Source organism: Ochotona princeps, chromosome 19, assembly GCF_030435755.1.
Source record: "Ochotona princeps isolate mOchPri1 chromosome 19, mOchPri1.hap1, whole genome shotgun sequence".
Taxonomy (NCBI): domain Eukaryota; kingdom Metazoa; phylum Chordata; class Mammalia; order Lagomorpha; family Ochotonidae; genus Ochotona; species Ochotona princeps.
In genome coordinates this window covers 37,081,551-37,152,553 of record NC_080850.1, presented here as the reverse complement: position 1 = coordinate 37,152,553, position 71,003 = coordinate 37,081,551, and the positions used below count along the sequence as shown (strand labels likewise).

General features: G+C 48.8%; 2 protein-coding genes and 1 long non-coding RNA gene across 10 annotated transcripts in view; 1 reads left to right on the top strand and 2 right to left on the bottom strand.

Moving 5' to 3' along the window:
- Nucleotides 1-13,177, bottom strand: part of ACSL6 (acyl-CoA synthetase long chain family member 6) — a 53,002-nt gene extending 39,825 nt beyond the window's left edge. For 2 of the 8 annotated variants that reach the window (XM_004586383.3, XM_058677338.1), the window contains exon 1: nucleotides 12,532-13,175. In XM_004586383.3, coding sequence (XP_004586440.1) covers nucleotides 12,532-12,580 — 49 coding nt within the window. In that variant the 5' untranslated portion in view covers nucleotides 12,581-13,175. Of the gene's footprint in view, nucleotides 1-9,270; nucleotides 9,352-10,043; nucleotides 10,155-12,531 lie in introns of all 8 variants that reach the window. The other 6 variants (XM_058677340.1, XM_058677339.1, XM_058677341.1 and 3 more) reach the window with 6 other exon arrangements.
- A 2,274-nt stretch (nucleotides 13,178-15,451) lies between these two features.
- Nucleotides 15,452-20,853, bottom strand: LOC131482599 (uncharacterized). Its single transcript, XR_009247145.1, has 3 exons — nucleotides 20,679-20,853; nucleotides 19,216-19,314; nucleotides 15,452-16,324 (listed from the first exon to the last, which is right to left on the bottom strand). It is a non-coding gene; the product is annotated as an uncharacterized LOC131482599 (long non-coding RNA).
- Nucleotides 20,854-41,078: 20,225 nt separating this feature from the next.
- Nucleotides 41,079-43,200, top strand: CSF2 (colony stimulating factor 2). The gene is made up of 4 exons (XM_004586388.3): nucleotides 41,079-41,250; nucleotides 41,348-41,389; nucleotides 42,033-42,158; nucleotides 42,842-43,200. Exons 1-4 carry the CDS (start codon nucleotides 41,092-41,094, stop codon nucleotides 42,947-42,949), a joined length of 435 nt encoding a protein of 144 aa, XP_004586445.2. The 5' UTR covers nucleotides 41,079-41,091; the 3' UTR covers nucleotides 42,950-43,200.
- The last annotated feature ends 27,803 nt before the right edge of the window (nucleotides 43,201-71,003 follow it).

The following is a 71,003-nucleotide window of genomic DNA, read 5'->3' as shown; positions in this document are numbered from 1 at the left end:
CACTGTGCCTATCAGTCCCACAATGCATCATCTCCTTTGCACTGGTGCTGAGTGCACAGAAAACCAGCTCCAGCCTGCTCCAAAGCCCAGGCTGGGTTATGGAGTGGGAAAGTACAGAGGTTCCCAGAGCCTGCAGGGGATCATCCAGCCAGGCTGGCTACCTGCTGTGTGTGCTGCACACAGGGTGGGAGGCAAGATTTCATCATGCTCACCTCCTGCCTAGGGCAAGTGGCTGCCCACTCCTCAGGCTCCCGCTCAGGTCAACCCCCACTAAGGAGTTATCCACAGTGGCTCCAGCAACTCTCTGGCCCTGAATCGGGCCTGTGCCCCTCCCAGTTTGGGCAGCTACCAGAGGGTCTTATTCTTCAGGGTTCATCAACCTCAGATAGTTAGGACCGTCTGCACTTAACCCTAAGAGCCCTTAGAAGCCTGCAGGCAGAACTGCAAAATTAGGTCCTCTAAGGACACTGGCCTTGGAGTCAGCCCACGCCACCAAGCCCTTGGCAGGGGAGGACACAACCTAAGCCTAGGAGTCAGCTCTCTTCTCTACTGTACAGGGCGGGCCTTGGCCTCCACTGACCTCCATATCTCTCTGTGCACCTGGAATGGGGCTCAGCAGTCCCTGGGGTCCCCACTATGGCTGTCCCCTTCCATTCCCCAAGAGGCTTTCCAATCGCAGCAGCAGTGAGCGTGGGTACAAGTGTCTGTGCAGACGGCACCTTAGGGAGTCGCTGGTGCTGATGTTGCCAAGTGAGTGTCTCTGAGTGTTTGTAAATATTCACCTTCCGGGAGCTCCCAGCCCTCATCAGGAACTTGCCTCCTCCTCTCACCTTATTCTCTGGTCCACATTAGTCAAATACCAAAGTAATGGAACAGGTGTAGGGGTGGGGAGGTGGGGAGACTTCAGCCTTATCTTGTCTTGAATCTTGCTGATTCAGGACACATGACAGAGGCTACTGGTGAAAGCCATTGCTCGACAATCATGCTAGGCTAGAGAAGGGGAAAGGGCCCTAGTGGGAAGCACGGTGGTCCCAGGGAGGTGGATAACAGAGGCAAACTCCCAAGCATAGTCCCTGCAGAAATGGGCCTGAGGCCCGCGGCTCCGCTCTGCCTCCTAAGGCCAGCATCTGCTCAGCGGGACTACTTCCCAACCAGTTCTCAAACCAGACTACTCCTCTCCACCCCCAGGCCAGGCCAGGCCAGCTTCCAACCACCACCAAGATCCTTAGAGTCTTCCTTCCTCCTTAGTATCACCCCAGCTTCCCTTAGTGTCAGCTTGGTTTGTGGGGGGAAAGGGGCCTTGCAGTGGGACTCCGGGCATCTGGTAACGCTGAGGCTTTGAGAAAGAGCGGGGAAGCACAGCAAAGCCATCCACTCAACAGAGAATCTCTTTAACTATCAAGTAAAGAGCTCAGAAAAGAATCCTGCAACCTCTCCCAGGCCCTGCAAACAAACTGGAGCAAGCAAATGAGGACGGGGCTCCAAACTGACCTGGGTGCACACATGCCTTGACTTAGACTCCTACCAGCTGCACAGCCGTGGGCAAGTCACTCTATCCCTTCAGCCTTCATCTCAGACAGAGAAGGTGGTGCCAGGCACACAGGAAGGAAGACATTCAGCACAGGGGAGTTCCTGAAGCGGTTCTCCCACCTCTTTGCCAGCCAAAGATGCTCAAAGACAGCTTGCAAAAGTAGATGCATTCACACCCTACCTTCCAGTGGGCTCCTGGCACTGGGGAGGCGACTGAGCTTGTCTCGCTAGAACCAGCCTCACTTTATAGGATCTGCAGGGCCCAGGGAAAGAGGTGACCACATCTAGATCAAAGCACAAAAGTGGTGAAGGCCCTGCCCCAAGTCCGCCCTTCTGGGGACAGCCGATGGCAACAGCCACCTGCTCTGAGGAGTCGGGTGGTGGCAGAGCTCCCTGGTGGTTGTGGGAAGTCTGGCAGAATCAAGAGCAGAGCAGCTCTGCTAGGAGCTGCTGGCCCTCAAGGTCCCCTGCTGCCCCGCCCTCCTTGGCACACAGGGCGGGGCAGTGCTGGCTCAGATCAGCTCAGGGCCAAGTTACCCAGCCTTAACCCTCACTCTGCCAGCTTAATGTGAGCCTCTGAGGATATCCCTAGCCCTTCAGGCCCTTCCTTCATCTTCTGTCTTGGAGGGGAGTTCACCAAGTGCATTTCTAAAGGACAGGGTCTCCTTTACACACTAATCTGAGGCACAGATTAGGGGCTAGGGACCCCGAGCAAGCAGGAGTGGTGAGGAGGAGGGGAGATGCAGATGAACCCGTTTACCCAGAGTCTCTGCCTCCAACCTCTCCTGGGGCTGCTCCACTCCCTGCCCCTGCAAGGTCACAATCAGTCCACTTGGGGAGAGGAAAGGAACTGGGCACAGTCCCAAATCAAACATGCTTGGGGAGTGGGACACTCTGGCCCAAAGATCAGTGCCAGCAGGTGGAAGAAAGTGGCTCATCCCCACAAGGCTCAGAGCCACTTCCTAGCTCCTCCTCATGGCAGCCCTGAGCCATGCAGTTCCCTGGCTAGTTCAGCAATGATGGTCATGCTGGGGCATGACCACACCCTCCTGGAAGCAAAGCTGAGCTCCGGATTTGGGACTGTGATCCTCCCAGGAGCCTCTCTTGCAAGGTGCTGAGATAGGATGGCAGGGAGGCTACTTTTGTAACCTCATCATTCCTGCCTCTGTGACTCACACTGAGCTGGGCACAGAGTAGGCGTGGAGTACCAACTGTTAAGGAGGAACAAACAAGTGTAGACCACCTAAGCCTTTGCACGGAGTGCTTCCCAGTCTGTCCAGAATATACTACGCACCTCCCACTGCCACAGTGACACCCCAGGCCTAATTCTGGAGCTCCTCCGGAGAGCTCTGCTCATCCTGCCTGTAGATTGTACAGCTCAGGCTTGGAACACAGCCCTAGGGCTGACAGCAGCTTCTTCAGCCCACCCTGCGATTTAACACACCAAGAAGACAGACAACTTCCTGCCCCAGCCTTCCAGGCTACCCTGGTTAGAATGCACCTGCAACCTAAGCAGCTGTTTCCCCTTCTTTCCCAGTAGGAGCCCCATTTTCCTCAGAGACGTCTTTAAGTAAGACAAAAGCCACATCTCGTGCTCCTCAAGGCAGATGCTGGTGCAGGAGGTCCAAAAGGCCACACCAAAGTCCCGGCAGGTGGCACGGGTCTGGAGCTGAGAGCAGCTCTGACCCAGGAAAGCTGCCAGGTTAAGGGATGCACAGATAACAATGTCAGAACTATGTGACCCTAGCCTATGGAAGTATATGCATAAAAGCCTATGCATACCTGGCCTGACATCCACCCTGCCACCTGGGGACCCAACCTCATGCCCACTGTGAAACAAGGGCTTTCTCTCTATCTCCTCATGGATTAATTAGGTATTAATTATATTCATAGAACCACCAGGTGATTGGGGTTTGGAAATTGCCAGGTGAGCAACAAACTGTATATGCCCTGTGAGACACGGGACCATGATACGCGTTGCGGGGTTACAAGGTGCCTGTCTCACTGAGCCTGCTCAAAGAGCCCCACAATAGCTCTGACAGTTCAAGCTGCCGGAACGCAGAAAGGCCCGACCAAGGCTGGTTGTGCCTCGCCGCTTCACAGATGCTCAGTGAACAGTTTCCCTTGAGCAGTCTCCACTTGCCCTCTGTCCACCTTCCCCTCACCCCCAACAGCATCTTTCCAGCACCTCACTCACCCTAAACCCGGTCAGAGAACGTGGACTCACATGCCTGACGCTGGCACCGGGCAGCCAGGCTCAAAACAACACTTTCAGGAACTTAAAAATATGAATGCCCTTGAGAGCAGAGAAACGAACAGAAACACAGTTGCACGGAGCTAAGATAAAGGATGTCCTCGTGGCGAATCAGGCACAATGAGACTCAGGGAAAAGAGCGCGAGCAGAGGCTCCGCAATGACAGCCGTACCTCCGGTTGCTTTTACAGAGATGACCACGGTTCAGGCGAACCCCGGCCTCCCTGTCCTTCCTTCTACACCAAGTCTTGGGTCAGCAGGCAAACCTAGGGACATTTGAGAGGGCCATGCCCACTGCACAGGGACACCCCCTGACCAGGCCCCACTCTGTAGGAAACCAAATCCTGTGGCTGCAACATGATCCTTCCCCTCCCAGCCCTGTCCCCTTTTGGGACTGCAGTGTCTTGGCCTGGCGAGTAGTGATCCTTTTCCATCGCTGCTGCAAACTGAGGACAGACTGGCAAACCCCACGCAATCAAGCCCAGGGGAGGGTAGATGGGCTGCTCCAGGCAGGGCCGTGCTCACACAGCTCGCTTTGCAGGTGGCCAGGGTACAGGTGGGACAGGACCTGACTTCCTTCTGCTGGGAGGGGCTCCCTAAAGTAGGGAAGTTCTCCCATCAAGACACATTTAGAGGTCAAGGAGCTCAGAGAACGTGACAGAGACACGCTTGCTTGCTTATTTACTAAGGGTCTCTTGGGGACAGCTGCTTAGGGAGAAATGCACAAAACAGAGGCAGGTCCTTGGTCAGCAAGAGAGAGGTAAGAGAAGGTAGGAGCCAGGTTGGAGAGGGAAGGAGAGTCAGGCCGGGGCACAAAGACACAAGGAAAGAGCAGGCTGACAAGTTTCAGGAAAAGCCTGCAGGGCACAACCTTACAGGAGCCCTCCCACCTGAGCACTGGGCTGGCCCCACTGAGGACCAGGATAGCAAGCCCAGAGTGGCAGGATGGTGCTTAGCTGCAGAGAAGGACTGTGGCTGGACCTGTACGTATGCCTCACACCTTCCAAGCCACAGCCCGCATGCTAATGGCGTCCACCAGCTCATCTGGGACTTGAGAATGGCAGGATAGCCCAGGGAAGCTTGCCCCTCCGCCCCTGCTAAGGGGTCTGCAGCTGCAGCAAGGGGCAGACAACTCCTTCACCCACGATGGCAGGAATCATTGTTTGGGGGCTTTGGATATGTGTTTTTCATAGATCAGACAATGAGTAGGAAAAAAAGTTCTGCCTCTGGTTAAGGGCAAAATTTCTAGCAAATTTCATAAATAGCTTAATTTTCTGGTAAATCTGCTAAGTAGCTTAATTTTCTGGCTTCCCTGTATACTGAGCAAAATCTCTTCACAAAGTCCCAGTAAGAAACAAAGCTGAATTTTTCCCAATCCAGCCAAAGGTGGTGCTGGTCGGCAGGAAGGTGCCACATCTGAAATCACCCCACTGGGGTTCAGGGCAACAGAACTGTTGACCTCCAGCCGGGTTGGTGGGGGTAAGGGGTAGCAGGGTGGAGGAGCCAGGCCTCATTGTATACAGGGTTAACCTCAGACCTAGGCAGCCCAGGCTTAGCTGGACGGGCAGCCAAGGACTCAGGCCTCCTTTTCAAGGCCAGGATAAACAGGGGATATGCATGCGGCCACTTCCCGAGGAGTGGCAGGGTAGGCCCGCTGCTGGTGGCCGGGCCTGCATCACTCCACTCGGGACTGTCACATGAAAGGGTTCGTGCTCCTGCTGCTGGCTCAGGCGCCCAGCCAGCCCGGGGCTGTTCTCACCAGAAAACAAACATCTCTTTTAGACCAAGCAAAATGAGGTCCCAGCTTCCCTAGGACAGCTACTGGACGTTGTTCACGCTGACCCACTGGGGAACCCAGCACTCAGGAATCTCTCTTTCTACCTACCAGCTCTCGAGAGGGAGTTGAGACCCGTCAAATCCCTCTCGCAACACTGTGGGGACCATGTGAGGTCAGGGAGGCTTAAAAGGAGAGGCGGGCCAGCCCCTTGCAAGTTTGTTTTGTTGTTTTTTTTTTTAAGGACTAGTCAAGCCTGCTTGTGCGGGGACAACCCAGCGAGGACCTCAAGAGTCCCTACAAGGTGGTGCTGGTGAACACGGAGAAGGAAGTGAGCAGAAGGAAAATGTTAGTGACGGGGAAACCCTGGAGCCCAAGGAGAGGCAGTGACTGCTGCTGGGAGCGTCCTTGAGCTGTGCTGGGCATCAGGGCAGCCCAGAGCCCAGTGCAGAGACACCCCAGGACTTAGGCTCCTGCTGCAGCAGAGGGGTAGACCACAGTCAGACTTCCAGGAGCCAGAAACTGCTCTGATCACTCCAGGGCCCCAGTTAACCACAGCACAAATCTTGTGCCCTATGGGGACTGGCTGCTACTCAGATTCTCACTAATGGGACACAAAGATACAAGCAAGTCATTTGGTCTGAGAGGACACACCCAGGGCAAAAACACTGAAGAGCTGATTCTGACTCAACAGAAGGAACTGCTTTACTGACCTCCTGCGCCACAAGGCTGGCAGGCCTCCCAGCTCCTGGCTGCCTCCCTCCGCAGCCCTCCCACTGCTACTCAGGGCACACCAAGTGCTCGCGAAGCCAGGATGCCAGGCTCGTCAGGTTCAGGGAGGAGACTGAAGAGGCAGAGAGAGCACTCTGCAGAATGAATTCAGAAATGTGGCCTTACCAATCCCGGCATTCCCTGATGTCTGTCTTAGGACAAGGAGGTCAAGGACAGAGGTACTCAAAGGTGTTCTCAAAGCCTGCCCTTCCTTCTCCTCCAATTCCTGCAGACACAGCTGGGTTTGAGCGGGGCAAGGCTGAGTACAGGTGAGTAGAAGGGGTTTCCCTGAACCACATCCAACCTAAGTGCTGGGAGGTGCAGTCACCATCAGTGTGGAGGTTCTCTGGCCACTAAACAGAGTTCCGGCGGGCTCCATGCAGCCCCAGCTCCAGAGACAGAGCAGAGGGGCTAGAAGCACTGCTCTTCTCAGAGGGCCCTTCTCCATGCTAGTAACTATCTTCCTCAGCTCAGCCTGAGGGCCTCACCAGCCAGCCCCCAATCAACTGCTCAGTCCATTGTCACTGGCTCGCCCCCATGCCACTTGTTGCTTGCACTCTGTCCCAGCTCTGAGTATCCTTTCTGTGTGCCTCCAACTGACCTTGCTAGGCAATCTCTGCCTCACTTTACTGTCCCTCTCAGTAGCCTTTCTGCCTATTTGGCAGGCTCCGTAGTCAGTACCCAGAGTGGTCTGCAGTTAAGGTTGTGGTGGCCAGGCAGGAGAAACTCCACAAGGATGCCTTAGTCCCTTCAAGAGTCCACACATTAGAGGAAAAAGCAGTGTTCTGCAGCAGCGCTGAGTCCTCCTGCCCCCCGGGATCCATGTCCTGACTGGTGCCTGTGATGGAGAGGGATGACATTCCAGGCACAGGTTAGTGAGTCCATCCCAGAGCTTCCCATTCAGCGCTGGACCTGCCTGCCTGGCAGCCCTCTCTCACTCCTCCTGTAGGCTCGACCACTAGGTCTGTCTCTGGCCCTAATCAACGTTGACCCCAGAATCGGAGCACTGAGGTCAGTGGCTCCCTCCTGGCCTGACTGCTGCTCTAAAGCTCCTGGAGGCAGGTCTCCAGGCAGGCAAGTCTATATGAGCAGATGGCAGATGTCAAGCTCACAAGCCATGCTGAATGCCTGGATTAGGTGTGGGGAGAGAAGGCCTCTCTAGAAAAAGCAGGTGGAAAGAGTCGGGTGGGACTTCTGAAAATCCTTCAGACTCAACAATTACTGTTGGGCCCTCATAATAGACTGAGAATTCCAGACTGAGTCACCTGTGTGAGGACAGGTGTGTGACAGAATCACTAAGGTTAAAAGTATAAATTCTGCCTGAGAATTTCTGTTCCAACACACTTCCCATCTCCCCCTTTCTATCATAAAGCCTAGGTGACACCCGAATCAAGAGCTACACTAAGGAAGCAGGCCCAGGAATGACCATCCCTACCAGGTACAGCTGAGTGAATGAGGAAGACTCAACCCTGGGCATCCTGAAGGGAACTCCAAGGGCCACAGCACTCCCCTCACCCACAACCGCCAGCCAGGCAAAGGCAGGTAAGGGACCATTACAGCAGACTATCCAGAGAGATGAGGACTCCTCTTAGCTGCGCTCAGCAAATGGTCAGAGCTGCGGGGAAAGCAAGAACCCTGCAGGTGCAAGGAGACAACAGCCTGCAGGGAAGCCCACCTCGCATGGAACAGGTAACTCTGAAGGACTGGGTTCATTCCTCCACTCACTGTTCATTCTTCCATTCACTCAGCAATCACTTGCAGGGCCCTTCATTCTGTTCCTCACACTACTGGTTTTCCATACTTATACATCTCCAGTGAACACTGGCGTGGCTCTACCTGCAAATTCATACTTGCTTTCCCTATCACTTCCACCACATTGATGTCACCCCTCAGATGGGCACAGAGCCTGACGCCTTCATGGGAGAGCTCTCAAAGTCTCTAGTTTTGCTGACTGACTTGTGGTGAACAAAGACCATATAACCACACTATTATTAAAAAGAAACTACCCTCAGGAAATTCTTCATCTCATCCATTTATACAGTAAACACTGATGTGTGTCCCTGACTTGGGGACACAAAAATGCGACAACCTGGCCCTGCCCCCAAAGAGGAACAAGGACTCAAAGAGGAGGCCAACAGAACATGCATGAGGCTTTCACAGCACAGGGATTGTGTCGCCATGGGTCACACCTCCTTGATGCCACCGTTGCCTAGAATATAGTCAGCACGGTGTGGCCTAGCACTCTAGCCCTGCACAACCCATCTCTGGCAACCTCACCAACCAAGCAGAATTTATACCTTTAACCTTAGTGATTCTGTCACACACCTGTCCTCACACAGGTGACTCAGTCTGGAGCGCCTGTCTTTTCCCGGCCCTTGCCTGCCTGGAACCCTGGGCCTCTTCTAAGCAAGGCCTAGCACAAGCTGCTGGGATTTAGCTAGCATTTCAATGAGCCCTGCCCCGTGTGCCAGCCACTGTTCTTCATACTCTCCAGGCATCCTCTCTTCAAACCCTCTCCTGTTCAAGGACCATCTCCTCATCTGTGCCTACCAACAAGCTGCTAGAGGGGCTTGGACCCTCATGGATGGAAGCTGAAGATTGTGGTCACACTCATGGCTGTTAGGAGGTGGTTCACCTCTAAGTCTCCCTGGGTCTCAAAGCCTCATCTAAGAAATGGGGATGACAGCACAAAGAATGACACAGCAGTTGGTACATGGGAAGTGCTCAGTACACGTGCTCAAGTACAAAACTGGTCACACCACTATCCCAACCACATCCCCCCTCTCCTCTCCACCCAGAACTTCATCCACTCAGTGAAGATGTGAGCACCCACAGTGCAACAAGTGCTGGTGGGCTACACACTGCAACTTCTGTGACAAAGAAGCCTACTTAATTTTGTCTCTTTCTGCAAACAAACCAGAGCCTTATGCTCACTCACTCACCCTGTGCAGGGGGACAATCCTGGGTCCTTTCTGGCACTGCAGTTGAACCAAACTCAGTCTTCTGAAGGTCAACCTAAAAACCTTTATGAACAAGGCCAAAACAGCAGCTGTAGAGCAGACCACCTGGGTTCTGCTGCCCCCTGGTGTCAGTGTGCTGTCGCTGGGGCACCGCTACCTTCCAGGCTGGAGAACCCCAAGAAGGTACTGATGTCAATATCCTCCAGCACCTCCCAGGCACACCCTGTGCAAATTAGGGCTTGCTTCCTTTGTGAGGCACATTCCCAGATGGCCAGTGAGCTGTCTGTTCTGCCTGGGGCTCCACCATCTGTCCTGATTCCTAACTGCCTTCCTGGGATGGCCCCAGACCTCATAGCAGTCTTCCACTCTAATGACAGCCTGGGGTAGGCAAGGGGATGGGGAAGACCTGGGGGACTGAGTGTAAGTCCACACACTGGAGATCTACAGCCAGATGTCTGCCACACCAACCTCGCCTGTACCATCAGGGCCAGCCACATTTCCCTTTTCCCTTCCCAAGATCCAACCTCAACTCAGACCATCCTTGGGCCACTTCTTATCTATAACACCAGAACAGCTTCCCACTGCTCTCCTGACTTCATGTTCTACCCCTGGGCTAAGGCATCCACTCCCCTCCTGCCAGCCCGGTTTCCCCAGCACAAGTCCCTGAAGACTCACTCTACCCCATCCCCATTCCCTTTGCAGTGTTCCTGCAAACCTTTGCTGGACTGACTCCCCCTACTCCAAGGTTGGCCTACCTGCCTCTGACAACGCCCCCACGTGCCGCGGAACCCACTCAGACGTCACCGGTGTTCAGGTATACAGTTGAGCGAACTGGACCCTGTACAAGGGCATGGGTCTGCATCAGCCTAGAGGAAGGGGGGGGGGGCCCTTTTAGAAATGCATTTCCTCAGAATGGTGCCACACAGGCTGGCCTCCTATCCCATCTTCCCATTGTCCTCTGAGTGCCTGTGGCTCTGAGCCAGGCCCAGCATCTGACTCATGCTGGACTTACCTCACTTGTCTCTGCTCCCTACTCAACACGCAGGTAAAATCTGGGCTGGCCCATGACTCAGGGCTGTCCTCTCCAGCAGGAAACAGGATAGATGCACCCTGAGCACAGAGCTGCCTTCCCAGACACTTAGCTACTCCTCCAGGTGGCCTGCATCTCCCTGTCGTCATTCTGTCTCAGAGGTGCCTTGAGGGCAGCTCTAACTTGGCCGAACCTTATCTCCCTAGGGCCAGGTTAAGTAACAAACAGGGCAAAACTCTAATAGCCAATGACATCCCCTCAGTGCCCCCTCTCCCATTTCTGGCTGAAGGGAAAGGTCCTAGCAACTGCTAGTAATTACAGAGATGAAGAGGCAGGTATGTTCTCAGGCGTGCTTGCTAAACTCTAGTTCTTAGACCAGCAGTTCCCCCTGCCACTAGAAAAAGGATGAAGTCTCAAGGAGCGTTCAGACATGACCTAGGGAGCCCCTAGTGTGAGTCTGGGGCATTGGGTCCAACGTGTGCGCTCTGCAAGACTCAGTGTCTCTGTGTGCGTTGACAAGTTGGATCACTGTGGAAGCAGCAGTTCCAGGACCGTCTTCCTGACAGCTCCAAGGCCCCTGCACAGGCTGTCAGCAAGCCACAGACCCCTAGTTTCTCACCCAAAGAGGCACTCAAGTACTTTGGGAAATGGTCTACAAGAAGCAGCACAAAAGCCCAGCTTGGGTGGGTAAAATTGACCCCCACTTGCAGACAAGGGCCCTGAACCTGTGAGTGGCTCTTCTGTTGCTGACCTGTCATAAGTGGCCCCACGGCCCCTAGACGCTCTCCCCACCAAAAGAGCAAGGCCTCAGCAGCTTCTTTTCCTCTAATGGCTGGTGAAGGCCTCTTGAGGACAGGGCAGTGCGGTCCTGCCCTGAGTGGTTCTCATAGCAGACCTTACTCCGACAGCTCAAGCCTGTCACTGTCATCATTACTTTGATAAGTCCTGCCCCTTAGTTCTGTCCTTGTCTATTGAGTATGCATCAGGACCACAGCAGCCCTGTACAGTCTGACTAGCAGACACTGGCAGACAGAAGGAGCTTAGGGAGCTGAGGGGATTAGAGAGGCCCCATTCACTCCAGTCAGCCTACCTCAGGGCAATGGAAGGGGTGGGGGAAGTGATGACCCAGCCCACCTCTCTCCAGACACACTCCTGGCAGAATCAAGCATTTGGCATTGGCTGATCAATGGAGAGCTCAGATGGACTTGCAGCTGCCAGGTTTTAGCTCTGGAACACTGGGCAGATCAGCTAGCCTCTGGACCGCAGGTTGGGGGAAAAAAAAAAGAATGGCAGCACCACTCTCAGGATTTGCTACAAAGGCTAAGTAACACCCACAAAGTGTCAGGTAAGGATTTCAAAGGTCCAAGAACTTCCTTACCATCTCCAGGTTCCTGGAGCATTTGCATCAGCCTTGGTCGGGATTAAGACTAGTGGAAAGATTAGGCTGACTCTGCACATGCAGGTGGAGACCCCTGAGTGGAACTAAGTTCCCCCAGACCCTGGGGCTCTGGGGGTGGGGGAGGAGGGGAGGAGAATGGGGTGTAGAAACCTGTGCAGACCACACAGCTGGTAGTGAGTTGGGCTGCCTGGAAGGGAGATGCTGGCATGCTGCAAGGGGTTCAGGAGTGCTGGGCAGGGATCCCGTGGCCAGGGATATCCCAGCCTCTCCAGAGAGTGAAGGGTGAGGGCTGAATCCTGAGGAGGAGGTTGGGAGAGATAAATACAGGGTGAGGAGCCAGGAAAGCCCGAGGCTGCAGAAATCTTGTGCCAGCCAAGCGGCAAGGAGGACAGTGAGAAGACCCCCGAGGTCGGGGACAGAAAGCTCAGCCCTGCTTATACGGACGGACCCTCACTCTCTGGTCTCAGGAGAAAGCCAAGGACAAAGTCAAGCTTGTCCCAGCCTTGGCTCTGGGCCTAATCTAATAAGGAGGGGAACGCGGGAACAGGAAGAAGAGGGCTGTAGGGTCTCAGGGAGCGAGCCCGTCATCCCCACAGGCCCAGCTGCTTCGCAGACCCGACCCGGAGTCTGCCGGCGTTGGAGTTGGCCGGAGACCTTGAACGGACGACTCAGCAGGCAGCCGGGGATTCGGAGGCCCGCGGCTCCAACATCTCCACCGCGGGCCAAGATCCATGGCTGCGGAAGCTGAGGGTCTAAGAGGCGGGGAGTCGGAGTGGGGGGGGATGTCTATGATGGGAACGCGACCGGGACTTACCCGCTAAGAGCCAGAGGGAGCCTCCGGACACGAGGAAAAAGGTCAGCATGTCGCTGAGCCGGGCCGCCCGGCCCGCCCGGCCTCCGCGGCCCGCAGCCTGAGCCCCGCACCCGCAGCCCGGCACCTCCGCGCCGCCGCCGGGTATTTTTAGCCCCCGCCCCTTCGGCTCCGCAGCTCCCGCCTCCCCGAGCTGCTGCGGAGACTGCGCGGGCGGGGTTGGGTGCCGCGCTCCACACCGATCCCCACGCCCAGTCCCGCAGCCCAGCTGGGTCCCGGCGCCGCGCGCTCGGCGGCCTCATCGGAACCGCCGATCCCGGGCGGGGGAGGGGCCTGCCGGCGGCGCGAACCGACTTCTCCGCTCCCGCCCTCAACGTCAGGACCCGGCGTTCTGGCGAAACGGGCCGGAGGAAGTGCCCAAGCCACCGGCCTCCCCGGCCCGCGAGCGTCCTTCGCCTCCGCGCGCCCGCCGCCCAGATCTGAGGGTTGCGCACGCTCGGGTGGCGACACCTGTTCCAAGAGATGCACTTGCCTAGGAGGCGATGGCTCCAGACGCTGACGCGCTGCGGACCCGCGTCTGAGGAAACTGGGAGTCTTTTGAGCTCTACATTTTGGGCTAGGCAATAAAGGAGGCACCTGCGGCCCGTCGGGACTCTGACAAAGAAAGGGAGCGGCTAGACCGGTTGGGTCCGGATCCCCTGATCGGGTATGCAGCTACACAAGGTCGCAGTAGGCTTCTTGAGGTCACCGCTGGTCACACGAGGTCCCAGATAGCCGCATGGAGTCACAGGAAGACCTCATGAGGTCACAAAGGACCAAGGTCTCCGTACACCACCACACGCGGCACGTGAGATCTAACAGAAGTCCCTCACAGCCTCGGGGAAGGCCACACCATTGGCTAGATACCTTTCTTCTCAGTGTGTGGAATTAAAGGAGGAAGCCAAATTTGCACTTTTTTTTTTTTTTTAAGAACAACAACGGGCATCTTGGGTCCCTCTCCCTGTGCGCATCTGCACCAGGTTTTCCAGATCACCCTGCCCAACAATCTTGCTGGGTCGCCCTTAAGCGCAGCCAAGGGGACCTCCAGCACCGAGGACAGCACCCAGGCTGTCTGACCTTCTCTTTGGGCAGCACTCTTAGGCCAAACACTGAGACCAGAAACCAGGAAGCAGAGGGTGGAAGGGCCACAGGTCTCTTCAGGCCCTTGCCTGTCTGTGTGCAGGTGCACTCACAGTCCAGCAGCTGGGATGCAAGTGGGAGGACTGCACGTGTGTGTCCCTGCAAGTGTACAGCTGAGTGTCACTTGCTGTCTTTACCATAGGATCCTTCTTCCCTACCACACAAGATGGACTTCTGGAAGAGCTGCTCCCGCTTGAACTCATGAGGCACATGTCAGAGGCTTTGCTGGAATCAAACTTAGCAAGGCTCCTGCAAGAGGGCAACATGGGGGCTGCAAGAGGCATGGCTACCCCGCCCTCTCCCTCAGCCCCTCCTCAAAGCAGACCTGAGGGAACCAGAAGGCTGGCCTTGGGAAATGAGTCAGCCAGCCAACAGAGCATTTCTTTGGGAGCAGGAGGCCCAGGACCCAAGCATCAGGCCCCAGGTCCAGCCCTGCTCTGCAGCACTCCAGCCTCATGGGCTGCTCCTGGCAGCCTCTCTCCAAAATGATATCATGGGACACATTTAGCCCAGCCTCCTGCATAATGTCGCATCCGGTTACTTTTTCTACAGATGTCTCTGCTACTCGGGAACATTTTAATCCAAAATCCTGTCATGGAGCTTTGACTGAGTGCAGCTTAAGAGAGTATTTTTCTGTTTTCCTCCTAGCATAGCTTGGCTTCCCATGAGAGATGGGGACAGATGGATGAGATCCTGGCTGAGTCTCACTCTTCCCTGGGCTTGGAGTAAAAAGGCTTCCTCTCTGGTCCTGGGTTACCAGCATCTCCTCCCTACTCTGTGGCTCTCCATCCATGTCCCATGTGGATATGGGAAGCTATGACTCTGAGGCCCCTACGCTGCATGTGCAGGCCGTGATGTGGCAGCCATGAAGCCCAGCAGGGCAGTCTAGTGTGCCCTGGGACATTCCTCCTAATGACCAAAGAAGCCAGCCTCTGTAGTGGCCTGCTCTGTTCACACCTCTCCTCTCAGAGCAGCATTCTCAGTGAGGGTTCAGAGGGCAAGCAGGATCCTTCACTGTCTTCAGTCCTGGTGCAGAGTCTGGCCAGACAATGCAGAGAGTATCATCCCATTTGACAGAACAAGAGACTGAAGTCCTAAGAGGACAGCATGGGCCTTGAGTCACACAGCAGTTCTGCCCTTTGCCTCCCACTCGTTCATGCATTCCTTATTCTTTCAGCTAATGTTCACAGGTATTCGCCAATAGGGGCTCTATGTCTGGCCCCTACTGCACATCAGAGGTCTGGAGAAATAAGTAGGAAGTAAAAAAATGTCAGCAGTTGGGCATGGTGAGTGTGATGACAGAGTGTGTATCCTAGCCTAGAGATTAAAATGTCTATAGAATGGTCAACAATCTTTTTCTAAACATCAGGGATTTTCCTGATAAGGTCTAATCGCCACACACCATGTCAGGAACTCAATCTGCCAGAAAGAACAGTTTTCTAGGTCCTGATTGCACCTTGACAGGTCTGAGAAACACTGGAGCAACTGGTCTGCCTCCTGACCTGCACATTCCAGTGAAATTTACGACCCTCCTGATACGTTTCCGAGTTACCTCAATCCTGTTTATGACCCCGGAAGAATGCTAAGCTGCATCTACCCTTTTCTTGTTACAAGAATCAGAATTTACATTCCCTCATGGGAGCACTTAATTTATATGTCCCCAAACAATATTATCCTTGTTTATTTTTCTCACCATTTTTTTTTCTGATTTTCTGGTTCATAGGAGAAGATCCCTTGGATGTTCAAGTTGGGTGTTAAATCTTAGGCTAAGAGTTTGCCAGTCAACTAAGCAGAGCAATAATGATCACTCTATCATGGCTCCTGCAGCCCTCATTAAGCCTCTTCCTTTTCTGTGCTCACTGGGAAAAGAACATAGAGATTTCTGGATACCAGAACTAACCAGGCATTACTCAGCTACATTTCCATCCTCGGCCACCCTTCAGGCCTATAAGGTCAAATGTTCACTTTGTGTCATCTGCTAACAGCCCAATGGCTCAGCCCTTTGGGGCTCAGGATCTCCTGCACTTCGAACATATGGGACACATGTCTCTTGTAACTCAGTAGCATTTTAGAAAACTTTTCTATATTTGGGCAGTTTCTTCCATGGTAAGTATCTCTTAATGGTAGGATCCATAAAACTCACTTTCTCAGCCTCCCTTGCAGCTAGGGATGGACAAGTGACACACTATCCCTGTGATCCCTCATGAGCCTTGGATCCAAAATGAGTGGGAGAATGAGTGAGACAAAGTCCTGCCCACAGCATCCATCTGGCACCAGTGTGGTAGCGGAAGAGGTGGATGGTGAGTGGTTCTGGAAGTCTGGTGAACAAACAAAATTCCCTGCTCACATGGGAAACACTAGGTCTGTGGAAATGCCTTTGGCCCAGCTCTCAGACAGGACTAAATCATTTATTTGGAAAGGTTTCCTTTAACTGAATATGTTCTGATGAGCCAAGCTACAAACATAACCAATGAGATTCTTTTCTTTTAAGAGGCCACTGAAATAACCAAGCAGTTCTTGAGATTTTGCAAGAGCTGCTGAAAGACGAAGATGAGGCACCAGAAGTTGCTCAGAATCCACAAGTTGATGTCACTCAAGCCATCTGCACTGCTGGTTCCTGAGGAGAAACCCATGTATTTGTCTCCCACTAGGAACAAACAGGGTTTTATGGGAAAGTAACTACATTTCAAGGACTCTAAAAATGAAATAAACTCAAAGAAAGTATAGGTGAGTTCTCATAGTCTTTGGGGTAGGGGGAGGACCTTATGTATACAACAAAGAAGGTATAAAACACTGAGAAGTAAACTGGTAGATTTGAAGGTCTGACTACATGCAAATTAAAATTTGCATGTTAAAAAACACCATTAAAAATCCTGAAGATAACTAGACAACTTGCCAAGAAAAACTTGTGCAATCAGCATCAAAGGGGTCAAAATGTAAACCAGATCACTAGTAAGAAAAAAAAAAAAAAAAGACATGAGCCGGCAGTTCAACGGAAGAAATGCTGCCCACTGGGTGGAATGTGAAGCTGCCATGTGATGTCAGGTCATATCTACAAGCGACATCACGGGGTGCTGATGGATGCCCTACCTCATGCATCTGGAAGCCCCTACCACTGTACCTGCCCACCCCAATCCCAGGCAACCCAGGTAGCTCAGCTCCAACAGCCAAGTCAGATGATTTCCAACCTGAGGATCTGACATCCTACAGATCCCCTCAGGAGGGCAGATTGGCAAGGTGCAAAACAAAGCTCAGTCCTTACTCTTTGATGACCAGTGGTTTGGGTTAGAAATTAAAACAAAGAATTATTTGTCCAAATGGATCGTCACTGCAAAAGTTTTTTACAGCAGTATCCAGTATCCAGTTGGAAACTACCCTAAAGACTAGTCACACAATGCATTTCTGTCTACTTATAAGATGGCATGTCGTCCGCTGCCTGTAAAGACAATAATGCAAAAAACTGCACAGGGACACAGAGATGTCCATGGCATGTGGCCAACTGAAAAATGCAGGCTATACCACAGCTTTTTCAGCATGATTCCTGTTATCTTTAAAAACGAGTACACAGTCACAGAGAAAAAAATGGAAGAAAGGCTCATAATGGTGGTTGCAAGTGAGTGGGGGAATGATGAGTTGTTTTCTTCGACTTTGTCCATATTTTTTTCTGAATTTTCTACAATGAACAGACATTTTATAACAAGGAGAAGTCTATTATAACTAGAGACCATTTCCAGATCTGTTTGTTGGTTCCAAAAACGCTGGGCTGCCGGGGAGGAGAAACAGGTCATGGGAAGTGCATCCAAGAGGGCAGGCATCTGGCAACTGCCCCAACCACCCTCTCTTTTGCAACCGTTAGAGGGCCAGTGAGCTGGGGCCAGGAAGAGAGCAGGCTGGAGGTGACCACAATGACCTTCAGCATGGGGCGGGGGAAAGGGGTTCACTCTCAGGCCCTAAAGGTGTTACCAAAACCACACCTGCACCTACCATCCTGCCCTCCCTAACCTAATAGAGGCCTAGGGTGGTTCAGGAACTTGCTGAAGGCTATGTTAGCTCTTATATTCAGCTAATTTTGCACAGCCAAGTCCTCTTTTCAGGATGAGCTATCAATTTTTGAAAAGATAAATAATTCTTAGATAAATTATTTGAGAGTATATGTGTTAGTCAGTTTTTCATTACTTTAAAAAACCTGAGAAGACATACTTAGGAACGAACAAGATTCACTTTGGTTTACCGTCTGTAGCTCAGAGACTCCATTGCTGTAGGCACCTGCTGAGGCTGGAGGATAATGGAGGGACACTCCCTTGGTGAACCAGGAAAGCTTGCTCTGCATATGCAACCAGCTTTATCACAAGAACCACCTCCAGAGAGCAAGCCCCAGTGGCCTAGAGGCCTTCTAGCAGGTCCACTTCCAGATACCATCATCAGGCCAAGCCTCCACCCCAAATTCATCAACTGTTAATACCAATCCACTTCACTCATGGACAACTTAAAACTTTGGGGCTGAAGCACCTGCTGGAGTTTGGGGAGCCAAATCCTATTTAAATCGTAACATTATAGCAAGTCATCTAATTTGATTTATGATTTGTAAATACAATTCTAAAACTTACTGTGACATTAAATTTTTAATCACAATTAAAGATAGGCCAATACTTAATATATATAAAGGTACAGAAAACGCAAACGAAACAGATATACTGTATGGTCACTACATGAAACAGAATCTCTTTCTAGAGTGCCAGGATGCTGATACAGGGCCAGAGGCATTACCTAAAGATTTGTTGAACGTCATCAGGAACATTCGCCTAAGGCTGCTACTTGTCTCTACAGGAGCTTCTTTAGGACACATGTGTCTGCTCTCACAACTTCCTGCACTACAGTAACAGCTGTCACGTTCACAAAGTGCTACCTCATCCTCTGGTCACTGATGATAGGTCCCTGAGAGCTTAATAACTGATCTAAAAGATAGTCGCTTCATAGTACCTTGTCAGGAATTTGAAACTGAAACTTTAGTCTTTTTCTACAGAGGATACATACTTGTAGAGAACATGAAAAATGAAACAGATAGGTCCAGAGAAGAAGAAGTGAGAAGCAGGGAAGAATTCATTGCAGGTTGTCTATAGGGCCAAAAGAGGGTGAGAAAAAAAAAACAGTACAGAAAAAGAGCAGCAGAAGGCTCAGGCTCAGCTATGTCACATTTCAAAACAACAAAAACAAACAATCCAGGGAGGAGGTTTTCAGCCTCAACTGCCTACACAGGGCCACCATCTCACAGTTGGCCTGAGACTTGAACCCCAAATCATCAAACAACTAAACCTGTGTTCTTTTCATGACACCTCTCAACAGGGAAACTGGCAAAAATTGCATAAAGAAGAATTTAAAATTCAACATCTTCTCTAGATAAAATCAAAATTGGGAATACAGGATTTCTTATGTGAAAAAGGAAAAAACAGTAGATAATTCCTTGGAAGGAGACAAGCTGAATTCAGGAGGTCCTCACCCCCTTCTCACCTGCTGCTGAGTTGGGAAGCATGGCAGTACAACCCCAGGAACCTCGGGCACTGGACTCTGTTTTCCCCAAAGTTGCTCTGGTTTGTGTGTGGGCAGACCCTAGAGGGAAGGAAAGAGACCATCCTTAGCTTCTGTAGAAGCACCAGAGCCAACCTGGAGCTTTGCAGTAACACAGCAGGGAACCCACCCACAATACTAGTGCTTCCTATGCTTCAACCTTACTTGGAATAAAAACCAAAAAATGAGATCTGTAAAATGGAAACTCCAGAACAAGGGAAAGGTCATGGAACATCAGACGCCCAAGATGGACTTGCTGGGACAATTGTGCGATAAAGGCAGCACAGTTTCACAAAGTGAATGTCTGGTGATGGCAGGATAAGCAGAAAGGAAGGTGACTCAACCACCAACTCTGCTGAAGAGTTGGGCTGAAACACTCAGGGCCTTTCCTAACCCCTCAGCATCTCCATTCTTCCCAAAGGCTGGAAGCTTGCTCAGGCATCAGACACTGAGGAGGCACTTGAGAAAGTTTGGATGCTGTGCTGTGCGGTTTCAGAAGGGAAAACAAATCTTTGAGCAGCTACAAAAGCAATAGGCACATTCTGGGAGTCAGAAACAATTCAGTCAGTATTAGCCTTTTGGGAGAAGGGAAGACAGTCCTGAGGGTATACCTATAGAAAGAATGTAGAAGGGCTTTCCCTCAGGGAGAGGGACAGACAGTGGTACTTAAAGGAAGAGAAGCATTGGGCTGACAAGCCTCTACTGATATTACAAATACCAAAATGGCTATAGAATGCTCAAAGAAAGCAAGCAATTTTACTGGTAGAGAGGGGTAGGTGTCACAGATCAAAAGATGAATTTCCCAGAAGGAACGACTTTCCACAATCTAACCATAGCTTGCCCCATTGGACAGAAGTCACCTGCTTTATCTCCTGACTTGGCCATTCCAGGCCCTCAAAGCATTTACGGTTACCCTGATTGCATCAGTTTCCAGCTTCTACACTAGATAACTGCCCAGCATACTTTCCTACAGGGAAAGGCTGATTTAGTGTCACTGAGTCTGTTCTCCCACTTGCAAATCTATGCTGCACCCTGATTCCACTGTACTTGTATTTCTGCCTCATTTGTCATTTTCTGGGGGTAAAACACCCCACAATTCCATCCAGTGCGTCTACTGCACGGACCCCTACCCGCCCACACCACGTGTTCAGTCCCTACCGTTCGCTCCCGGGAGCATAACTGGCATGGCTGTGCTTCGGAATGGGGATTCTTCCCATCAAGGCTCAAGGCCCCATGCCTGCCGGAGCTCCTCCTTTCGCTCTACTCCCTGCTCCTTAAGCACAGTTCGAACCACTGCCCCCACCTTCCCACTCCCCACCATGTGTTCTCTGCTCCCTCTGGATTGGGATCCTTCCTAGAGATCTGATTCTGGGGTTCCTGTAGGTACATTGTATCCTCTGTCTCACCTTGGGTAATTCTGTGAATCCACATGCCTTCATTTTCGCGGGATTGGTCCAACTGAGGGAGTGCTCTGAGATCAGGAGAGCCAGCTGCCCTGGGTCACTCAAATGTAGTTTCTGCATCTGTACGTAGATGGCATAGAGCGAGGAAAGGTGGCAGGTAGGCACCCAGACAGCAGACAGTCCTAAGGAAGGAACAGAATTACAAGTTTTGTACTTAAAAAGAGATTTACCAGGCACCTGAATATTCATTAAATATGAAAATAAACATAACAGAAAAAAGATAGGAAAACAGATCTTATTTTTTAAATGCCAGAAAAAATATTGAAAATAATAACAAACTTTAGTTGTATATGGGACCAAAATTAAGACCAGTATATACCTGAGCAAGACATAAAATGAAGAGATGAAGTATGCTCCTGGAATAAAACATTAAACATTCTGAAAATGTCAAATCTCTCCAAGGTTATATTTATATTTCATATAATCTCCATTTGAAATGTAACCAAAAAGTGAACTTAAATTTCATTTGGAGAATGTACATGCCCCAAAACAGCCAAAAACATTTGGAAAAGCAGAATAATTAATACTACAATGCACAATAAATAAGTACAGGAAAAAACAAAACACTGAATCTGTGGTACAAAAGCGGGGAGGTCAACTGGTTGGAAAGCCCAAGTACTTAGTAAAATGACTCTAGGAGGGACGAAGTTTCACACAGTGGTCAGGTCTCCTCCTGAGATGCCATGCCTCAAAGTGCCTCAGTCCAAGTCCCTGTTTCACACTGATTCCAGCTTCCTGCTAATGTGCACCTGGAAAGCAGTAAGTAACGGCCCAGCTCTGGGTGCTGCAGGCATCTGGGGAAAGTACCAGCAATGGGGGATCTCTGTCTCTCTCCTTTCCCTCTTCCTTCTTATCAAATTAAATTCATGAAATACTCATGAATAACTCAAAAGCATTTGTTATCTGATGAACTCATAAAAAATCAATTAGATAAAATAAAAACATATCCCAGGTGCTGGCACCTTGGCGTAGCAAGTTAAGCCTCCACATACAGTGCTAGCATCCCATATGGGCACCAGTTTGAGACCTAGCTGCTCCACTTCCCTTTCAGCTCCCTGCTCATATGCCTGGCAAAGCAGCAGGGAATAGCCCTGGAACCCTGCACCCCCCCGTGGGAGAACAGAAGGAGGTTCCAGGCTCCTGATTTCGGACAGGCCCAGTGCCGCCCACTGTGGTCATTTGGAAAGCGAGCCAGCAGATAGAAGCGCTCTCTTGCTATCTCTCTCTCTCTCTCTCTCTCTCTCTCTCTCTCTCTCTCTCTCTCTCTCTCTCTCTCTATATATATATATATATATATATATATATATATATATATCTTCTGTTCTATAAATCTGCCTTTCACATAAAAACAAATCATTTAAAAACAAAAAAGAAAAACACATCCCAAAAGAAGTTAACTAAGAATATAAAAAACATACACAAAAAGTTTTAAATAGAAGTCAGTTGGGTCCAGTGTGGTGGCCTAGCAACTAAAATCCTCGCCTTAAATGGGCCGGGATCCCATATGGGTGCCAGTTCTAATCCCGGCAGCTCCACTTCCCATCCAGCTCCCTGCTTGTGGCCTGGGAAAGCAGTTGAGGACGGCCCAAAGCCTTGGGACCCTGCACCCGTGTGGGAGACCTGGAGGCAGTTTCTGGCTCCTGGCTTCGGATCGGTGCAGCACCGGCCGTTGTGGGTCACTTGGGGAGTGAGTCATCGGATGGGAGACCTTCCTCTCTGTCTCTCCTCCTCTCTGTATATCTGACTTTGCAAAAAAAAAAAATAAATCTTAAAAAAAAAAAGGAAGTCAGCCCCACAAGCAACCAAACAATAAGCCTATATAAATAAAAATAAAGTACATCTTTTAATACCCAGAGTCTAAAACATGGTGATGAATTTATGGGAAAAGGTTTTGTGACATGGATTTGTGTTATCCTTTCAAGAGTGGGAGGACAATTTGGAACATTAGAGTTTTAAATAAACAAAACAGATGCATTAATTTCACTTCTAAGAATTTATCTTTTTTTTTAAAGATTTATTTATTTTTATTGCAGAGTAAGATATTCAGAGAGAAGGAGACACAGGAAAATCTTTCATCTGCTGATTCACTTCCCAAGTGACTGCAACGGTTGGTGCTGCACATGATCCGACGCCAGGAGCCAGGAGCTCTTTCGGGTCTCCTACGCACATGCAGGGTTCCAAGGCTTTGGGCTGTCCTCAATTGATTTCCCAGGCCACAAGCAGGGAGCTGGATGGGAAGTGGAGCTGCCGGGATGTGTGTTCAAGGTGAGGACTTCAGCTACTAGGCCACCGCACCAGGCCCTAGGAATTCATCTTTTTTTTTTTTTTTTTAAGATTTATTTATTTTATTACAAAGTCAGATATACAGAGAAGAGGAGAGACAGAGAGGAAGATCTTCCGTTTGATGATTCACTCCCCAAGTGAGCCACAACGGCCGGTGTTGCACCGATCCGAAGCCGGGAACCAGGAACCTCTTCCGAGTCTCCCATGCGGGTGCAGGGCCCCAAGGCTTTGGACCGTCCTCAACTGCTTTCCCAGGCCACAAGCAGGGAGCTGGATGGGAAGTGGAACTGCCGGGATTAGAACTGGCACCCATATGGAATCCCAGCGCATTCAAGGCAAGGACTTTAGCCTCTAGGCCACGCCACCCGGCCCTAGGAATTCAACTTTAGGAAATAATATGTATTGCTTCTCAGCCTTCTGGTTAAGATCAAATGTAGGAAATGATATGCAGAAATAGCCATCTGTGAATATTCAGCATAATGTTATCCAGAACAAATTTAAGTCAAGTTTGGTATCTAATAATAGGGGATTAGAAAAATTAGCTATTATGCACTAATAGGGCAAAACACCATGCAACTTTTCAAAATCATGGCATAAGAGAATACATCATAATGGCCGGAAACAATTACGTTTTCTGTTTAAGTGAAAACAGATGATGAGACCCAGTCTTTGAACAAGCACTTATTGAATGACTACTATGTGCTAATTAATAGTAGAGCATAAAGACGAAAAATCCCTGATCTCATGGAGCATACCTTCCATTTCAAAAACATGTGAACTGGATGGAAAGTACAGCACCAACTGACAAAAAGAAAATATTTGAGGTGAGGTAGGGGAGGCACAAACTGACATGTCATGATGCAGGGTGCAGGGTGGTTTTCATTTTCTTTCTTTGCTTTCCTGAGCTCTATGTTTGTAGCCAGAAATCAAGATAAAACACCACCTTTCCTAAAAAGCTGCAAGTTATAAGACAAACGGCTTTTCAAAAATGCCTAGGTTTGTTTCTTTATAAGTCCACTGCCCAGCACTCTAAAGTGGACCTGGCTAAGGGTCAGCAGCAGGGACAGGGGGAAGGGAAATGTCCCATAGGGGTAGGTGTGGGACCCAGGCGGTGCAGGGTGAGCTGTGGCAGGAAAGAAAGTACAGCCAGAGGAGCATCTTCTAGGTGCTCACAAGGTGAGTGGGTCCCTTTCTCCCTACCTGTGGCTTAGGCTTCCTTCAGCAGCCAAGACACACAATACTCACACTGGCTTGACTCAGTCCTTCTGGCTTTTTCTTTTTTTCCCTTTTTTAATTTTAATGTGAAGCCTCCTGCTGCCTTTTTGGAAATTGCGTTTTAGAACTGGTCACTATTTGACCACTTGCTATTCCTGTTTCTCATCAAACCATGCACTCTCCAGGCAATGGGTGGCTCACATTCCTTCCCACATTGTGAGATAGTAGTCTCTCCTCTATCTGCCACTCCCTCTCCCACCCCCACCAAGCCCTTAAGCAGAGCCTGAGGTCCCACTACCCAGCAGTGTTCTCCTGAAGGTACATCATGTAAGCCCCAGGCCAGAGGCTGATTCGTGCCACTCCCGCCCCTCTGGTCACTGCCCTGACAAACCTCCCCCTGTCTTAATCAACCCAGGACACTGACTCCTTGAAACTCACCACAAGGGTTGCAGCTCCTCACTGACAATGCTGAGGCAGGTATGAGAGGCGGGCAGGACAGCAATATCCTATGGTTCAAGCCCTTTGGGACTTCTCAGGCCTGGCCATGGTGTCTGTCCCCAGAACACATCACAAGGGTTCTTGTGTGGCTCCTGGAGTCAGCCATGGATCTTGTCCTGGTCTGTAGCACTACTCATACCTCACATGGCTTTGGTCACTGATGCAGATGGATCAGTAGGCTGGCATGTGACGTTTTCTCTTTGTGGCATGTACTGTGGGGGTACATGAGCTTCTAGGACTTCTCCTAGCCCAAGTGTCATCTTCAGCTCCTATTCTCAGCCTCTCCTTCCAGCCCATCACTTCTGGGCCCTGGCTCCTGCTCCTGTCACCCACATGCTTACACTGAGGGACAGGCTGCTCAGAGTCCAAGCTTATCCCAGAACATACACAGAAGAAAATGATTGCCCTGAGGCCTGTTTTCTTCTCTCGGGTCATGCTACGGGTCACATGGGCACTGCTTCAGGACAAGATGGATGACCTCTGCTTTGCTGCCATGCGCCCTGTGAACACCACACCTTCGCTCTTCCTGTTCTCAGAAGTCCCTTAAAAAGTCATCTATACCCACTTCCCCCAATTTCTCTTTTAGTAGTCTTTCTGTTTTTGACATAATCTGTCAAGGTCAGCAGTGGCCACTACTCTGCTATGTCTATGTTCTCATCTTGGGTTTTACTCATCAGTTCTTGTCTCAGCTGAAAGGAACCGTGTTCCTCTGTTGTGTTTGCCATGATCCACCCCTTAAGACTTTCCTTCCACCTCACTGGCTACTTCTCTTCTCCACCAGTCCCGTCTCCACCTGTTGGAGGGTCCTGGGCCAGGTCCACAGACTGCTGTTTGCACGTACTTCTCAGCTGCCCTTGTAGGCGTCACTGGTACACCGGTGACAGCTAAGGGTTTATTTCCTGCCCTAACCCCCATCTGGGCTTCAGACTCTGACATCCTGCTTTCCTTTTCATAGCTCCCGCTGGACATTTATGTGACTTCTTCAATGACCCATGGCCCTCAGGACACTAGTGTAGACAGACTTCATTAGCATCTACTCTCCACTTTTTTCTTGGCTAAGCAGGTACCCCTATCATGAGGCAACTTGTGTGACCCTGACTCCATTGCTACAGCGATTGGTGATGACATTGGTTCAGTCAAACTGAGCAGAAGCCCACAACTTTTGTTTTATAGTTAGGCGGCACAGACTTCTACTGCTCAATGAGCTACTGTATCAGTGCTTGAACCACCACAACCATTTCTCCCTGCTGAAGGAAGCCAGTTGAAGACAAAACACTGGATGGGAAAGTTCTAATCAAACCATGTCTGGATTCCGGACCCCCTCTAGACCTTTCAGTTTCAGTCTGCATTTCTCTGGATGCTTGGTCCAGTTTTACATGAACTTTCTGTCACTCCCAACTAGCACGTCACCATCCACACAACAGAAAACACAGAGCTCTCATGTTCCTGCCACCACACCTACCTGTTCTTTTCCATTCCATTCCCCAGCATCTCTGTCTATTCAGTGTCTTAGACAAAGTCTTTCACTTTTTCATTTTCTGTTTTCCTTTTCTCACACCCCACAACCCTTCTGTGAGCAGTCTCTCACAGCTCTGTGCTAGTAACAGACACAGAGCATGTCCACTTTAGCTCAGCCCTAGTGCTGCAGAGCAGATTGCTCACTGTCACCCTCTCCTGTCCTTGTCCCACTGCTGTCAAGTCAGACTGTGACAAGTCAGACTCACTTTTGAAAAATCTCAATGAGATCATGTTACTAGCTTGCCTGCCACCTTCCAGCTTTGAATATAACCCAGAGTTCTAAACAGGCCCACAAAACCCTTTGACCTTTCCGACACAGCATCTTCAATATCCCCATCCCAAGAATCTGCCCTCCTGCTTGGGAGACTTGTTTGCCTCCCGAGGCCTTCTTGTGAACTCATACGTCCTGTGTCATCAGGTTTGAGCCCAAATGTCTGTTATTTGGAGGCCTTGTCTGTCCCCCATTCTCACAGTGCCGACCTAAACTCAGACACAGTTCCTCATTTCACAAACAGCATTTGTTGCTTTCTGCACACATCTTGCTTTCATGTGTGTCCACATCTCTAGTATCTGATTCTTGCCAGGCGCAGTCTTTTTTTTTTTTTTTTAAGAGTTATTTATTTTGGGCCCGGCAGCGTGGCCTAGCGGCTAAAGTCCTTGCCTTGAATGCACTGGGATCCCATATGGGCGCCAGTTCTAATCCCAGCAGCTCCACTTCCCATCCAGCTCCCTGCTTGTGGCCTGGGAAAGCAGTTGAGGACGGCCCAGGGCTTTGGGACCCTGCACCCGCGTGGGAGACCCGGAAGAGGTTCCTGGTTCCCGGCTTCGGATCATGTGCAGCACCAGCCGTTGCGGCTCACTTGGGGAGTGAATCATCAAACGGAAGATCTTTCTCTATCTCTCCTGCTCTCTGTATAACTGGCTTTGTAATACAAAATAAATTTTAAAAAATTAAAAAATAAATTAAAAAAAAGATTTATTTATTTTTATTGGACTTCATCCCAGAGGATGAAGTCCAGCACTGTTGAGGCCTATTCTAGGAGCCGACAGTAGCTGCACTCTTGCTCATGTATCATCATCGGCTGGTGGGAGTGGAAGCCAGAGTTTCCATTAGGCCTCTGGGCTAAGTGAGAGTTGGGGGCAGATGCCTGGGGCTCCAGAGGGTGGTTTACATCAGTTCCCTGCTGTTGCATGGAAAAAGGCTTCAGAGAAAATGGGCCTGAGAAACCTCTGCGGCTGCAGCCACAGGAAGCTCCAGCTCACAGAGGCCTGGCACCAGGTGTGTGTGGGGAGATCTCAAGTCATCTTGAGACGTTGGTCACAGATTCCACATCTGCCAGGGCCCAGAGTCTCTACTGTCATAGTAACCACCCTCACAACTCAAGGGGTGGGTGATGCTATCCAGGAGCGAGCAAGCGTAGCAGCCATGATAGGCCTCCGGTCAGGCTGGGTACTCTATGGCAAGGAGATGGCTCAGGTCCAGCTGAGGAGGGGGCTGCTGCATCTGTTTCCTGGAAGACACTTCCTTTCTCCTGTTCGATGAGCAAATGTTGACACTGGGGCCTTAGCCACAGCTTCCTGCTTCTTTCTGAGAGGAGAAACCCAGCCACAGTCCCCGCAACTGCCCCATGAAGCTGAATGGCTCAAAGTCACCAGGACACTTCAAGGACTCAGCAGGCCTGGGATATCAGATACCCTGCTCCTCCTCACACCACCTTTCTCAAGGCAGGCCTCGTGGATGGCCTGTTAGTGGGAGGTGGCTAGGCCCTGAGCTGCAGTCAGCACAGACATGAAGCACCTCCCCAGCTCTGCAGTCTCCTGAGGATGCACGGGCAGTGTGCTCAGCTCCAGGGGACTGCTCGCTCGCTCGCTCTCTCTCTCTCTCTCTCTCTGCCTTTCAAATAAAATAAATAAAATCTAAAAAATGTATTTCAAATTTTTTACCAACAAATTTTGTTTATTTATTAAAGATTCATTTATTGGAAAGTCAGATTTATGGAGAGGAGGAGACACAGAGAGAAAGATCTTTCACCTGCTGGTTTGCTCCCCAAGTGGCCACAATGGCCACAGCTAGCTGATCTGAATCCAGGGGCCAGGAGCTTCTTCCGGATCTCCCACACAGGTGCAGGGTCCCAAAGCCTTGGGCCATCCTCGACTGCTTTCCCAGGCCACAAGCAGGGAGCTGGATGGGAAGTGGAGCTGCCGGGACTAGAACCGGTGCCCAAATGGGATTCCAGCGCGTTCAAGGCAAGGACTTTGGCCGCTAGGCCACGCTGCCGGGCCCGCATTTCTCATCTTGACACACAGAAAATATTGTAAGCAAATACATTTGAGGCTTCTGTGTGGAAACGGGCAACAGGAAATGAAAGAACAAGGAAGGAAGAAAAGAAAAGGGGGAGGAGGAAAGGAGGGAGGAAGGTTTTCAACCATTCTTTCAATTAACAGGCAATTATGATAGGACTGCTTTTGTCCAGGAATTTAAAAGATGCTGAAATCATAAGACATCAATTGGCACATTTATAAAAACTCAATGAATCCCAAAAAGAATAAATAGAAGCAAATGTATATCAAAACACATTATAGGTATACAAAGACTAGTAGGAAATCTTAAAAAGAAGTCAGAGAATGGAGACTTTGTTCAAAGAAGTAAGAATGAGACTGAAAGCTGATTTTTCTGTAGTTAACAAGAGAACCAAGAGAGAGACAACCATTTATTGAATATGCTAGATGGAAATTTATTAATATGGAAATTTATATCCAGGAAAATAATATTCAATCCAAAAGAATGAGAGAAGAAATAGAACAAACAAGACACTGGAAATTACTACAGAGGTGATACATTTATCCAAAATATAATATACACAACTAGCTATTCTTCTTAGAAGACAAATTTTGTATTAATAAACAAGACCCAGTCATGTATTACTTACAAGAAACATACCTAGGGCCCGGCGGCGTGGCCTAGCGGCTAAAGTCTTCGTCTTGAACGCTCCGGGATCCTATATGGGCGCCGGTTCTAATCCCGGCAGCTCCACTTCCCATCCAGCTCCCTGCTTGTGGCCTGGGAAAGCAGTTGAGGATGGCCCAAAGCTTTGGGACCCTGCACCCTCATGGGAGACTCGGAAGAGGTTCCTGGTTCCCGGCTTCAGATCGGCGCAGCACCGGTCATTGTGGCTCACTTGGGGAGTGAATCATCGGACGGAATATCTTCCTCTCTGTCTCTCCTCCTCTCTGTATATCTGACTTTGTAATAAAAATAAATAAATCTTTAAAAAAATTAAAATAAACATACAAAAAAAAAAAAAGAAACATGCCTAAAAGAAATATGGTGACAGGGCCCAGTGCAATAGCCTAGTAGCTAAATCCTCCCCTTGCACACGTTGAGATCCCATATGGACACTGGTTAGTGTCCTGGCTGCTCCACTTCCATTCAGCTTCCTGTTTGTGGCCTGGGAAAGCAGTGGAGGATGGCTCAAAGTCTTAGGACCCTGCACCTGTGTGGGAGATCCAGAAGCAGCTCCAGACTCCTGGCTTCAGATCAGCTCAGCTCCAGCCATTGCAGCTACTTGGGGGAGTGAAGCAGTGGGTAGAAGACCTTTCTTTTTGCATCTCTTTCTCTGTAAATCTGCCTTTCCAAGAAAAATACATAAATCTTACAGGGGAGAGAAAGATGGTGACAGTAAGATATGTCATGAAAGCAACAGTCAACAAGCAGTGGGTGGTGCCATATAAATATAAAACAAAGTAGACGTTAAAGTCCAGAAACAAATTCACTTTTAAGTATGGAATTGCTCAATCTAAGAAGATGATTATTAACAATTTAAGGTTTTTGTGCACAACATCAAAATATATAAGGCAAAACTGATAGAACTTGGATGGATAAACAGACAAATTCAAAGTCATGATGCAAGAGTTTCATGAACTACTCATGACTGAGAAAATAAACATGGCAAGAATTTATAAAGTTACAGAGATTTGAACAGTACAGTGAGAGAACCCAGCCAGTGACCATCACGGCAACAACTGAAGAATAGGATTCCTTTCAATTGTACAGAAAATATTGATACATGCTGATCCCATACTGGACAATAAAATCAGTCTTAAATTTGAAAGGGTGACATTAATTAAAGCCCTACTGCCCAGAATGGGAGCCACTAGGCAGACACGTGACACTTAAAGCATGGCTAGCCCTATTGTGTTGTGCATGCATGGAAAATACACATTTTTTTTAGACTTCACAAGAAAGAAGAGTGTAAATGTGACTGATATACGTCTCTGATACGCTGACTCCGACTCCCAGTGCCTGCACATAACAAGTGTTCACTGCATGATTCGGGCCTCTCCTGTACCCAGGCTGCCCTGAGGGGACACCTGGGGAGGCTTCCCTGGGCCTAGGTTCTGGTGCAGCCCGGAGGACGTGTTGACACAGTCTTACTTGAGGTCACAGCCTCCTTGCCTGCCTCCCCTGAAGCCACATCCTGGTACTTGTCTTCACCAGATCTGCTCAGGTTCAGAGCCTGACGCTTCCAGATCCCCCTTCCGCAGCATCACTCTCCCCCTTGGGTTGCCCCACGGTAATGGCATCACATTTTACTCCACATGACTCTGCTTTTCCATCCTGACTCTGCTTCCCTCATACCAGGATCAGTCATCTCAAGAAACTTTCCCCACGCCCCCGGCACTCTTGCCCCCTTGCCCCAGCCTGTGCCAGAGCCTACCTGACATATTCCAAGGCATGGAAGAGCCACTGCTTCCTTCAGAGGCTGCACAGGACCCCTCACCTGCTTGCCTGCCTCCTTTGGAACTGCTGCCTTACGTTTGTGGCCTCTCCCTGGACTGTCCCCATTCTTGTCCCACCTCTGAAAACTCTATCCCCCCCTACCCCAAACCTGCACTGCCTAATCCAGGCAGTGGCACTTCCAGGTTCAGAGGCCGACAACACAGCTTTCCCTCCAGTCCCTGGCCCAGAGACTCAGTCAGAAACCAAGGCGAAATTTCCCCTCTAATGTCATCTTCAGACCTTGCCAGTTCTGACTCTCAAACTTTCCTAGCCAGTCTCCTCCCCCCAGCAATCGGTCACAGCGTCCCCAAGGGCCCCCGTCCTTGGACTGTTGGAAAGAATGTCCGCCTGCTGCAGGCAGAGCTTTGAGCAGGGATCAGACCTCACCATCCAGGACTTAGCCTGGCTGTGCTGCCGTCTAAGCAAACAAGAAACATCATTGTGGTAGGGCAGGAAAAACCGCTGCCCGTGACACTGGCATCCTGTATGGGAAACAGTTCATATCCAGGCTGCTCCACTTCCAATTTTGCTTCCTCATTGTGTATTTGGGGAAACAGCAGCCGCTCAGATGAAAAGTGTTGGAGACTCAGATGAAGTTTCTGGCTCCTGGCTTCAGCCTGGCCAGTGCTGCCATCTGAGGAATGAACTAGCAGATGAAAGATCTCTCTTTTTTCCTGTAACTCTGTTTTCAAATAAATCTAAAGAATTTTTTTTTTTTTGAAAAAGAAAGAATGAAATGCATATGTGGTGTGAGAGTTCTATCTGTTACCCACTCGGAGCAGCAAGTGCTGAGGTCAAACCACTGGAGGCTTGAACATCAGGAGCTTAGCACCACAAGGAGTATCTAGAATTGTCCTTCTGGGGTGAACCTGCATGTGGGTGAGTGGCGTGCACCAGGCTGCCAAGCAAACCCTGGCCCATTCCAGGGTACCTTTACTTAGAGACCCAGGCAGGGCCAGCAGCACCGAATCAGGGTGCTAGGCAATGGAAGGATGAAGCCCTGCAGAGCACAAGGCCCACGTGAGCTCAAAGTCAGTCTGTCTGCTATCTGTTTGAGGGCTCCCTGACTTATCTCCCCCCTGCCCACCTCACGGCCTTGTCAGCAAGAGGAGAAACCCTTTCAGTCATGTTTCTTCCCATTTTGCAGATCTTGAGGAGTGATGAATAAGTCTGTGGTTTTCTATGAAGGTTCCATGGCAGATAAAGATCCACGTAATGTTAGTATTCGCATCCCTCGGCCTGGGGTGGCGGTGGGGGGGGGGGGAGGTGGTTGTGGGGTATGTGCATTGCTGCTGTATATAAGCAGGAGAGGCTGCAGCAGACTCCTCAGAAGCCCACAGAGGCCGAGGAAGAGACAGAATGCATCTTGCCAGCCCCAACGTGAGGCGCTTTCTTGTCCTGCACCTGCTCCTGCTTCTGTTCAGCCTTGGACTCCAAGCTCCCATGACCCAGCGACATTGTACTGGGATCATCGATGAAATTCTGGATGATCTCAGAAAGCCCCCATTTCCATCCTCGCATATGAGAGTCCTGGGTATCAGCTCTGTAGATCATGAAGATCGACTGATCCTGAAGGTAAGAGCTCGGCCTGCCCACGGGACACGCGTCGGCACTAGCCCATCTCAGCCCTACAAGCCTCAGTGTCTTCCTCTGTAAAGCAGGGTTGGCAGACTTCATCTTAGCAGGGAAGCCAAGCCAAAAGCAAATGATCCTGGCCATGACTATAATAACAAAAATGACAAAAAATAACAAAAATGACTTCCATTATAAGGTGAAAAGGCAGCTGAAGGTGAACCAAATGAGATTCTTGCTGGGGCAGCCCTTGGACAGGCAGATTAAAACTGCCTGCTTCCTTCCTTTTCATTAAAACACTGAGTTTACCTTGCTACCCTCACTAGGCCTGAGTATTAGCCTTCCCAGGAATTTTGCACAGTTCCAGTTAGCAGCAATTATCTGTTCCATGTCTGTGTGGCATATCTTGGGTGTCTGCCGTTTATCTTCCCTGGCTTTTGGACACTTGCTGTTCACAGACGGCAGCCATTTCCATGCTGGAATCTCTGGGACTCTTTTTCTGACTTCTAATATCCTTCATTTTCTTATTTTTATTTTATTAATTTCAATGTTAGAGGCCGAGATCTTCTGTCTACTGATTCATTCCCCAAACAGCTGCAACAGGGCTAGACCCAGAACCTACTCTGGTTCTCCCACATGGGATGGCAGGGTCCCAGGGTATACATTAGCAGGAAGCTGGACTCAGAGGCAGATCACAACTTGAACCTAGCACTCCACACCACAGGATGGGGGCCTCACAGTTGGCCCTGCAGGGGTGTGCAGCTTTCTTCAGGCCTGCATCTTTTGCAGCAAGGACAGGAACAGGATGCCTGGGAGGCTCTGCAGTGACTCTCGCCTGGCTGTGCCCCCACCCCTACCAAAACTAACTCCCTTCTCTACTCCCATAGGACCAGAGTCTTCTGAAGGCAAACTTGTACGTGTTCCGGGACACTCTTGAGAGCCTCAAGGGTAACAGCTCAAAGATTTGGAAAAATCTTCAGGTGTGTGAAGCTGCTGAGGGTCTGGGGAATCCCTGGTCTTTGGGGAGGAGGGTAGCAAGTCCTATTCCTTCTTCAGGGGAGCCTCTGACTGTCTGCTCTGACTCCCTCCCTCAGGGCCTTGAACGATGCCTACCTCCAGGCACAGAAGAGGTAAGCTATTGCCACCACACCCCTGCAGGTGCTGGCCTCAACCACCACCTGGCCCCCAGCCTCTCACTTCCTTCCAACCTGGACTCACCGCCAGCCCCCCATTCCTTCACAGGGATACCCGGTCGTTTTCACGAACTCTTCCTGGGGTGAGTTCAGGAACAAGCTGACATACTACCTGCAAGAACTTCGACCAAAGCCATGGTTAACGAAGAACATAAAATCCGCAGCCTGAGCACCAGCTCCCACTACAAACCTCCAAAGCCAAGAGGTGTCCCAGTCTTGCAGCGACCAAAGATCCCGGAACATCTCCCACACAGCCCAGGCCCTGAAGGTTTCCTGCTGTCTTGGGGCCTCAGATGAATCACTAATGACCAACTTTTTGAAACATGCAGCCCCAGTTAACTTTGTACAATTATGTTCTTATTTTCATCCTTGAAGCTATTTATTTAATTATGTATTTATTTATTTATCATCATCTTCAATGTGAAGTACATTTATTTAAATCGAGGAGCCATGTCTGCTCTTTCTGAGGAAACTTAGGGGGGGAACAAGGAGTATTGTTCATTCATATCTCAGGTTTTGAACTGCTTTGAGAATAAACCGGATCTTTCCAACACCAGTTTTGCGGCCAGTGTCTCAATTTGACATTCTGGGGCTCTGAGGCCGACTGCAGCCCAGTGGGGCTCATTCTCACACTGCTTCCTGCTGTTCTCACCCCGAGAAAGGTGAGGACAGGCCTTGCCCTGACCAGTTTCCTCAGAACTCTTCACCAGCTAGTAGGCTCAGCTGTGAGTACATCACCTGTGCTAACATATTCCTCTCTCCAATCAAGAGAACGCTGCCTGGGTTCCTTGGAGCTGTGCCACAGTTCGCGCCGTCAGGGAAGGTGGCAGCTCTCCCGAAATGCCCGTGCCCCTCTGCCTGCACGGAGCACCCTTACCTTGTGGAATGCTTCCCTCTTGTGGTCTTGTTAGAAACTGCAGCAACAAGCCTTCGCTCCGCCAAGGATTCAAGATGTTGCTGCAGTTTCTGACAGGATCACTAGGGTGAAGGTGTGTCACGCGATCCAGGAGGCAGGTGAAGTCTGGATCCCATCCAACTTCCCCAGAGCATCTGGCCTGGCTCAGCACACTCTTCTTATGCCTGGTTGGGCAACATTTGTGTCCCACCTACATGTTCTCCACGGTCAACGGCCTTTTGCTCTGGTCTGTGGCTTCTCTCATGCCCTGTCCCCAGGATCCTGGTATCCCAGAGCCACTGGTGGGTAGTTCACACTGGCTGTGAGTCAATTATAAAATCTTAAAGAAATTTGCCATCCAGTTATCAAATCATCCATAGCTTGAAATTGCCCAGGTGGGAATATTAATAGCACTGCAATCACAAATGCTGCCAAGCAGACACCTAGAGGTCTCCTGTTGGCCTCTCACCTGCTGCTGAACTTCAGAAGCAGGCAGGGAGCCAGAAGATGACAGTTTGTGCTTGCTGGTTGTTCTCCACTGGAACCACACCGTTCAATGCAATATGGCAATGAATTAGACACATGAGCCATTGCTTTGGACTGAGTGGTCTGGGAAGGGTTCTTATAGGAACTGCTGATAATGTGACAACCAGCAGAGAAGGAGTTCTGGGCAGAAGGAGAAGCAGCCAGGCAGTGGTGGGGAAACTGAAATGGGCAGAGCCTTCCACGGGACAGAATGCAGGCTTGTAATGGGAATGGAGCTGCAATGCGCTTTCAACCTCTCTCTGCTCCCTCCCCAGGCCTCAGCTGGCAGCAGTGGGAAGGGGGTACTGCCAGGGCCTGACACATGGACCAGTGGCTGGGTCAGACCCAGCGGTGGCACAGGAGGATCAGCACATCTGAGGGAGGTCAGACAGGATTAGCACAGGAATGGCACGGTGATGGGGGGCCTGAGCCTTTTCAGATGTTCCAGGGATTCATCACTATTCTTCTTCTAGCCTGGAGGCTACAGCCTGGAGCTAGGTCAAGGCCAGGGATGACCATCTGCCCAGCCTACTCAAGCTCACCCTAGTCCAGAACAAAGGGGTAACTGCAGGCCACAGACTGGACGTTTATGTGTGTACCTCCCCCTGACCAGGTTCAGTGCTGACAGTACTACCCAGTGTGGCTGTCTCAGGAGGTGGGGACCAGGGCAGATAGCTAAGTCAAGAGAGTGCAGCCTTCCATATGTTTTGATGGTTTTTTTATTTCAATTTTATTTATTCCAAATACTTTCTTTTCTCTTGTTGAATCCGTTGCTGGCTCATGGATTACATGGTGGCATCTTTCCCAAGAGACTTTTGTGTTTTCTTTTTGTCACTCATGTGTTGGTAACTCAGTGGCGTGTTTTTTCATGGTGCTTTAATTTGTTGTTGTTGTGGCTGTTCTAATTCATACCACTTGACCTTATTTCTGGCTTCTCATTTATGGGAATGTATAGTGATGGAGTACTGGGGACTACCACATCCACTACCACTACCAACGCAACATGCATCCCTGCTTCCAAACAAAAGATGGACTCCCAATTAAACTGCAAGAAATGTGAAGACAATGGTATGCTGAACTGTCTGACATTGTACCAGCAATGTCAGGGCACACTCAAATAAGAGACTCTTGGAATTATGACTCCTTATGAAGGACTATAGTATTATAGCAACATGGGGAAAATCTGTCAGGGGGTGGGAGAGTCTATATGAAATTATACCACAAAATTCAAAAATTCAAAATAAAAATATAACCAAAAGAGAGAGAGAGTGTGTGCAGCCCTCATGAATGGGATTAGTGCCCTTGAAAAGCAGGCCCCAGAGAGACTCCTTTAAACCTTTCTACCATCTGAGGACACATGAGAAGTCAGATATCCACAAAAACAGGAATCTGTTTTGAATCTTGGACCTCCCAGCCTGCAATGCTACAAGAAATACGTTTCTGCTGCTCATGAGCCACCAATTTCTGCTGTTTTATTACAGCAGCTAGAATGCCGTGACAAGGAGAGGCTGATACTTCCGTGACTTAATGGGAGGTCTCTTTACAGTGCAGAGAGCTGTCTACGGGTCTCCTGTAGCTGTCAGGCAGGTCCACCCACCAAGACTGGCCTTTGTGCAGGCCTACAGTCCCACTGGCGCCAGGGGGCAGCAACGCCCCACTGTAAACCCCATTGTGGCCAATAGAAGGCCACAGTCCCCATTAGCTTACATTTGAGGAGCTTCTTCAACAAAGTCAACCATTCAACCAGAGATTTTCATTCAACTTTTAAAAATACAACAGCAACAGCTTTCAGGTGACAGGACAAGTGGAAGCATGTGTCGACCCTCTACTGATGGCAGCAGTAGAGGTGGGCACCGCGTGAGAGGGTTGCAGCAGACCCTGTGTGGCTAACCTCATAGAAAGAAGCCACAACAGGAAGAGATGCAGGGAGAATGCACCGAGTCTGCCCAGCTCCCTGTGCTCGAGCCCTGGGCAACAGGGTCTCCTCACTTCCTGACCCACACTCCAACAAATCCCCTCAACTCCGTTAATGTGCATTACTCTCATTTCATGACTGCTTCCTTGTGGCAGCTCATTCCCTGTGCTCACCTTGGCTGGCAGCCTGGATACTGTGCCCAAGAGTTGGAGTCTCATTACCCCTGGCTGCTCTCTCTGGACCTCAGATGCAGGCTATGTGGGAATAAGGGACCTGTGAATTCTACACATACAGTGGACTCTCCTGGCAGCTAGACTGAATGGCACAGCATCCACCAATGGTTGGGGTTAACCACCCTCAGCTTTCCCAGGGCAGTCAGGACTCACAGAACCAGGCCCACACACACACACACAGGGCAGGAGCAAAACTGAAGGTGGCAAGGGGCAGCCTGGCCTTTTAGTGGTGCCACAGGGGATGTGGGAGGAACCAGCCTGGAGTTGGAACCACAAGGACAGATGTGGCTTTGTGAGTCTGGTGGCGCCTGGAGCGACAGGAGCTGCAGTCTCTACCTCACCACATCTGTCCAGAAAGATACTCTCTGGGCTTAGGCATGTAGAAGGACAGGGCATCCTTGAAAAGTTCAGGATGACTGGATCTGCTGCCCTGCCTGGGTGGAGAGGCTACAGCACCACCACCTCCCTGGCCAAGTTTTCCCACAATGTTTCCTGGACCGTAGTTTTCTCAAGGAGGCAGTGATAATGAACCCATTGTACAGATAAAGGAGCTTTCCTGGGCTACTCAAGAACTGGTCATGGCTGGGCACTGACAAAGGCCAAAACCTGGGGTATAGAGACAAGTGGACAACAGCAGCTGCTGGGGAAACTGCCTTCAGGCCCCAGGCTCTCCCCAAAACAGTCACAGGCCACTGCAGCCCCTTTCCAGCTCCTGGCAGAAGCACCCCTTTATAGCTGCCTTGAGGGGGACACGTACACCCATTCCATCCCTCTGCAGGTGCAGCCAGATGATGAATCATGTTCTTTCTGGCTCCTAGAACAGTAGAATACTTCTGAGTGGTCGATTCAAGTGCTGCCTCTTGTCATTGATTGTTTTGACCCTGCTGCCACTGATCTTCTGAGCCTCCTATTAGGGATGGCAGGGACAAGAGGAATTCTGTCACCTGAGGTAACTGTGTAGACATCTCAGGGGACTTTGGGAGTTATTTCCTTGTGCCTGTGATAACTTACTTCCTCCATCTGTGGTAAAAATTCTTGAGCAGCTGCAGCGCTCATTTCCTCCGGAGCCTATGGGCAGGGACATGCAGGGAACTCCCTCCAGAGCGCTTTCTCCTGACCCCGTGGGAATGGGGCCAGAGTGGGTGACATCACCCATCATGACCCCTGCCCCGGCCCTGCCAGTCTCCCGGGGGCCTGAGTCAGCACAGCCACTTGATGCTATCTGTTGCCGCTTCTTTCCACACGATGCAATCTAGGAATACCTGCCTATGTCACGGCCAACGCCTGATGTCATCTTTCCAGAGGAAGGGTGTGTGGCTGCTCATAAACCTCACTGCCAAGTCCATGGAGATCTGTCTGAGCCCCTGAGGCCGTGCTGCCAGCCTAGACCCTTGTTCCATCAATGGGGTAACAAAGGCCTTGAAGGCAGGACCCTGACTATTGTCTATCATCCCTGTATCTCTCCTGCCTGCTGAGAACCTGATAGGTACTCGATACACACCAAATGAGTGTAAGTCCACTACATTAGCAAATTCTTTCTAATCTGTCTGGAACCTGCTTCCTCATTATCATACTGTCTCCTGGCACTCGGGGTCTCTGTGCTCCAATACTGTCGCCCCGATTCTCTCCTTCCCCTCCATCCTATAGCCCCTATGTGTCCTTTCAGTACTTGCTGGCAGACAGTGCCTCCCAGGAAGCCTTCTGGGCTCACAGGGAAGAGCTTTCCCTGGGATCCTTCAACTCTGAAATTCCCCATCCCAGATTGGACTGTACTGCAGCCTGTTTCCCTACCAGATCTCAAGAGCCAGGTGTGAGGATCAGCAAAGGGTCCTCTCTACCCCGTCACCAGCAAGGCAACAGCTGGCACGATTGGAAGACAGGCTTGCTGATTGAACTGGGATGATTCACTCCCAGGAGGAAAGTAGTTTCTTACCCAGGAACCACATTAGCACCTTGCCCCCCATGATGGTGGCTCCTCTCTCCAACCCAGATTCCAGGGCTCTGACACATACCTCTCCTCCAGGCAGTATCTATGTGTTGTAGCCTTGTCCTCCCTCTGCCCTCAACAGCCTCCCTGAGGGAACTGAGAAAAGACCTCATCTTACCTAAAGGAACTGAGAAAAGACCTCATCTTACCTAAAAGAAGAGCCAGGGCCTGGCCAGGTCATGTTCTAACCCTGGCCCAGCCACGATGCCGCTTAGAGGTCAGGGCTGCCCTATAATGGGTTCCAGGGGCTGGCAGGGAGTCGCAAAGCAATCTGGAGGACAGAAGACTGGCTTGATATCCAAGGGAAGTCAACCCCTCAAGCAGTCTCAGACCACAATGCCCAGCTCTGGGCCACAGTGCTTCCTGATTCTGGAAATCTTGCCTACCTGATCCTAGCAGACGATCCTCCCTAAAATCTGATTTCATCAGTTCAGACTGAATTAGAAGCATGGTACCTAACTGTCCTTTTTAAGAGTTAGGGGCACCTCTGGAGGTGACAGGAGTCAAGGCGCACAGGATGCGCCTTCCTCTAAAAATGTCCTTACCTCCAAGACACACTGGACAGATGTATCCACTGCACAGGCGTGCACTTGGTGAAAGAGGGCATGTGTGGACTCACACCTCTGCAGCCATGAAATCAGAGGCCTAGGGCGGCTTGAGCCAGATCACTTGTGCAAACACAAGTTCATGCTGTCCCCTCTGAACCCATTGTGAAAATCAAACACTTGTTAGCCCCTCAAGAGCCTGTAGCTTTTCCAAAAGCGTTCTTTCTCCTACGGGGAGGCTGCTGGAGTTGGGGCCATGCAGGAAATGAAGTCTGAAAGACCTTGCAAGAAGCCTTTGTTCCCTGGATGTGGAATAGTGCAGACCAACTCTGCATCTGCTCCTGAAGCTCCTGTTGCTGGGGGCTGTGGGTGGGCGTACAGTACCCACCTTACAGGGAAGCCTGCCCTGCAAAGGGTGGCGAGGCTCACATAGCTCAGAGCTAAGTGTCACTCTGCTGGGTGGTACTACACCAGGAATCAAACTTGGAGCCCTGATTTGCCCCAGTTGAGACACTCAACTCACCCGTGCTCGGTAAACCCGGACAACAGCTGTCAGCTTCCTGGAAGAAGACGCTGCAACCTTGCTAGCTGATGTGTGCTGGATGTTATTGCCTCTGCTCAAAGGGACAGGGATCCCTGGCTGGACTGAGCTTCCAACTGCTCTGGGTCCTAGATGGGAGCCCACACAACCCACCACCACAGGACTGTGCCAATCGTTGGACTCTGCGTAAGTGAACAGTGGGACAGGCATGTGACAGCCACACTCAAGGAGCCCCACCTAATGTTGCCCCCCACCCCGCCATGTTGTGCCCCAGCCACTCTGGGTCAAGAAGTCTAAACTGTGCCTGGAGGTCCCTCAACGGGAGGGTCAACCTAGAGCCTAATCAGTCCCTAGGGACTTCCCATGGCCCGGGAGGGGGAGGGGGTGGCGAAAGAGGGCTCAAAGAGGCAGACGGGTGGCTGTGGGTTCTTGGAAGGGTTCATTAATGAAAACTCCCGAGCTGACCACCTGGGGGAAGGCTCACTGTTCCTTCCATGTAGAGCTGATAAGGGCCAGAAGATTCCACAGTTCAGGTAGTTCCCCCGCCTCCCTGGTGTTTTGTGGTCACCATTAATCATTTCCTCTAACTGTGTATATAAGAGCTCTTCTGCCAGTGAACCCAGTACTCAGAGAGAAAGGCTAAAGTCCTCAGGAGGATGTGGTTGCAGAGCCTGCTTTTCCTGGGCATTGTGGTCTGCAGCATCTCGGCCCCCACCCCCCAGTCCAAGACCATCACCTCACCCTGGAAGCATGTGGATGCCATCAAAGAGGCTCGGAGTATCCTGAGCCACTGCAACGACTCTGCTGCCATACCGGTGAGTGAGGGGAGACTGTGGCTGTGCCTGGGCCACCTGTCGGCCCCACACTGGCCCTGACTATCTGCTGCATAAGTGACATTTTCCTTCTCTGCAGAATGCAATGGTAGAAGTCGTCGCTGCAAAGTTCAACCCCCAGGTAAGACACTTCTCTCTGACACACCCCCAGGGTCCTCTACCCTGGGAGGCACCACTGTAGATGGTTGCCCACAGGGCTGTCTACTTTCTCTCTACTCAGCTGGCTGTCAGGAGGGGGACCAGCTTGGGGGCACCTGAGAGGCCACCTGAGAGGCTATGCCGCTGCGGCAGTCACGTGAATCACTTTATCAGCTGAGCAGCCACAAGCAGATGTAGTACTTGAGGGCTCACTGCGGAGACAGGGTGCAGACTGGATGGGGGATCAGAGGTGTTTTCAGAAACAAGTCTTGTTTATGAGTCCAGGTAATACTTTGCCTCACTTTCTCCCTGACTGGAGATGTAGGGGTGCAAGTGACCTCCTCCCCCAGGCACCGGGACCCTCTGGAGGTATGAAGCTAAGGGAAGGTGACTGTGCCAGCTGAGGGTGACCTGAGCTAGGCAGAAAGGTGGCAAAGCATAGGCACAGTGGACAAGGTAGCATGTAGGAGTGGAGCACCCTGAGACTGGCATGGAATCAGCCTGAGCCCTTCTCAGGCTCTGCTCCTTGGGGCTGGGATAGAACAGAATGGAGTGTTGGGGAGGCTGCTGAGGATCTACTGTGGGCCCCGGTTATTTCTCTGCTTACAGAATGTGCTCTCCCATAGGAACCAACTTGCCTGCAGACCCGCATGGAATTGCACAAACGGGGCCTGAGGGGCTGCCTGAAGCGGCTCTCGGGCCCTCTGACCATGATAGCCAGTTACTACAAGCAGAACTGCACCCCGACTCTGGTGAGTGCCACCAGGGAGCTCCAAGCAGGAAGATCCCCAGGTGGAGAGAGATCCCTGGCTATGGCTGTCAGGACCCTGAAGTATTTTATGAGTACCTCCAGTGAGAGGGCAGTCAGCTCACAGCCCCAGGAGTTAAAGCCTGGCAAATGACCATCTTCTTAATCATTGTCATTACCATTAATGAAGTCAGAGGTGAGGCAAACTCAAGGAAACTGTTTCCTACCCAAAGTGTTAATGCACCAGCGCTGAAGTGCCATCTGCCAACAGAACTTTGTCCTGGCCTCACATGGGGTACCTGGATTGCACGGGTACCCCAAGGAAGCAGGCTGACAGGAAAGGACATAGGTCCCAAACACCCCCTTTCTTTCTATGATGTCTGTCGCCTTGACTCTTACTCCCTCTGAGTGCTAGGAGGCAGCCTTAGCCCACATGCTCCTCCCTGGCCTGGGATCAAAGAGGTGGTCAGCCTGGAAAGACAGCCTTGACTGGCACTGCCAGGCTCCTGTGCCTTTGGCAGAGCAGTGACCCCCTGGGTTAAACACGGATGGCAACACTGTCACCTGATCCCCGGAACAGTCTTCCCAGCCTTGCAGTTCTTGCAGAGTACAGAAACACGCTAGCACATTCCCATAGCACCCACTCGGCTGCGCTCAAGTGTTTTTTATTTTTCATTTTTTCTTAAGGAAACTTCCTGTGTGACCCAGTTTATCAACTTCAAAAGTTTCAAAGAGGACCTGAAGGACTTTCTGTTTATCATCCCCTACGGCTGCTGGGAGCCGCTCCAGAAGTGAGCAGATCAGACCAATCAGGCCAGCCCCGGAGGCTGACCTCACAGACTGCGGCTCTCCCACCGGAAAGAGCTAAGAACTTCGTCTTGGCGGGACCAAGGGGTCAGTCACAGCCACTGTGAGGGTGGCATGGACCTGCCAAGGACCACACTGACCAAGTTATGGACCTTGTAGAAGAAGCGGGTATTTTTTATATTGTCTGGGATCTGTAATAATTATTTATATATTTATGTTTGTAAAAATATTTATTTATTTATTTAAGCTCACATTCCATATTTATTCGAAATGTTTTACTATAATAATAAATTATTTAAAGCATACTTTTCTGTGTGCTGTGTGCTGCTTTACTTTTAACCACAAGCACATAGTAGAGGTGCCCCTTGTCCACAGGAGATAAAGAGGCAAGAAGGCTGGGCAGATAGGGAGGTGTTCAAGAGTGAGGGGCTAGGACTGTCAGACATTTTCCTAGGGGTAATGGTGGTGTCAGATAGGAGGAGGACCTGGGCCTGGGTGACCAAGGTACTTGCCTGGGTGTGTATCCTTAGATGGTCCCAGCCCAGGCTTACCTGGAAGGTGGAGTGAAAGGACCTCATGCTTCCTGGGGGATAGTTGGGGTCTGGCCACCACTGGCTGAACAGCCCTGCTCTGGCTCTACACCCCATGTTCCGCACCCTGCCTCACACCAAGAACTTCAGTCATTCTTAAGGTAGATTTAAAAAAACAAAACAAAAAAAAAACAAAAAAACAACAGACTCACTATTCAGAGAAAAAGAAACCAAACCACAGAGGTCAGGGCTCAGCCTATTTAGCAAACTTTCCCCAAAACGATTTTAATCTTTGAAAGTCAGAATGCTAGTTTATAGTGTGATGTGCCTCTAGGGAAGCATTTTTCTGAACTGCTTTTATTTTCACATGAAGTTAGAATCCCACCAAGGACTTGCTTCTAAACCCATTGCCTTCAGGCTGAAAAGGTAGCCTCATCCTATTCTTTCTCTCATAGCCAGACTAAAGGCCTTAGTCCCAAGTTTGTCCTCCTGTGTCTCTTCTGGAACTGGAAGTGGATGTGTCTGCAGCAGGGCCAGTTTTCTCCTTTGCTGGGTTCCACTCTCCTTAGACCATCTATCTGGTTGAAGTCCTGAGGCAATTCATTGGGTTGAGAGACAGGGACAGGAGATGGAATACTGAAAACGCATGAAAATCACATCTTGTCCAACAATAAGTTCCTCTTTACCTTCCTCATTAACCAATGATAATGGAAACGAGGTTGAGATAACTCACATAGATACATATTAGATTCCCATATATAGTAACCCTTCCATGACAAGTTTTGAAGCCCAGCGCTCGGACTGGCTTGAGGCCATCTTCAAGTGGTGCTGCATACCTTATGTGCTCCTGACTTACGTAATCTGGGGGTCAAAAAGCCATTCAGCTCTAGTGAAGGGGTCTCCCCATATGAATTTCATGATTCATAGAGGCCTTTGTGCTGCCAACAACGCATATAAGGCAAGGCTGGGCCATCATCAAACACCATTTTGCTTTCAGTAGCCTTACGTGCTTTTGATCAACATCCCTTGCGTCCAGGGCTCCTTCAGCAGCCCCAGAACATCACTGAGGTAAGAATCCCTGTACCTGAGATTTGTCTGAACACTCTCAGCTGGGTGTAGAGATCAACTCAGTCACCCTCCAGGCAGGGTAAAAATAAGGGATGGAGAGTTTGAGGCTAGACACTCCAGGTCTGCCACGTCCTGAGCTCTGCCAGGTTCTCTAGCCACCATTCCCACCCACTCCTGGGTCCAGGGAGATACTAGGCACTCATTGTCCACACTGTATGACCCTCAGAAATCAGAGTAGCCTGTGGGAAAATGAGGTAGGGTTTTGTCCAGCTAGGGTGATCAGAGATGGATCAGGCAGGGGGTCAGTTGCTGGCCTCTTGAACACCTCCACAACCTCAGGGTCCACTCAACCTTATTTCAGGAGTCCTGCTTACAGCGAATTTATAAGGGACTTCACCTCTATCCTGAAAGATCTTGTTACTGACTACAACAAGCGGGGCCATCACTTATCAAAGGTTTATAAGGACATGGAAAAACTTACTAAAATCTGCCCAAAGCTGCAAGTAAACTGCTGTTTGCTCTTAGAAACCTAGACTTCATTTCTCTGTCCAAGTCGGGAGCCCAGTGACCAGTGAAGTAAAAGGTTTCCGATACCACTCCCTTACCCACACATGAGGCCTCAGGAATTACTCCAGGTCCACACCAGTGACTGTTCTCTGGGACAGTCTCCAACTGGAAAGACATCCACTCACTGACGGAGGTGGAGAGTGAGGCATGAGGGAGTGGAGATTCAAGGGTGGTTCTGAGACTTTCTGATGGTGTCCTTTGCCAAACCACCCCCGTCCCAACACACAGGCATCAATGTGAGACAGTGTGGGCCAGGTCATCAGACGGCTGATCATGAACTCAGCTGACAACACAGAAGTGTCTCTCACACTGACCCCTTGCTAGCCAGCTCAAGGCTGCTCCAATTTGCTCTTCAGGACTAAGGAACCCCACCCAGAGTCCATGACAAGAGGATGAGGGTAATTAAGGGGACAAATCTGGGAAAAGATTGAGCGGCTTCCCTCTGCCCACTGCTTGCATGGCCCCCTGAGAGCTTCCAATCTTCTTGTCCTCACGTCCTAGAAGCTGTCCTAGAAGCCATGGATCCTGCCTGACCCTTCTGACTTTTTCCCACAACTATGGGTAACCCAGACTCTGGGCCTCAGTCTTACCAGGTAGCCCCAGTGTTCTCAAGTCATATAGGGAGGGTTGCCAAGTTAGCGTATCCTAATAGGTTGAAGGCTTACAGGACCTTCGTGGCTGGCAAGACAAAAATTGGCTTTTACTTTTTTTCTGTCTACTAAGAAGATGGCACAAACATGTTTCTGATTTAGCCAACAGATTCACCCAAGAACAATATTACTGAAAAAAGTGACTTCTCCAAGTTCACTGAAGCCTTAGAGAGTGTTACCATACCCAAAGAAGGGTGGAAATCTTGTAAGGTAGCCAGTGGAAGTGCCTGGAGCCATGTCCTCCACAGGGTTAGAGCTGTGGGAAATGCCAAGAGAGGAGCTTCAGAACAGTGTCCTGCCAGGGGAATGGAAGGCTTCTGGCTCCTGGGCTGGCCAGTGAGGTTTTGGGCAGGCAATGAGGTGGGGGTGCTTGTGTGGAGCAGATCATCAGCCCAAGTGAGTGTAGAAATGCTGGTGTTTGAGTGATGTGACAGAGTCCAGTCTCTGGGAACTCTGTGGACCTTAAGGGGTGGAGGTGATGGCTCCATAACCAGGGCTCTGCACTGGAAGCCCATGAGTTTGCTAGGAGAAGTCTCTGGCCAAGGACAAGATGAGTGGTAACCCTATCTCATTTGATCCTGCCTGAATTTCCAGTGCTAGTAGATGCCTAGGAAAGGCTCTGCCAGCGTCTAGGTGGCTGGTTACTGCTCTCCTTCTCCATGGATTTCCAGAACTCCCATCATATCCTTTCCCAGACCTCCTTCCCAGGCTTAGACAACTATCTACCTCCAGATCCAAGCTCCAAAACTGGAGGCCCACAAATGTCCCTGGTTTGTTTTCCACTGCATCTCCTAGGAGCTCTGGGTCTGACCTACTCCTGCTTATTCCCTTTTGCCCAGTCTGGTGCCTCAGCAATGTAGGTCCTGATAAGTGGTTCAGATGATAAGAGCTTTTAGGCTGCTCACAGAATAGAACAGTGTGGGACCTGGGGATGGAAACAGGGCTACAGAGACCAGGGATATGCCTCCAAACCACAGCTCCATCTGGGCCAACATAAGTCATGTGACCTTAAAGCCCCATTCCATCATCGTCCTCTGGGGCATCCAAGGCTTCAGAGGTCCTCCCTCTTGACCAGACACTCTCAAGAAAACTGAGCAAAAGGCCATGTCTGTGCAGAACCCACTAGTTGCTGCCAGTCAGGGTTACCAAGCTCTGGGTTACCAACCCCACCCTCAACTCTTAACCCTGACTCTAACCAAGGGAGCGTTTTGCTGAGGGTGACTCGCACGATCCCACAATCCAGAATTTCCCTATAATTTAGACCCCTCAGAGCAGATGAAGACCCATTTGTTGTGGAATATGGTCAGCTCTTAGGTCACAAACACACCTTGGTCCAGATCAGACCTACAAGGAATCTGAAACCTTGGTTTACTGATGGTCCCTACGCTACTGTCAATCTTTACAGCACACAGGACAACCTCAGACCTGACAAGCCCAACTCAGCCCTTGTCTCAGGAACCTCCGGGTCACCTCTGTTGATCTCCACTTTGAGAGGTCATACTAGGTTAGAGGTCAGCAGTGTGACACTGATCACAGACCAGAGGTTGGGACAGGTGCAGGGCTCAGGTTCCAGGCTGGAGAAAGCCACAGTCTAGACACCAGAAGCTGTGAGCTCCTATCCAGTGAGTGGGCCACATGGGCAGAATATGCACAGTACACCAATGGCTGCGGCTGCTAGAATTCCCTGAAGGAAAACCCAACATTTCATTGCCCCAGTGTCCTCTTATCAAGTATGTGGGACCCTAACCTGAGCTTCTGAAGAAGCAGGAGGACCCAACAGTAGAGGGGTGTTGGCCTGCATATATACTCCTTTCATCTCATCGTCAAGTTCAGGGCAGCAGAGTTTGCACAAGACTGGTCTGCCATTAGCTTTTTATGTGACCTTAGAAAGCTACCTCTATCTATCAGCCACAGTATCCACAAAGGAAGGTGGATCCTAGAGGTTAGTCCACAGTGTAGGTACAGGATTTTTGCTAAGTGGAAGGATCTTACAGAATCTGGTTGAACTCTGGGAAAACTGAGGTCAGAGACAGGCTGAAAACTTTTAGTGCTTCTCCTGGTACATAGTTGGGATGTAGTTGAGATGGGGAGGGGGCTGTACTACACAAAATGCTTCTGTCTTCCCCATGACAGCCTCAAACCTTGGTCAAGGTCATTTAACAGCTACCCATGAACAGATCCTATAGAGAGGGTCATCTGGGTTTCCCTGTGTGCCAATGCTCTCTCCACACAGGGTCAGCTCTAGATAGTGATGCTGTGGGCGCTACTAAGAATTGAAAAACAGAAGGGAGAACTATGCGGATAGTGCTACTGAGACCCAAGAAGGCTGGAGCCCACAGTTTCCTGGAAGCCTGTAGATATTACTTTCTCTGGATTTAAGAAGATGCTGGTACACTGGAAGGTTAGAGCTCTGAATTGCATACCTGGGACCAAGAATCAAGGCCTTGACCTCTAGTTGGCCAAGTCTGGCCCTGGGCAATTTTTTTCCCCTAATAGACCAGCAAATAGGTTGAAACTATGTCCCTCCATGGGAAGTAACCATGGAAGGCTGGTCTTGAGAAAATGTCCTTGTTTTTGCTGGGCTCATCTCTACAAGAGGGAGAGCAGGTCTGGTGGCCTAAGGAAACCGACTCATCACACATCAAATCTTCCCAAACAATGAATAGTTCCTCCCTCGACAGGGGTCTCAACAGGAACCATCACAATTCTGTCACCTTTTATCTACTAACTACTCTGTCCCCCCACAGAAATCAGTAGTACTGAGGTTGGAACCAGGAATCTGGAAAACACAAAAGCAGCAGTGCAGCCCTGTCTTATCTGCTGGACCTTCAGAACCAGAAGAGCAAGACCATCACTATATGGCCACACCCTCTGACTCAGCATCATACTCAGAGAGATCACCCAGGAGGGAAGGTTTTGTACCCACAACTAACTAGCTAACTAGCTAACTAACTAAAATAGCTGATCTGTCAGCTCATGAAATGAAATGATGGAGGTGAAGCTAACATGACAATGTTAAAGACTACTCATGAAAACTAAAGGCCCATAATAGCACCAATGCTGTGATGCTCTCACGTGAACCAAGGGCCGAAAGAGAACTGTAATGATGGCTAGAGATCGTATGGGATGTAAACTTGCTCCACACCCTGTTCTAAGAGGATGGGAACATAATGGGATTCCCTTAGCTTATCAGTGTCCCTGGCTAAATGAGGTTCCAGATCATGCCTCGCGCTGCATCGACCTATACCTTATGGCAGCTGTTCAGCCAAGATGCTGGTGATTAAACCTCCTGGACTTTGGGGTCATTACCCTAAACATTCAGAGCTCTCTTGCCTGGCAGACCCAAGTTACCTTTTTCAGCATGGGCCTATCTGCTCTTCTCCGGCAGGTAGGCCAGGTGGCTCTCAGAATGGGCCTGGAGACATCCCCCAGTTAACTGAACATACTAATTTCATTTGCAGGAAGTCACAGATGCAGGGTACCTGTCTGGCCTGTGCCCCTGATGCACAGGACAGGACTGGCCCTGAAAAGCAGAGTGCTGTGTCTTCAAGTCCTTAATCCTCCTCCTGGATGCTGGTATATGTTTGTGCTCGGCAATTCGGGGTTGAATAATTGAATAACTGGAGAATAAGGCAGGGGGTACAGGGACCAGACACAGAAGTTGCCATTCTGGATTCCTGAGCAAGCAGCAGCTAGCTGGTGGTGCTGAAGGAGTTGGTTATTGTAGACCTGCCGTTCCTGTTGTGGACCCTTCCACAGTGTTACATGGGCTTCCCAGTTAAGCAATCGGACACTTAGGTCTCTCTCAGCCTCAGTTTTCCTATCTGTGAAGTGGGATGTGGCAAGAATGGAAAGGCCATGGCACTGTAACACCAGCCTGACCTGACACAAGGCAGCAGACGGGAAAACCCATCACTGGCGAGGATGCCCAGCTCCTTGGGGGAGCAGGGAAACAAGATGCTCATGGCATGCAGATCTACAGAGTAGGTCAGAGCAGGGGCAGCCCCCAAGATGGGGTCTGGGAGTGAGGGGGAGCCACCTCACCTACTGTCAGTACTGGAAGCTCCCCACCTTCAAGACCTAGGGAGGGTGGGGACTTCCATGGGTCTACACAGGAGGTGAACTAGACAGAGTTCCTTGGGCCCGGCCCCAGAGAAGCCCCTTTCTGGGCTCTCAGAAGGGCTGCTAGGCACAGATCTCGCCCTCGGAAACGGCTGACCGATTTCCCTCCTGTGAGGAGATCCTGGGCTATGGGTGCCAGGAAAGATACATATTCACAGTTATTTTTCACTGTGGTTGGAGATAAAAGCAGTAAAACAGTTTCATGTCGCTCCGCTGATGCTATCTCAAGGCCAGATCTGCTCTTTCAACCTGAAAGATGATTAATCAAAAACCTTTCTCCTTGTTCTTTTTCTCCACTTCAGGGGAAGATCTGCACAAACTTCCCAAGCCATACCCTCAGCCCAGCTGGGCTCTCACTCAAGGGGAAGTCCAGGACCTCCCTCAAGAGTCTGCAGTTCTGGAGGTGGGTTACTGTACAATGAAGTGTACAAATCCTAAATGGATAGCTCAGAGAATTCTTATCAATGCTAACATCGAAATAATGAAGACCAACAGAAACACAGAATATCCACCAGCCATCTCTGAAGCTTCCTGTTTCCTCCCTTTTATTCAGTATCCTTCTCTAAGCTTTCAGCATAGGCTGATTTTGGCCCATCTTGAACTCAAGGGGAAACATACATGGCATGTTGTCACTTATGCCGGACTAGTTCCATTCAGTGCTGTGCCTGTGCAGTTCTTCCTGGTGCAGAACCGTGGTCTCTTTTCTGTTGCTGCTGTGTAGTATTCCATTGGCCAAATATCGCAGAACTTATTTCCTCATTCCACCACTCAGAGACCTCTGGGTGGTTCTAATTCTTGACTCAAATGATAAAACTGCTATTAGCATTCTCTTAGTCGTGCTTTGGTCAACACAGGTTTGTCTTTCTGCCAAAGATGCAGGGTATGATGCAGTTGTCGAGTCACAGGATATGTATTATAGCTGTAGCAGGGGCTGCCAATTGTTTTCTCCCAAGGAAGCCTTTAATAAACATTACTGTTGGTTTTCCTGTCTTGTGTTAGACACTGCTTTATAATGTTGGCTCTCTCTCTCATTCCCGTTACATTGTCTAAGCTTGCTTCTCCAACACCCTTACCGTTATTCTTCTCTACACTGTTTGCTCTCACCAACTGTCAACATTCTGATAAGCCAATTACTGGGAAATAAAACCCAAATCTGACTGAGTCCTCAAGCTCATGGGGCTGCGGGCTGCGGGCTCAGGCAGACTACGGTGCACTGTGCTTATCAGTGAGAGCGGAAACTGCCCAAGTTGACCATTTGCCAGTCTCCCACGCTGTCATAGCTCTGGAGGCTCTGCCCCCCCCTCCAGAAGTAACTCATACAGGACTTGCTGACATGGCTGTGGTGCCAGTGCACAGTGGAGTACATCCTTTGTCCACAAGCCTCTGAGAGACCCCAGGGAAACTTATGGGTTACTATACTATGTGGAGGGGCCAAGCTTGGCAACACAGCCCTAGGTGCCATCTTGGGTCTCCCCAGGGCTTGAGAGCCCTCGCCAGCTTCCCACTACCTTCTGATATAATCGTTTCCCTGACCCCTTTCAAAGCTGCCCACCTCTCTTTGCCCTGATGGCCTTATTCTGACCCAGCCCACCTCACTTATACAAATAAGCAACATCAAATGTCCCACAGACCATCATCCCTAAGCAGACCAATCCTCTCTTCCCCCATGGTGACCACTATTAATTTATTCCACAAATATTTACTGAGGTGTTCACATTTTAGGGGATTAATTTTCTATGTCGTACATGGGTTGCCTGCTGGATCCAAGTCCTTTGGTCTTAGATGCTAACTCTTGCAGACACCCCTGCCTCACTACTTACCACTACTTACCTGTCTCCCTCACAGCAGTCCTGAGTCCCAGAAACACAAATGAGCCACAGTTCTCCCTGGAATACATCCCTGCCAACTAACTGACATCTGTCACCCCAGTATGGTTAATTAATGTCCAGTGGAATGCGTTGATCAACGTCCAGGACACCCTCTTTCTCAGTATCTGCTAGGGCTTGCCTGCCCACCCCCGTGGCTGCAGGAGTGTAGTATCATGTTCTCTGGATTATGGGGTTTCTGCTCTGAACTGCTCTCTCAGGTCTGGGGAGGGCTCCTCACTACACAGGTGCTGGCAGTGGTTATGTTCTGGGGTTTGAGGAAAGTGAGCCTCTGTCGTATCTTATTAAATGACATGCTCACAGATTTTACACAAGGACAGAAGGGCAACATGAATTCCTCCAAATTAAGAAAATGCTATTTGGGGCAAAAGTCGGTAGTAGACTATAAAAGGTACACAATACATAGCCAGGACCTTGTTGTCATTACCCTTATCGACGACAGCCTCTGAGAGGTGAGCCACAGACAGCCCCTGAATTTGGACGGGGGAGATGGGAACCCAACAGCAGCACAGGTGCCTGCTGCTTTTTCCACTGGATGGATTTGGGGACTAGCGTAAAGGAAGAAGCAAGAAGGAGGGAAACCTGGCTCTTTGACAGTGTGTCACACTTCCTCTAGCTCTGTGCCTGGGGCAGTCCCAAGCTCTCCTGGTGCAGGACCTGGCTCCCTTCCAAGCCTCTTCCTCCAGTCAGCCCAGACAAGGGTTAGGTCATGTGCTGGGAGGGAAACCAGGGAGGCAGCAAGTGTTGCTGTATCTCCAGCTCCAAGCCAAAAATGACATAACATAGTAACTCATAGTCTACCCCTCCCTTCAGATTCACAGTTCTGGCCTTGACTGACCTCCACAGCCAGCAGAGCCTTGCTCTTGCTGGGGCACCCCTGGGATGGTTTCTGGGGAGCCTTTCCCAGGTTCTCAACTGAAGTAGCAGCAATGTCCCTCATAAGGATTAGCGACGTCTATGGATCAGACAGACCTTAACCTTACAGACACACACAAGCTATAGCCCCAGGCTGTGGTCCCTCTGCAGGCTTCTATGCCTATGGGCCTCACAGCCAGAGATACAGTTTTGGGCTCAGAAACCAGGCAAAATCACCCATCAGTTTTCCTGGTATAATGAACATCCATGGTAGAAAGCAGCATCTTTCCATGGGCAGACAGACAAAACAGGTCCAAAACAGTGACAGCCAGGACTCCCAGAGACAATGACAATGACAGAATGACAGACACAGAGGCAGGTGGGGATAGACTTAACCTCTTCCAGTCTGAGCCCCTGGCAGAGAGAAGTGTTTGGGATAAAAATTGCTAATTCCATTTTTGGTTCAGCCTCAGACAATGCATGTCCAGAAACTTGAAGGTGTCTCTTCTTGGCACTGTGCTTCAAGGCTTTAAGGGACTTCTCTTTCTAAGGTGACAATGTCCCCAGTATCAGGAGTCCCAGGGAGGTTCCGAATCTTACTTCACCTGGAGCCACACTCCAAAGTCAATTCCTTCTCCTATTTCACCCTTCCCTTACCAGCTTTGTGGGGCAGGGAGAAGCTCCTCCTATCTCTCTAGGGAGCATGTTTAGAAGTGTAGATTCCTGTCTCTCTGGTGGCCATATTTCCAAGTCTAGACTCCACAGGAACAGTGGACAGTACCCAGTAGAGGCTGCTGGTTGGCAATACATGACTACCGAGGACACTCAGCTCCAGTCGGCCAGCTTCTTTCCTCTCCACTCCACCAAGGCTTCCAAGGCCCAGAAACTTGAGGACCCAGGAGAGAATGCAAGTCAGGTGAGGACGGGGGTCATTAGACTTCTTAAGAGGTGTGGAGATTGAGGTGAGGGTTGCTGCACTTTTCCATTTACTATCAAATTGGGAGAATGGAGTACCAAAAACAAAAACAAGTGGATTGCATAGTCTTCCCCATTCTTCCTGCATAACCCTATCTCCTGATGATCAGGTTCAGTACTCCTGTCACAGTGGCGACATCCCCTCTTTCCTCCTGGTTCCTGAATATAAGAAGGTTGAATTACCATGCAGCATCCTTAGACACTTTTTCTGGGCCTCTGATGGAAATATTAGCCCAGTAAGCCAGAACCTCTAAACTTACCGAGCACAAAATTGTGCACAGAAGGGAAGCTCAAAATTTTTATGTGAGCTATTGCTGTTTCTATTATTTGTTTCAAAACCTTGTGTTACACATACTGGGGACATAGTTCCACATAACAGGTTTTTTTTAAAAAAAAAAAAACAAAAATTCATTTATTTGAAAGGCAGAGTTACAAAGAGAGAGGGAGAAACAGAAAGAGAGGTCTTCCATCTGCTGGTCCATTCCCTAAATGAATGCAATGTCTGGGTCTGAGTCAGGTTGAAGCCAGGAGCTTCTTCTATGTCTCCCGTGTTGCTTCAGGGCTCTAAAAATTTTGGCCATTTTCTGCTGCTTTCCTAGGATCTCTGATTAGCACAGAGATGGACTGCAAATGGAGCAGCTGGAATTTGAACCAGAACTCATATGGGATGTCAGCGCTGCAGGCAGTAGTTTAACCTGATATACTATATAACACTTGCCCCTGGAACAGTCTTTGATTTATTGTAAGAACTGCTGTAGAAAAAGTTCATTCTGTCAAGTACCACTCCCAACTTGCTTCTTTGACTATGCCTTCAACAGGCTGTGGTTCATACTCTGCTGTATTAACAGCATCAGGATGGCACAGTATGATGTTATCAGCAAAGCTCACGGTCATGGACCTACCCTTTCACCTTCCTTATTGCAAGGCAGATCATTCTTTGCTGTAACTCAGGTTCTTTGGTCTAATCTCATGCTTATGGGATTCTATACTTGGTGGCACAAAAGCCCTAAAAGCCTTGACTGAGACACTGCAGAATGAAAACACCAAGTGAATCCTGAATGCGTGTTTACTTATGTCAAAATGATGAAACTGGCCCTAATAAGGTAAGAAAATCACTATCAAAGTAGTCCATTGATCTTATCAAGGCACATTTTTTTTTCAAGATTAATTCATTTTTATTGGAAAGGCAGATCGGATTTATGGAGATAAGGAAAGATAGAAAGATCTTTCATCCACTGGTTCACTCCCCAAATGTTCACAACAGCTAGAGCTGAGCCAACCTGAAGCCAAGAGCCAGAAGTTTTCCCAGATCACTCAACAAGTGCAGGATCCCAATGCTTTGGGCCACCCTCTACTGTTTTCCCAGGGAGCTGGATGGAAAGTGGAGCAGCCAGTACATGAAACAGCACCCATATGGGATCCCAGGGCCTGCAAGGTAAGGATTCAGCCTTTGTACCATGGTGCCAGGCCCAAGGCACAGATTTGTATCTCGACCTTTATATGAACCAAGCTTGATTATTTATGCCCTTCAACAACTCCTAAGGGATCACCTACAAAACAACATGTTAGCTGGAGAAAGGTTTTAGTAGACAACATGAGATTTTGAGTTATCTGCTTAGACCATTGGCTGTGCCCTCCAATCCTGCTTATGTTTAAATTCAGATGTGCCACTGCCTCCTTGGGACAGACTGCTGCTTGGGCCACTTGATCTGAGAGCTTAGTGGGCCTGAAAAGCCAAATCATCACAGACAGTCCTTGCAGCATAAGCACTTGTTCAGGACGTGCAGCTCACCAGGGCTTAAAAATATGGCATAAGCTGTTTTTGAAAATGTAGGCAACTATTCTCCAAGTTAGACAGTATGGCCTTGTCCCAGAACTTTGGGCAGATGTATTTTCTCACTACTATAACTTTAAAACCACAGGCTCTGATGGTCCAGATACCCCTCATGCCAAAGATACTTGTATTACAACCTGAAATTGCCACAGTTATTTCCTTCCTGGAGCTCTACTCAAAGACAGTAGAGTTTTATGCTATTGACAGATATATGGGTTGGAGTGACATTCTCAGTTGTATAGCTGGTTGCATACATACCAAATATTCCTGCTTCCTTCTTCATGGTGGGGAACAGATATAATTTGTCCTACAGTTCAAAAGAAATCTCCTGACATGCTCCTGGACTACTTCAACCTCTGAAAGCTTTAATGGCTTGGCAGATCTGAATGGAGTACATTTATCATGCCCAGATCACCAGTCTTGTTGTCCTGGCAGATCACACTGTGTCTGTATGATGTCCAGATGGTGCAGATCCTCCCTTTGGGTTTAAATCATGACAGAGGACAAGAAAGTTAACCTAGGCTTACAAACTATTTGTCCCAAATGAATGCAAACTCTTACAGAGATACAAAAGAATGTATTCATTAGATCAGTGCCCTCATTCTGTGTGTCTGGGACCCTGTAATCTGGCATAGTTAAGATTCAATATCCAAAATGCATAATGGCGGAAACTGGGACAAAGATCGTTAAGCTAGCTCCAGGGTTCATCTGCGTTTTCTGGCAGTGAAACTGTGGACTTCTTTTACGTCTGCATTGGTGGCAATAGTTTCTGCCAATACCCCTAGAAGGTAATTTTTTTTTATTCACTATCTTGGCTATGATAGGAAGATGTATTGGAGGATTCCATTGGGCTTTCTTCACCATGACAGCTTTCACCGCAGAGACATGGGGCCTAATGTAGGAATTGTGAATTATCAATTACATTTATATGATAATAACAATGTATGGTCCTGTGGATTCAGAGGGACTGCCACGAACAGAACTTGGCCAGAAACCTATTTCCTGGCCTACACGATCTCCTATTCTAACACATTTCTGGTGATACTTAAGATCCCTAGGTAACAGTATCAAATCCTATGTTCAACAGTCTTTAAAGTGTTCAAGTATTTTCTTTTTCTTAGTTTGTCTGACTACCCAAACAAAAAGTCACAGGCCCTTTGAGAATTGGGAAAGTCATCATCACACCCACTTGTCATATGAGACACTTCTTTTTGGGAGGTCTGGCTTCTTCAGTCAATACATTTTGAGTCTGAAAACTCCAATCAACTGGTTCAGATATGGAAACTCACCAACAAGCTTTTTGTTGGGGTAACTGAACTCTTTATCCGCAGTAAATATATATACATATACATATATATATACATATATATATATATACATATATATATACATATATATATATATATATTTTTTTTTGATTGTGTAGAATCACCAGTACTTCTGTTGGTTGCCAATCTTTTTTTTTTTTGATCCTAGAGATGGCTGTGTTCTATTACCATCTCCATAACTCTTTGTGAGTCAGATCTTCTTAGCTACTATCTGACCTTGCTACTCATGGTGATTGAGCCCTGACGTGTCACTTAGGCCCTACCACTTGGTTTCTATCATCTCAGAGTCTTACCACTCTTAAACGAACAGCCCTGTTCTATGACATTTTTTACTATCAGTTTTGGCCTTATCGAGAGCAGCCGCAACTTTACTTCTTAGTGATACTGGTATTCTTTCCCCCCGGAATATTCCATATTGATTTTCTATCTTTTGGGCCTTAAGTGAGTTTTCCAGCTTCACTTACCACATTCTCTCCTGCATACCCACTTTCTACATAGTTTTCCACAAGAACTTTGGCACATCTACCCTTTAGTGTGAGCTATCCTTCCCTGCGACAGCTTCTAGAATCCGTTCTAACAATGAATTTCAACTAGGACCCTGCCACAGTTCTAAATGCTGTGTCTTAGGAAAGTGAAAGTATTCCCACAACCATAAAACTCTTTAATCCAAATTTCTATTCTACTCCATTGTTCTAGAATCCAGCCCTATGCATATTCTGCTGGCTACAGATAGTGTTCATTGGCTAAGTCTCACATTTCCTCTTACATGTAGTTCTTTTCTCCATTAGTAGCTCTAGTACATCTCTGGCAGGGTGCTGTTGTAACTTAATCTTAGTTATTGGCCTAGTTGTCAAGAGGCAATGTGGGAGCAGATTCTGACAGAATGAGAGAACAGATCCTGTGGGAAAGAGGCTTTTTACATTATTTTTTTAAAGTTAAGAGGCAAGCTAAGCTCTAGCTTTTAATGAGGATGAATGCACCACTTCTGCAGGCCTGAAGTGTTTAAGGGAAACTCATGATTTGAGATTTTCAGACACAACAGAAATACCAGTCATACATGTCAGGGCCTCATTCTTTCCAACCATTCATTCCAACTGTTGGCTGTGTGGTTGGCCTGTGGAGCTTAACTATTGTTTTAGTCTTTTTCTCATTGCTATCGTAAAAATGCCAGAAGCTAAGTATTTTTTAAAGATAACAAATATATTTAGTTCACAACTTTGGAGCTGAAAGTCCAAGAAGCATGACTTCAAGCTTAGATGAGGGCCTCTTGTGCCACATCATGGTGGATGGCACCACGGTAACAGGACATTCAAGAGACAGGTCACATAACAAAAGAAATCAGACAGAGATTCAGGGATCACACTTTCTGCTTTTTATCGGCTCACCCTCACAAGAACAAGTAACTCACTCCCTAGATCAGCATCAAGCACAAGGCAGTGCCCACAGTGACCTAATTATCTTGCACTGAGCCCCATGTCTTAAGTTCCACCACTTCTCAACATCACCACACTGAGGATCAAGCACCCAACACAAACCATATGCTCAAACCATAGCAACTACTATGACAACTAAGTTCTAGATTTGATTTTCAGGTTCTTTTTTTTTTTTTTTTAAAGATTTATTTTATTTTTATTACAAAGTCAGATATACTGAGAGGAGGAGAGATAGAGAGGAAGTGGAGCTGCTGGGATTAGAACCAGCGGCCATATGGGATCAAGGCGAGGACCTTAGCCACTAGGCCAAGCTGCCAAGCCCGATTTTCAGGTTCTTATCTTCCATTGCAAGAGATAAGAGTTCTCTATATACACCAAGAGACCTATTGTTTTCACACTTAGCTTTTAATGGCTAGTTAATCACTCCAAGATCTCCATTAGCTTTTACTGAGAATTAGTTAAGCTTAGGAATTCCACTATCACTACAATAACTATTAAATTTTCCAAAACCTGATGCACTGCACAACCTAACACACTCTTCTCCAACACAAGTGAAAGTTTCAACAATTCTATTGTTACTGTGTGCCAGGGGCTGTCTGCCTCATTTGTAATGTGGTCCTCATTGGCAATCATAATGGGGGATGGGGATGACCAAGCTTCAAAACCTCATCTCAAAATTACTGATCACTCCTAAAACTATATGTCATAGAGGGATGCTGTAAGAAGCAAACTGAATTGGAGATTAGCATGCAGAACCTTTTTTGAGGAAAATCCCTTGGGATCAACCCCTATGAAGACAGAGGACTGCAGCAGGATGAGGCAGAAGGAGATAACGAGCTCCCAGGCAGGTTCCAGTTAAGCCCATGGGAGCTCTCCCGGGGAAGTTTTTTAGTTTTCCAAAAATGGCAGGAGCCAGACCTTAAAGCTCAAATTTCTCAGTCAGTAGTTATGGGTTACCTTACACCTCGCCTCCAATGCAGGTGTGACTTCATGCAAGGCCAGATGCAAGGAGGGCTGATTGCTGAAGCAGCCTTCTCAGCAACTGGTGGAGTAATTCCTTCCCTTAAAAGGGGGCTCTGACTGCATCATGGTATTCATAGACTACATTAAAATGCCCCACACAAACAGGCACCCTGTGCAAATGGGTCAAAGTCTGATACTAAGAAATTCTCTCCACGCTAACATTTCATTGCTTTAGTTTAACCTTGTTTTCTATTGAGACAGATATCCAACTGTAATCAGAAACTCGATTTATCAAGAGACATGGCTTCAAGGTCCCACTGCCTCCCTAATATTGAGCATTTACAGTGCCTAAGCCAGGAAGTACCTTGGGCACCAGCCAGGTAGTCATCATCTCTTGGCAGCGAGCAGACTCATCCCCATCCCAGGTTAGGGTGGGGGAGTCAGGTGTAATTCTTGGGCAGGTAATTCCAAAGCAGTGTGTGAGTGAAAGAGAAAGAGTCACTTGCCAGTCAGGCAAAACAGAAGTGGAGAGCACGCCTGTAATGGATGCCTGGGGTAGAGCACCTGGGAAAAGCCATGGCAGAAATAAGATGAGGTCAGATCAGGGAATGCTGCATCCAGTGTGGTGACTGCAGACTGGTGGAGCTTCCACCCAAAGAGCGGCCTGCAGAAACACATCTGGAAATATCACCCACTTGAGGTGCTTCTTGGGTGGCTAAGCAAAGTCAGGTATTCTGCTTAGAGAATGTAGTCCTGATCTGGCATTCAAATCACAAGCTTGAGGCTTCCAGAGTAGCCAAGGATCTCTCCTTGGCTAGACCCCAAGAAATTTGCCAACCTAAAAGAAGGGCAAAAGAGGACAGCTGAAGATGAAACTGATAAGTGTGGTAAGCATCAGCCATGCAGGAGGAAGAGCAGTGGAAGTGGTAACATGGGAGGCCAAGAGGGCAGAAAATATCCCTGTACATGGAGGTAGCAGTACGGGGCAAAGTGGCAGGAGCCTTAGTACAAGTAAGAGGGGATAGAGGGCATGATGGGAAGGGAAAAGCCTAGATTGTTCAGGTGCCTGGAGACTGGAACCTTTAGATCAGCTGCATACTGAGCAGGATTCATGGGAAAGCAGTCATAGGCTTGCTAGTCACCTCAGCTTCCCTTTCTGAACTTTCCCCAGGACCTCACTAGAGCAAGATAGACAGGAATCACACTCAGGCCGAGGTTACAGCCCATATTCATGCTTCCCTAAGGGAGTAAATCTAACTGGTCTGTCCATTCATTCTGGCAGCACTAAGCTCCTTGTAGACAGAGTGACATTCAACTGTTCCAAGGGCTTTTTGAACAAGCTACAGTGTTTCCTACAGGGAAACCCCAGCCCTGTGAAAACAGACCCCCTCTCCCCTTGACTAAGGCTTCCAGAATCTGGGCCAGAAGCCAGGGTGGGGCAAGCCACTGAGTCAGGACAGTGGTTTTTTTAGCTTCCTTAGTCTGTGGTCACATAGATCCTCACTACCCTAACCGGCAACCTTGCAGGAGTCAGGAGCTGAACTTGATAGAGGCATTGGAATCACATTATTTCTTTAACAGTTGTTGGTGGGGGGGCGCTGAGGGGAGAGAGATCAGAAACCCCTTTCACAGATGATGTGACTAAGGCTGTGATCACAGAGCTCACAGTCCAAGGCCATAAACAGAACATGTTAGGGACGAGACCCAGACCTTAGTCTCAGATTCCCTGACAGGTGCTCTTCCATTACCTTTCCTGCCACTACACCAGTCAGGATAAGACACTGACAGAAGTGCCAACTGTTGCTTTGCTGTTTCAGAATGTTAGGTAGTTCTGAGGTCTCCAATGTCTGTCCCCACTACCCTGACACCTTTGACTTGAGCCTTTCCAGGACCATCTGGGCAGTCTCTCATACCTATGATCTCAGCTTTCCAGACTCTTCTTCACTGCTCTGTGGGAATTCAGCCCCAAGCCCCAGGTTGTTCCTGACTTCACATTGACATTAGAGACAAAAGCACACAGGAGCACAGTGCTAGAGAATGCAAGCAGAGTGCACACGGACCTAACCCCTGCCTTAGGGCAGCTTCCCGAGGGTCCAAGAAAGGCAGACACAGGAGCAAGGACATGGGTCTGTGTCACCCCAGTGAGGCTCCTGGGGAAGCCCCACTTCCAGGGCCTTTACAGGGGATCTCCTCCCTTTCTCTCCACAGGAAGCAAGTGTAGCTGCTGGCCAGCCACAGAGGTCTGGGCATTCCCAGAGAGCAGCAAAGGGACATCTGGTAGCACCCCCAACCTGCCCTTCTTTGGCCCTCTTCCCACCAATGTCACACTGACAACCACTTCTTATCTCCAGAGTCTGGCTTCCGGCTGTTTTTAAAGAGCCCAGTGGCCAGATGGCTGATTGCAACCAGGCTAAGAGGGTGTAAGCTGAAACCTGGTGTTTATAGAGAGCTCACACCTTGTTCACCACATGGAAGGGTACTCATCTCAGTAACCAGAAAAGCCCGAAGACTGCGACAAGGAACAATGGCTGGCAACAGGGGCTCTTCTGAGGGATGTGTCCATCCATCCAGCTACTCACTCATTCAATAAATAGTTACTAAGCACCTACTTACTGTGTATGAGGCACTGTCCTAGACATTAGGGTCAAACGAGAAACCATCCAAATTCTCTCTCTTGGTGATCATATTCTGGTGAAGGAAAGATACTAAAGCAGCGAGCAAAAGAATTCCCAAAGCAGTGTTAGATAAAAGAAGTGGAAATAGTGTGACACATGGTGGCATGGAGATCCAGGGGGAATCAGTGGGAGCCATTCTGAGTAGACAAGTGTCTAAAATCTGGCTGACAAGAAGCTGATATATGTTTAAGGATTATGTAGGCTGGTGCACTGGCTAGAAATCACAAGGATGAAGGTGACAGTGAGGAGGTTATTCCAATTTCTTTGCTGAGTGATGGCCTCACCTGGAGGGTGGAGGTGAAGAGGGAAAGCAGTTAGGAAAGGGGTCCCAAGGGAACAACACAGAGACTGCAGCACTGCAGGAAAGTGGGCTTGGTGCTGTGGAACTTGGCAGGTGGAGAACTCTTGCTTCACCTTCTATACTGTTCCTTGGCTGATCTGGACTCTTGGAGGCCTCTGTCAAATGCTCTTGGAAAGTTTCAACAGAATCTAGAGGGACATGGAGACAGATGACAAGGGATCTTGTGACCTGGTCCAGCTGGGCTGTCCTCACATTCAAGGCACTTAAATTCTGGTCATAGAGGAACTGGACTTGATGTGCAGTAAGCATGTTCCCATACTTTGGATGTAACTTTGAAGGATGGATGCTTTAGCTGTTGCCTGTTAACTATCACCCAGCAGGTGATGCTCACTTAGCCTGCAGCATAGTGACAGTCAGGTAACTAAGCTGGCATCCTCCTGATTTGGAGCAGCTTCTGAGCTGCTGACCAAAAAGTAGACAGGGGTGGTGACAGGCCAAGAGGGAGAAAGCTGCCAGGAACATGAGTAGCAATAAGCAGAAACTCGTGATTCATCATGACTCCTGCCTGGCATACTACTGATGGTAGTTCCTCTCTCTACTCTGCATCCAAGCCCCAAAGATACCAAGGCAGGGGGGTTGGGGTTGCCAAGATGAGGCAGAACAGAATTGGAACCACTGAGGCATAAATGGCAATAAGAGTGTGAGCATTCAGTGGTGGGGCAAAAGTGATCCACTAGAGATATTCTACCTGCAAGCTTCAGTGGTCTGGGGCACCATGAATATCTGTGACCCATCTAGTCGTAACATTTCCAGTTGGTGTGTCACACTCTGGAGAGACCCTAATTGTCTAGAGAGCATGAAAATGTGCCACTTTTAAGAACTGGGCTGGAGGGCCACTGTTGCGGCATAGTAAGTAGAGCTGTCAGTTGTGACACCAACATCCCTTATGAGAGTTGCTTCGTGTCTTGGCTGCTCCACTACTTATCCCAGCTTCTTGTTAACGTCCTGAGAAAAGTAGTGGGGGATGGCCCAAGTGCCTGGGACCCTGCTACCCATGTGGGAGACTTGGATGAAAAGCCTGGTTCCTGTCTTCAGCTTGGCTTAAATCTGGCAGTTGCAGCAACGTGGGGAGTGAAACAGCAGAGGAAGGCTTGCCTCTCATTCTCACTGGTTTTTTTTCATTAATCTTAAAAAAAAAAAAGAAGAAGAAGAACTGGGTAGGGACCAGCATTTTGGCACAGCAGTTTCAATCATTGCATATGACACCAGCATCCTATACTGCGACTCCAGTTTTAAGTCCTGGCTGCTTCATTTTGGATCCAACTCATCAAAAATGTGTCTTGGGAAGGCATCAGAAGATGGCCTTAGTACTCCCACATCCATATGGGAGACCTGGATGGAGTTCCTGGCTCCTGCCTGCAGTCTTCAGCCCAGCCCTACTTATCAGAGCCTTTAGGAGAGTGAATCAGAAGATTGAAGATCTCCTTCTCTCTGTCTTGCCTGACCCCAACTCTGACTTTCAAACAGATAGATACATTTATTATAAAAATTTAAAATTTATAAAGAGAATTAATTTCATAAAACTCATATAGTTTTAAGAGCACCTTCCTCCTATCTTTTCTATCTTAGCTATCACAAATTGAGCTGCTATGAACACGGCAGTACAAATAACTCTTTTATATGCTGATCTTACTTCCTTTGGGTAAATTCATGCCTGGGTCACTGGTTAGTGGAAATGTAAACTAGTATAACCATTATAGTTGACAGCATGAAGATTCCTCAGCAATCTGCAAATAAATCTGTAAAACAAGCAAACAACCTGGGCTAGTCTGGACTGTATAAATGAAGCCCAGGAAACAAGACTACGGTAGGGCAATATGAGCACTTCCAACGTAAAAGCCACTGCAGCTCAAAGAAAGTTACCAAAACACTGTGTTTCTGCATAGTTTCATAACATTTTTTTGGAGAATCTTTGGCCTAAATTGTTTTACTTTATTTAGGAAAGAGAGGGATCTTCCATCTAGTGGCTCACTCTCCAAATGGCCACAATGGTCAGGGTTGAGCCAGATCAACATCAGGAGCCAGGAGCTTCTTCTGGGTCTCCCACGGGGGAGCAGGAACTCAAATGCCTGAGCCATCTACTGTTGCTTTCCCAGGTGCCTTATGCATCAGAAGTGGAGCAGCCAGGACTCAAACTGGCATCCAAAAGAAATGCTGGCACTGCAGGCAGTAGTCTAAACAGCAGTACCATAGTGCCAGCCTCAACTTAACCTGTTTAAATGTCAATGAAGACTGTGTGTTTTGCATCCATTTGCTAATGGTAACACTGGCAGGAGTCCACAAGCTCAACCAATCTCCAGATTTTAAATAATAGAGGGTGAAATCGCTGTTCTCATACATGACAATTATACTGATGACCCTAAAATACTGTTCTTGGACACATGATCTTGTTCTGCAGCTGTCCAAGGGGTCCCATGACTACCCACTCATCAGTGTATAAAGAGAGGTATAATAAAAAATTTAGCATTGTTTATATATCTCTAACTGAAATCTTTCTGCAGGTGAGCTGGTGGGCACAACACTGGGTTCTGGAAGTTACCAAACCCAACACAAGAGAGAAGTTTTGGCACATGTCTGGAAGGCTATCTACTTTCCCTAGCATGGCCATCTCATATAGCTTGCTATATCTGCCTCATCACAGTTATAGCAGCATTAGGCCATCCCTTGCATGAATACAACCACTGAAAAAGCTTCTCACAGAGGGATCAGATACATGTCACTTCAACAGAAACATTTTAAAAGTTAGCCTTTTGTCTTAAGAATGCATTAAGTTTATTGTTAAAAATTCAAACAGCATTGCATATGCAGAGGTAGTCCTTCTAGGTAACTTAGTTTCCCCATCTACAAAATCAAAGATACATTCACTCCCTTAACAGAAAAGTTTCTACAGTATAGGCCATCATCTTTATTATTATTATTATTATTCCTTTAGCAATAGTAATGTGCCACATGCCAGTAACATTACTGAGTCATATGATTCAAAGAGCTAAGAGAAAGTTGTGATCTGGTGTTCTATGTGCTACCTATGATCAAAAAAGTGTGGCTCATTGGACACATCCTATGAAACCACCGAGGAAGAGCAACAATGGCTAATGCTTGTCGCTCACCTACCAAGTACCACACAGCGTTGTTCAGAATTTCTCCTGGGCGTCATGTAAAAAGCGTCATTGGGATCTTGTTCTTAACACATAAACAGACAAAACAATAGTATTCACCTCACAGAAGAGTAATTTGCCAATAGCTCCACAGTAACCTGAGGGGCCAAGGAGAGAGTGTGCGTTTGAGTGAGTGTTTGTCTGTGGCAATCTGTTCCATAGCTATAAGGAGGTCATAGCTTCTGCTCATCTGACACCTGCACAGTGAATAATGGAAAGGCTGAACACAGAACTGGGGGCTGCCTACCTGGTGGAGGCACTGACACAGAAACTTGTCATCACATCAGTGTATCAAACATCTTGAGAAACATTTGATAAATCCAAGTTTCTGTTAGCAACAGTGAACGTTTCCTGAATTGTGAGAAAACCACTATTCATTGGCATCTCTTCACTGGCTCATTATTACTACAACAAGGCTATTAGTCAAATTGGCTCATGGACCCCCAGCTGCTTACACTTTATTGGCCTATCTGGGAGAGGGAAAGGAAAAGTGATACCAACAGCTAGTTATGTGCAAAACAGTAACCATTTTTCACACATTATAGTACACAAGCCTCACTAAAGCCTCTGAAGTATTGGTACCTTGTTTTACATGTTCATATGAACTCTTGACCTTCCCGTTTAAACATGTACCTTCTGCAGCTTCCTTCTCTCTGTCTTTTCTTCCAGTTGCTGAGAGCAAGTCTTGGAGTCACCCTTTACTTAGCTCACTCTCACATTCCTCACTGGCAACTTATAGTGGCGATTTTCTCAAAATATAACCAGAATCCAGTGTTTTTCACCATTTCCATCATGGCACCTATACTGACTTAATCTATTATTATCTTCTACTTCACATACAGCTTAGTAGATCCTAAGTTACTTGCCCTGTTTCTATCCATGCCTTGCTTTGTAGTTTATTCACATTTTGATGTTATGATTTTGTTACAACATGGAGAGTATCTTGTTATAATATAGGTCAGATCATGCCAATATGTTCAAAGTTCTGTTTTTTGTTGTTGTTGTTTTTAATCAGAGCAAAAGCCATCATTCTGAAAATAGCTACAGGGTCCAAAATCCTCTCCATGTTTTCATGACCTGTCTGATCGCCTTCTCTGCAGCCCTCCCCTCCACTCATTCTGCTCCAGCATCAATGGTCCCCTTGCTGCTCCTTGCACACACCAGTCTCAGGGCCTTTGCACTGGCATTCTCCTCTGCCTGGAATAGTCTAATCCTGTTACCACCTTCAAGTCTTGCTTAGATGTTATTTTCTCAGAGATATGCCCTGCTTATTCTAATTAAGATTTCAGCCTCTTCTACCACTACTCTTAGCATCCCAAATCTACCTTCTTTTGCTACTTTCCTATAGCACTTACCACCTTTATATTATCAGGTTTGTTGTTTATACTGTATCTTCTATGCTATAATATACATTTTCACAGGCAGAAATATTTCCTGGTTCTTTTTTAAATATTTATTTTATTTGCTTGAAAGCAAAGTTATGAAGCAGGGAGTGAAAAGGGAGACAGAGTTATTCCATTCATTGGTTCACTCAGAAATGGCGGCAATGGCTAGAGCCAGCCAATGTAGAGCCAGGAGCCAGGAGCTTCTCCTAGGTCTCCCATTTGAGTGCAGGGCACAAGAACCTGAGTCATATCCCACTACTTTCCCAGGCCATAAGCAGGGAACTGGATTGAAAATGAAACAGTCAGGACATATACTGGGGCCCATATAGAATGCCAGCACTGCAGATGGAGGATTAGTTTGTTATGCCACTGTGCCAGCCCAAGAGAGAACTTTTATCCACTGATTCACTCTGCAAATGGCCCCAATAGCCAAGCTGAAACAGGCTGAAGCCAGGAGCCTGGAACTCTATCCAGTTATCATATGTGAGTAGCAGAAGCCTAACTATTGGGCCATCTTCTTTGCTTTTCCCAGGCACATTAGCAGGTAGCTGGATCAGAAATGGAGTAGCCAGGACTTGAACTGGTGCTCATATGAGACGTTGGCGTTACAGGTTGTAGTTTAACCTGCTGCACCACAATGCTGGACCCACGTTTAAAAAATATTTATTTTCATTGGAAAAGTAGATGTACAGAGAGAAGGAGAGACAGAAAGATCCTCCATCCACTGGTTCACTCCAAAATGATCCCAGTGGCCAGAGCTGAGCCAATCCAAAGCCAGTATCCTTTTCCTGGTTTCCTACATGGGTACAGGGTTCCAAGGCTTTGGGCCATCTTCCTCTGATCTCTCAGGCCAAAAGCAGGAAGCTGGATGGAAAGTGGAGTAACCAGGATACGAACTGTAACCTACATGGGATGCTGGCATTTGCTGGCACAGGATCAGCCAATCCAGCCATCATGTAAGTCCCTCATTCTGGTTGTTTTTTGTTTGGTTGGTTTGTTTTAAGATTTATTTATTTTTGTTGGAAAGGCAGATTTATAGAGAAAATGAGAGACAGAGAAAAAGATCTTCCATCTGCTGATTTACTCCCCAAGTGGTCACAATGGTTGAAGCTGAGCTAATCTGAAGCCAGAGTCAGGAGCTTCTTCCAGGTCTTCCATGTGGATACAGAGTCCCAAGGCTTTAGACCATCCTCAACTGCTTTTCCAGACCACAAGCGGGGAAGTGGAAGGGAAGTAGAGCAGTCGGGATACGAACCGACACCCATATGGGATCCTGGTGCATGCAAGGTAAGGACTTTAGCCACTAGGCTACCATGTTGGGCCCCAACCAGGTCTTTTTAATGACCATCCCCAAGCACATAAATTGGCACCTGGCACACAGAAGATGCCCAAGCAATATATGTTGAAGGAATAAAGGTGCAAACTAGGACTTAGTAATCTGTTCATGGTCTGGCAACTAGTAGGAAGAGAATCAGGAACTGCAGTCAGATCACTTGGACTCTATACATAAGGCTGCTTCTACCACATAAAAGCAAGCAAAGCATCTAAAAGCAAGACAGCTTGTGGGACTTTCGCCTAAGTGGCAGTCAGAGGACTCTGCTGGTCCATGCCCAGCTGCACCTGTATCCTCAGATGGATTCAATACACAATGAAAGCCAAAACTGTGACCCTGAGTCACTCCAGAAAGGTATCGGTGGTTGTGGGCAGCACTGTTGATCAAGGTGGGGAAGTGTGAGAAACACCAAGAGTCTGTTTACAAAAGGTTTCAGTATTGTCTGGGCTTACCCACCTGTGTAACTGAAGAATCACTTCCCTAGGAACTCAAACCCCTTCTTTACCGGGGACCGAGTGGCTACCTTACCCAGACCCAAACATTCACTCAATTTCTTGGCTGTGACTTGTATCCGGACCATCATTCACCAGAAAAAATGACATTTTTAAAGAGATTTATTTATTTTTATTGGAAAGCAAATCAGATTTATGGAGAGAAGAAGAGACAGAGAGAAAGATCTTCCATCCATTGGTTCACTCCTCAAGATAGCCATAGCAGCAAGAGCTGAACCAATCCAAAGTCAGAAGCTTCTTCCGGTCTCCTATGCAGGTGCAGGCTCCAAAGGTTTTGGGCCACCATCTACTGCTTTCCAAAACTACAAGCATGGAGCTATACCAGCAGTGGAGCGGCCAGGACATAAATTGGCACCACAGCTGTACCAAGCCCTTAGGGAGAGTAGGTGGGTGGGCTTTGTCATTTCACAGGCATGAAAAGGGCCCTTGGATGCTGCCAAACACTTGAGATTGTGTCCAGACTTTCAAAGCAGCAGGAGTTACTTTCAAACAATTGGAAACAAATATTCCAGAGTTTATCAACAAACACTTAGGAACATGCTACCACTTAGCATGTAAGGCACATGGGGCTCAGGAGTCACCCATCCTGGGACTCTCAGATTTTATTTCTCTGTTAGTTGAGCCCAGGAGCTGAGGTGACAACCAGGAGCTCTGATGAAGGGGCTAAGGATGGACTGACGGAGTTCTCTCTGCCTGTGGGAAACTGACCCTGGGAAGCCAATCTACAATTTGCAATAGTCCCATCTTTCTCATAAGCATGGGAGTTCTGAGTCCTCTGGGATATCTTGAAAATGCTTCATGTACGACCATCATTAACATAGGGTACTCCTTCACTGCAGGACTTTTCTTCTTAAAGTGCCCCCAAAAGGTCACATACTGGGAGCTCATGGTTATTGATATCTCAGGGAACACAGCTCTTCTCTTGAGGAGACTTTTTAGAAGCTCCTCTATCCACATGCCTTCATTGAGATATTTAAGGATTTCTTGCCTCTGGACAAAATGCTCAAGATGTAGGAGATCTGTGAGGCTCCATAAACAAGGCAGACACACAGCAGACTCAATACCAGTGGTCAGGGTCATCACGGCCTCTTGCCTGCTGCTGAAGAGGCAAGGCTCAGCATTGGAGTGGCACCTTTGTCAGCCTCCTGAAGAACAAGGGTTGGGAACTGGGGGCAGGGATCATGTTTATGACTAACAATATAATCATGGAAAATTAACTTCCTGAGCTAAGTCTATCAGAGATAGCCACAAAACTCTTTATGATGTAGCTAAAAGCTCCTCCTGCCACCACAGCCCTTGAAAATAGGTCAAAGACACGGTCTATGGAACTCTCAAAGCAGAGCTTAGCTCACACAATCTACCTCTAGGTCACTATTCTGCAATCACTGGAGCTTTTGTGAGAATGCTCTCCTCTTTAGTCTGTGCTCAGACTTGGCTCTGCAGCAGTCATCAACATTGCCCTGCTCAGTTCTCAGCGAATTGACTGGTCTCTGGAAATGTCCAGCATATCACTGGGGGCAGAAGTGTCTCCTCTTATGCAGTATCTAAGACCTAGAGTCCTGGCCTTACCTCACAGGCCACACCTCACACCCAATAGGGCAAGAGTAGATGAGGAACTAGAGAAGACTTGAATGATGCTTAACTGTCTTTAGAGAGGCACCAGTGTGATGCTACTGCCTGGGTCAGACATGAAAAATGCTTTTCCTAAGTTCTGGGCATCCAATCAGTAGTAACATACAAAAGTCAGTGCCTTGCCTGCTTCTGATGCTGCTTATATAAAGTGTTGAACCTTGGGTCCTCCCTCATAGCATTCTGGCATAGCAGGGTTTGCTATGGAAACCCTAGGGGATGGTACAGCAGATTAAAGCAGGCTTTGAAGATCCTTGTGGAGGCAGGCAGGGAGCCAAACCTCCTATCTCTTGTACTCAGGCCTTGGAAGAGACAGAAACCCCCTGGCATTGAGACATTCCACAAGGAGCTTCAGCACCAAAGCAGCCAGGGATCTGAGAGGCCTGTGCCTTTTCTCTGATTGTTTTATGTCTGCTGCCATCAGCAGGAGGGTCATCACCAGAGCTGCAGCTGGCATGGGATCTCCAGCGTGGCAATTCTAGGTCAGAGGGCACTCCTGAGGCTAAGGACAAGGAGGATTAGTAGAAGATGCTCCACCACCAGTGTCTGCCATCCAAAATGACATCTCCCTTGACCCAGAAGATTTGCCTGATCTCTGGTCCAGGCCCCACCCAGTCCTAACATGGTCCCAGGGAATCTGAAGACAGTCCAGCAGCTAGGGAAATGAGGTCCTGTGTCTGTCTAACCCGGAGTCAGGCTTGTGCTGATTCACAGGATTCTGCCCGGAGCCTGAGAGCAAAAACAATGATTCAGCCAGCCTGGAATTCAGGGAAAATCAGCC

What these genes read in the sequence shown, in the direction of transcription:
- CSF2 (XM_004586388.3), top strand. Translation starts at nt 41,092, where the DNA reads ATGTGGTTGCAGAGCCTGCTTTTCCTGGGCATTGTGGTCTGCAGCATC. An exon ending in ACGACTCTGCTGCCATACCG is followed by an intron (nt 41,251 to 41,347) that starts GTGAGTGAGGGG and finishes CCTTCTCTGCAG; the next exon opens with AATGCAATGGTAGAAGTCGT. An exon ending in AGAACTGCACCCCGACTCTG is followed by an intron (nt 42,159 to 42,841) that starts GTGAGTGCCACC and finishes TTTTTTCTTAAG; the next exon opens with GAAACTTCCTGTGTGACCCA.